Source organism: Abrus precatorius, unplaced genomic scaffold (genome assembly GCF_003935025.1).
Source record: "Abrus precatorius isolate BTA unplaced genomic scaffold, Abrus_2018 Scaffold3, whole genome shotgun sequence".
Taxonomy (NCBI): domain Eukaryota; kingdom Viridiplantae; phylum Streptophyta; class Magnoliopsida; order Fabales; family Fabaceae; genus Abrus; species Abrus precatorius.
The window spans coordinates 22,457,379-22,508,587 of NW_020874373.1; the positions used below are offsets into that span (position 1 = coordinate 22,457,379).

At 33.3% G+C, this 51,209-nt stretch overlaps 1 protein-coding gene and 2 non-coding genes across 3 annotated transcripts; 2 read left to right on the forward strand and 1 right to left on the reverse strand.

The window, feature by feature from the left end:
- Positions 1–4,962: 4,962 nt before the first annotated feature.
- On the reverse strand, positions 4,963–5,069 carry LOC113864072. The gene has a single exon (XR_003504676.1). It is a non-coding gene; the product is annotated as a small nucleolar RNA R71 (small nucleolar RNA).
- A 30,488-nt stretch (positions 5,070–35,557) lies between these two features.
- LOC113864121 lies at positions 35,558–35,664 on the forward strand. Its single transcript, XR_003504725.1, has one exon. It is a non-coding gene; the product is annotated as a small nucleolar RNA R71 (small nucleolar RNA).
- An 8,199-nt stretch (positions 35,665–43,863) lies between these two features.
- Positions 43,864–47,011, forward strand: LOC113863233 (myb-related protein 305-like). The gene is made up of 3 exons (XM_027496736.1): positions 43,864–44,002; positions 44,123–44,252; positions 46,681–47,011. The coding sequence occupies exons 1-3, from the start codon at positions 43,864–43,866 to the stop codon at positions 47,009–47,011; spliced, it is 600 nt and encodes a 199-aa protein (XP_027352537.1).
- Positions 47,012–51,209: the final 4,198 nt, after the last annotated feature.

A 51,209-nucleotide genomic window follows, 5' to 3' on the forward strand; every position in this document is an offset into this window, starting at 1 on the left:
CCAATATTCATAGAGGGTCTTTCTTTCAAGTTGCCTTATCCCACATATTTCCTTTCTTATGGACGCAGCTCTTGATGCTGGAAAAAATTTCTCCAGGAAAAGTCTCTTCAAGTTGTCCCAACTAGCAATAGATCCTGGAGGGAGATAGTAGAGCCAATCCTTGGCTGCATCCATCAGAGAGAAGGGAAAAGCCTTTAACTTGACATGCTCCTCAGGCACACCTTGTGGCCTCATAGTTGAACAAACAATATGGAACTCCTTGAGGTGCTTGTGCGGATCTTCACCTGCAAGGCCATGAAATCTTGGCAACAAGTGTATTAGTCCAGTTTTTAGAACAAAAAGAGCATCAATATTAGGATACTGTATGCATAAAGTTTGATATGTTACATTCGGTGCAGCTAGTTCCTTTAATGTTCTTTCATTGTCAGCCATGTTTTCAATTTCAAATTCTAATGAATGGGGTGATGAATAGATAGATGAAGGAGATGAAAACTCTTCAAAATGTTCAGAACTATTCCTATGTGTTCTAATGCTACTATGAAATGTCCTATCAATCTCTGGGTCAATTGGATACAAGTCCCCAGGATTCGATCTGGTCATGCACTAGAAACTAATTATAAGGAATGAAAAGAAATAAGCTAGATGAAACAGCAAAAAATGCAGAAAAAATTAGATGACAATTATGCAGAAAACTAATGTCTATGTGCAGTAAAATGAAGCAAAGAGGTTAAGCAACAAAAACAGAAAAGGACTTGCAATTAATTGCAAGAAAACGCAACATAAGCTAACAAATGCTGCAGAATTATGCAGCAAAAACAGAGTAATAATGCAGAAAAACAGAAAACAGAACACTAAAACAGAGCAACTAACAAGTTCAATGCAAAATTAACACCAAAGTTCCCCGGCAACGGCGCCAATTTGATGGAACAAATTTTCGCTACTCGTTATGCACAACGATTGTCGTTAATCCTCATCAAATATGCAAGATATAAATGCAATACTAGGGTGTTGTCCTAGGTTATCTCCAAGGATCTTTTGGTTGGGAACATACATCGAACAAGTGTAGACATATATTTTAAAGCAAGTAAATTGGGGGGAGGTTTGTCAATTTCTAGATTTTAATCAAGAGCAGAATGTAAACTAATGAAATTCAATCAATTAAAAAGAGTAATCCCTAGTCAATCAATGAGTTATATCCCTATTCTTTCAAATAATTCAATAATCCTCTATTTTTCCCTTGAATTAAGTTAATCTAACAAGTGAAAATTAACTTTAGCATCTCCATTAAAATTAAGCATCTTAATTGGCTCCAACCTCTATCCCTAAGATTAAGCAATCTCAAAGATTAATGAAAATTAAGCAATTTTAGATTAGAATTTGGTTTGGGTAATTTAGGGTTCATTACGCAATGTTCCCCTCATGCAAATTTCATTTCATTCAGAGATTGGAGTTAATAAATCCAAGGAAAGAAAGAGTAATATTGCCATTAAACCCAAGAATTCAAGAACCAAAGGAGTTGACTAGGAATTACAAGAGAATTTAGCCCTCCATATGGATGGGCTTCACAAATGAAAGAAGGAAATGTAGAAACATAAACAACATTAATGTAAAATCAAGGAGAATCAAAAGGGAAACTGGAAATTAAAACCTATAATGGATCCCTGGCTGTGTCACCCAATAATCCTAAGCTCTGCAAAATGCTCCAAAAGTGGCAAAAGAATCTAAGGAAAAATGAATCATCCGTACCCTAATTTCTAAAAGTCTATATATACTAAGTCTGACATGGCCCTATAGTGATCACTCTGTAAACAAGAGTGTTTACGCGCAGCAACTTTAGCTTTTTCCCTTTCTGGAGTGATTACTCTCATTTCTGAGAGTAAACACGCGCAACAACTTTAGCTTTTTCCCTTTCTAGAGTGATTACTCTCATTTCTGAGAGTAAACACGCGCAGGGCACTTCCTTCTAGGCGTCTCTGGAGTGATTACTCCCATTTCTGAGAGTGTTTACGCGCAGGACACTTGGGATCTGGGGCTTCTGGAGTGATCACTCTGATATCTGAAAGTGGTTACTCTGGCCTATCCCTTGAAACCAGCTCCCTGGAGTGATTACTCTGGTATCTGATAGTAGGTACTCTCAGTTCATATTTTTCAAAGAGCCAAAAATTCATGAAATTTGTCTAGAATTTCCTGCACAATTATTCAAATGATCAAAATTACAAAATATATTCACAAAAATTAATGGAAATAAGACAAAAATTAAGAAAGCTATTGTTTTCTACCTAAATAAGATTTTAATGTTATTTACAACCTTGATAGTCATATTTTAATACATCTTTCTCTCTATGTTTTCGATTTAATTGAGTCTTTTTAGTATATTATTTTGATGTGTTAGTTTAGATTTGTGTTGGTAAGTCATTTAAGATTTAAATTTAAATCTTTCTTAATTCCCGCCATAAATTCTTGTTTTGATACAGTTTCTTGAAAAGACCATATCTGGAGCTACACTACTCAGAATTGGACAAAATTGGTGTCCCTGGAAAGATAAGAGAGAGATCTACAACTTCTCTGTTGCAAGAAAAGCCCAGTTCGAACATCTTCAGGCCCAAAACTGCATCACAATGTTGCGATCCTGCAATGAATTTTTCAGAATTTGGTTTTATTGTTGACATTACTTAATTAGGGTTTTAGGAACCTCATTAGGAAGCTGGGCCTTAATTAAGCCCAATTATTTTGTCTTTAAATAGGGTTTATGATTTCGCGTGGGGATATTCTTCCCTTTTTTTTGCCTTAATTTTCAGAATTTTAAATAAAAGCTTTCGTAAGGATTCCTCTCGTCTCCCTCTCTTTTATTTTCGGAAACTTCATCACCTTCTCTAATTGGTCGAGCAACATGATTATGAAGCAAGGCTAATTCATCAACCGGTTCAAGGTTTCAAAAACTACATTGCATTCGAGTTTCAAAATAGGTTTTATCGAATTCCTCTTTTCCTTCCTCTTTTCTAATTAGGTTAATTACGTTTTTCATGATATGGAATTATCGTTGCATCCTAAATAGAAAGAATAGGTTAATTTCAGATTTGAATTAATTGGATTCACCTAATTTAATCAATCAATTGTTCTAAATTTTGTTAAAGCATTGGGTTTGCGATTGCGGTTCTTGTTTTGATGGAATTCATAATCTATATTTAGATTTTAGGGTTGTTGATGCGCATTGAATTAGTGTGATTGGAAATTCGTTGGGATCATATTTGTGTGAACGACGAGAATTGCATTGTAGGGATTGAGATCTTGAATTGGTTGAATTTCATAATCCTTAATTTTCGTTTTTGTTATTTTGTCGTTTAAATTCAAAACAAATCCTCCCCCAATCTAATTTGAAATTGCATGATGGAACTAAAAATAAAATGCATTTTATGTCCTTGAGAGATGACCTAGGTTTGCTTCTTGTATTGGACAAATTTTTGAGAAAATCTAGCTTGTTTGATACCATTGCGACGTGGTTATCAAAATGGCGCCGTTTTCGGGGACATAAGTCATTTTGTTTTTATTTCATCATTCTGTGATTGTGTGTTTTTGTAATTCACTCTTCTGCGTTTGCGTTTTTGTGTGCATTTTTGTTTGTGTTTTCGTGTGCATTTTCTTGGGCGTTTTTGTTTTCGTCGTAGGGATTATGTTTGTCTATTTTTTTGTTTATTACATTTAGTTTTGCAGATTTAATTCGTGTTTTTAGTGTTTAGTTGTGTGATTGGTGCCATTGTGGTCAATTGTGTGTGGCTGGATGCGAAAACAGAGGACTAGTAGGAATAGAAAACATAGATGCTGCATAATTGCTATCAGATTTCACTGTTCATCGTGCACTGTTCACGTACTGTTCACACACTATTCATGCACTATTCATCCGATTTTGAAAAATTCCAAAAAAAAATAGCTAGAGATTGAATTTTGATATGAATTTTTGTGTCCACATTTCTTTTAGTGTCTATTAGTGTTTACAGTTGGTAGATTGCAAAAATCATTTATAGAAAAAAAGATACATCTTGGTGGCCGAGAAAATTTTTGCGAAACTTCAAAGTGGCATAACTTTTGCTAGAAAACTCAGAATTGAGCTTATTGCATATGCATTTGGGGTAGAAAAAAATTTCCTATTCAATGTAACCTGCTTTGCCGGTTGAGGCTGCCCAGAATTTCAAAAATTGCTTGTTTTCTAAAAGTTTTTTATTTTTCAGTATTTATTGACCTATTTTTCTTGACTTTAGGCTTCTAGTTCCCATAGCAATTCAATTCAAAAAAATCTGAAAATTTTTGTGGTGTTTTCCCATACCAAAAAGAGATTTATAATGGTCCCCCTTCATTCATATCTTGCATTTTGATGGTACTTGCTTTGTAAACTGACTTTGTGCATTCATTGAGTATTTTCTGTTCTTGTTGGTTCTAACCTTGAATGACAAGGGCCAACCCTGTTATATTGCATGAACCTGACCCTGAAATAGAAAGAATACTTCGAAGGATAAGATCTAGCAAAAACAGTGGTAGTGGTAGCTTACTTGGTGATTCTGAAACTATTACTGTTATTCCTGTTGTTAGGGAGACATGGCTGATAATCCTGAGCTAACTTTGAAGGAATTGGCCACATCTAATGTTGTGTATCAGTCATGGTGTGTCCAATATCCTGAAGATGAAACAACCTCTTATGAGCTTAAATCTGGACTTATCCATTTGTTGCCAAAGTTTCATGGACTTGCAGGTGAAGATCCTCACAAGCATTTAAAAGAGTTCCATGTGGTGTGTTCCACCATGAGACCACAAGGAGTGCCTGAAGACCATGTCAAGATGAAGGTGTTCCCTTTCTCCCTGGATGGTGTTGCGAAGGATTGGCTCTACTTCCTACCTTTAACAATCACCACATGGAATCAAATGAAGAGGTTATTTCTGGAGAAATTCTTCCCTACCTCCAGAACCGCTGCAATAAGAAAAGAGATTTATGGTATAAGGCAGCTGAATGGAGAGACCTTGTATGACTACTGGGAGAGATTCAACAAGCTGTGTGCTACCTGCCCTCACCATTAGATAAGTGAGCAATTACTAATTCAATATTTTTATGAAGGGCTAACTTTGTTGGACAGGAGCATGATAGATGCAGCAAGTGGAGGAGAATTGATGGACAAGACACCACAGGCTGCGAGACAGCTTATTACAAACATGGCAGCCAACACTCAACAATTCATATTCAGAGGAGCCGCTAAGGGAGTGAATGAGATAGCACTTGGTGCTGGTACTGGTGCTGTTCATGGTGTGGAAAATCAAAGGCTGGAAAACAAAATCAATGAGCTGACAACCATGGTGAGGCATTTGGCAATTGGCCAACAACAAGTGAATCCAGTATGTGAGCAGCTAGCAAGAGTCTGTGGGATATGTACTTCCACTGAGCATCCTACAGATTCATGCCCTACCCTGCAAGAGACGGATGCGAATGTTTCTGGAATCTACACCAACCAACAGTAGCAATATAGATCTCCACACCAACAGCAGAATTATAACTCGTACTCTCAGACATATAACCCGGGCTGGAGAGATCATCCAAACCTGAAATGGGGGCAGCAGCAACAAGGTCAACAATCTTCATTTCAACCTGCTGCAGGCAAATATCAGCCTCCATTCAGGCAACAGCCACCTCCACCTTCAACACCTCCTCCTGCACAAAGGAGCGAGCCATCATTCCAAGAGATGATGCAACAGATGGCTGCAAACAACCTGCAGTTTCAACAGAGCATGCAAGCAACCGTCCAGGATTTGAAGATTCAGGTTGGACAGCTAGCCACTCAAGTGAGTTAGATTCAGTCTCAAGGCTCCAGTAATTTGCCTTCTCAAACAGTCATGAATCCAAAGGACAATGTGAGTGCTATTACCCTGCGAAGTGGAAAAGAGTTACCAGCAATTGTAGCTGCAGCACCAGATTCTGAAAATGAGAGTAGTGCCACTGAAAAACATGTTCCGTTGCCTTTCCCTAGCAGACCAGCAGCAGCAAGAAAAAAACCAGAGTCGGACAATGAGTTGCTGGACATGTTCAGCAGAATAGAAGTAAATATTCCCCTCCTTGATGCCATCCGACAAGTTCCAAAATATGCAAAGTTCCTAAAGGAATTGTGCACCAACAAGAGGAAGCTAAAGGGCAATGAGAGAGTGAGCATGGGAAGAAATGGCTCTGCACTCCTCCAGAATAAAAATGTGTCTGCAATCATTCCACAAAACTTGCTCCCTGAGTTGCCACAGAAGTGTAAGGATCCAGGAACTTTCACCATCCCTTGCACTATTGGAGAGGAAGTTTTTACAAATGCTATGCTGGATTTAGGTGCTTCAATTAATGTTATGCCTGCATCTTTTTTTAGATCCTTGCAGATTGGAGATTTGATTCCTACAGGAATTGTAGTCCAGCTAGCAAACAAGAGCACTGTGCAGCCACTTGGTGTCGTAGAAGATGTTCTTGTCAAAGTTGAGGACCTCCTTTTCCCTGTTGATTTTTATATTCTAGAGATGGAGGATGACCTGCCCAGCCATGCTACATTGATCCTTGGGAGACCATTCTTGAGGACGGCGCGAACAAAGATAGATGTGCATGCAGGGACCCTTTCTATGGAGTTTGATGACAATTTGGTATAGTTCAACATTTTTGAGGCAATGAGACACCCAACAGAAAACCATTCTGTTTTCAGTTTGGATGTTATTGATTTACTTGTTGATGATTGTACAAATTTAGATGATTTGTTTGCTGATTTCTCAGACCTTACTGACCCATCATGTGCTTGTGATGATTCTTCTATGTGTGCTGTTTGTAGTGTTGATGGTGCAGGTGCAGCATATATGGTTACACCAGTAGATGATTCACTACCAGCAGTTGATCTAAATCAATAGAGCTTAAGCTTTTACCTGCACATCTGAAGTATGCTTACCTAGAGGACAACTAGCGACTTCCTGTCATTATAGCTCGGGATCTCAAATCTGATCAAGAGGAGAGATTACTGCAGGTCTTGAGAGATCATAGGAAGGCCATTGGTTGGACCCTTGCTGATCTTCCTGGAATTAGTCCTGCCAAACAAAATATCTATAAAGTTTGGATTCATCAATATAGGGAATTTTAAGGCCACTCAGCACATTCCAAAGAGAATGAATTGGCAACAAAGAAAGAAATTTCTTCATGATAGTAAGTTCTATATTTGGGAAGATCCTCATCTATTCAAAATTGGAGTAGATGGCATTTTGAGAAGATGTATTTCACAGAAAGAACAAACTGATATCCTATGGCATTGCCACAATTCAGATTATGGAGGCCATCATGGTGGATCAAGAACAACTGCCAAAGTTTTACAAGCTGGATTTTTCTAGCCTACATTGTTCAGAGATGCAAAAATTTATGTAGAAAACTGTGATAAATGCCAAAGAGTTGGTAACATTTCCAGAAGACATGAGATGCCTTTGAACAATATCTTGGAGGTGGAACTGTTTGATGTATGGGGAATAGACTTCATTGGACCCTTTCCAACTTCTTTTTCTCATTAATACATACTTGTGGCAGTGGATTATGTGTCTAAATGGGTGGATGCTATACCAACTAGAACAAATAAAGCCAAAGTGGTGATTTCCTTCATAAAGAAAAACATTTTTTCAAGATTTGGAGTGCCAAGAATTCTGATTAGTGATGGAGGATCACACTTCTGTAATTAATACCTTGATAATGTTTTGGATAAGTATGGAGTAAAACACAGAGTAGCAACTCCTTATCATCCTCAAACAAGTGGACAAGTAGAAATTTCAAACAGAGAAATCAAGAAGATCTTAGAGAAAGTAGTCAGTAACTCAAGAAAAGATTAGTCAAGGAAGCTTGATGATACATTATGGGCATACAGAACTGCATTCAAAACACCAATTGGTATGTCACCATATCAATTAGTGTTTGGGAAATCATGTCATCTTCTTGTGGAACTTGAACATAGAGCATATTGGGCTACTAAATGGATGAATTTTGATTCAATCAAGGCTAGAGAAAAGAGAGTGCTATAGCTACATAAACTGGAGGAATTCAGACAATTTGCATATGAAAATGCAAAACTGTATAAAGAAAGGACTAAAAGAATACATGACAGATTCATCCTCCAGAGAGAATTCAAACCAGGGCAGCCAGTTCTACTATTCAACTCTAGATTGAAGTTGTTCCCTAAAAAACTCAAGTCTAGATGGTCAGGACCTTTTATGGTAAAGGAAGTATCTCCTTTTGGTGTTGTGTTACTTGAAGATCAGAGAGAAGGGAGAAAGTTTAAAGTCAATGGCCAAAGACTGAAGATTTACAATGGAGGAGAATTCAATAGGAATACTTTTTGCATTAACGTGGTTTCTCAGCAGTGAGGAACATTTAATGTCAAGCTAGTGACGTTAAAAGAGCACTTTGTGAGAGGTAACTCACATTTCTGAACCATTTTTACTCTATTTGCATTTTACTTAAACTTTTGATAATTCTTTATTTAAATTTCTGCAATTTTCTGATTTTAGATTCTGTTTTATATGTGTTTTAGGAATAATGTGTTAATTCAATGAAGGTTCATGTTGTGGATGCATAAATGAGAAGATTGAAATTGAATGCATGAGGCAATTAAGTTTCTAAGGAGCTTTGAATAACAAAAGGAGTCACTATTTTGCAGAAAAGTGATCACGCAGAGTTTCAATTACAGGGTTCCATTCTGAACAATCACTTTTGCTGATGAAAGTGATCACGCAGAGGAGCAAGGAACGACACCTTTCTCTGGAACAATCACTTTTGCTGATGAAAGTGAACACGTAGAACCCTTTGGAAGACACCCTTCTCTGGAACAATCACTTTTCCCAGTTAAAGTAACCACGCCCAAGTTTAAATAGAGGTAATGTGATGCGCGTAGTTACTTTTTCCAATAATAGTGATCACGCGCATGAGTAATGTGTAGTTACAAGTCAAGGTTGATGCGTATTACCACTTTTTCTAGGAATAGTAATCACAAAGAAGGATACCACCTGCGTGTGATCACTTTTTCCAGAAAAAGTGAACACGCGCAGCTCATATCAAATTACTCAATGCAAAGCCTTCTGGAACGTTCACTATTTCTAGCAATAGTGAACACGCACATGCTATTTACCCTCAAAGCGTTCGCTATTGCTAGCAATAGTGAACACGCACACAACATCACCTCTACAACTTAAATTTTTTCTGAAAAAATTGGCCACGTGTAGTAAGTGTGTCCATTAAAATGCATAAAAGGAACCACGCAGAGCCATTTTCAGAATCTCAAATCTTCATTTCTTCATCTCATTTCTCAAATTCTTGGTTTTTCTGACCCTTTGCTGAATGAAATTTGTTGCTAAGAAATCAATTGAAGTTCATTCTGCACATTTCTCCAAATCCAGGTCAGTATTCTACTTCTCTGATTTAGAAATTAGGGTTCTTCATTTTGCAGAATTGTGGAAAACACTGAGTAATGGAAAAATAGAAATTTTCTTGTTAATAACTAATCTGAATATGCAATTACAATGCAATGTAGAGTAATTCTCACTTCAATTGATAGATTTATTAGATGAAAAAGACCTACATTGACAGATTGCATGAGTTAACCTTAGGACTTAAAGTGAAAAATAGTTAGAAACAAATTTCTGCATAAATGTAACTCTTGAACTCTAGCATTTTGCATTCAAAATCATGAATATCTGAGTTTAAATGTTTCAAGGAACCATATTCTGCATTGTTATGATATTCTTATGTTCTGCATTGTTCATATTCTGAGATTAAATTAGGGAAAGATCAAAATGATGTTCTACATAATTGAAAATGTTCTGCAGAATTTTTATTGCATTGCATTCATGTCTTTCAGTGTATTGAAATATTCCTTTTATGTAGGAAATTTTAAAAAATGGTAAGGACATCAGACAACACTCTAGTTGGCTATTCTAGAAGTACTCCTAGAACAAAGAGAGGAAGATTAGTAGGAGCCTCTTCATCATGGCCAAACCCTCAACATGATCCAAGGTTGAGGAGCATAGCTCATGAGAATTATTTCAGAGCTAATATCTTGAGAAGAAAGATTGTCTAAGATAGAGCAATTGAGATAGTTGAAGACCATTATCCATAATACAAGGAGGAAATTCAGAAAAAAGAATGGGAATCCTTCTGCATGATGGCTAGCATTGGCTGGAGAGACATTACACAGGAATTTTATGCCAATGCCATGAGATTCAAGGGAATCAGCTGCCTAAATACCATTCAATGGTCAAGGGGACGACAGTTGATTTTTCTACTGCTAACATCAATAGAGTCCTCAACATTAAGACTCAAAAACAACCTGAGCAGCAAGACTTTAAAGCGTTCAGGGATGCTAAAGACAAGGACTACGTTCAAGTCCTTGAGAGGATTGGGAAACCAAGGACTACTTGGGAACTGAATCTATCAGAAAAGCCCAAATGCATCACAACCAAGAACCTTTTGCCCTTTGCAAAAGTGTGGAGCACCTTTATTTTGAGTTCATTCATGCCTGTTAGGCATAGCTCCACTCTAGCAGTGAAGAGAGCTGAACTCCTATATGCTATAGTCAATGATTTTTATATAGATGTAAGAGAAGTGATTAGTGGATGTATTCTGGACATCCTCAAGAGAAAAAGAGATTCTCTAGCTTTCCCTTCGTTAATAACTGTTCTTTGTGAGGATGCAGGTATTAAAATTGGAGATTATCAAATCAAAATTAGAGCTGCACCTCCAATTACAGTAGCTATGGTGAAGGAGATTTATGCTACTGTCTCTTGCACATCAGCAGCCCCAATTCCCTCCCAATTCAAAAGAGAGAATCCAACCACAATGAAGGAGAAGATAGCCTTCATGGCTGAAAGACAAAACTCCTTAGCTGAGAGGCAGAATGAGTTGCACAGTAGTATGAAGGCTGGCATCATGCTCCTGGAAGGTGTTCTCATGAACATTGGTCAAAAGATGGGCATGACCAAAGAAGACTTGTACCACACTCCAGATCAAGCAGAGAATGTCCAATGCTTGAGGTCAGCTGTCTTCAAAGACCTCCCCATCTACAGAACTCATTTTTCTCCACCAGCAGTTGCTGCAGAAGAGGAAGAAGAGTATAAAAATCTCATTTAGGTCAATTATCATAGCTTTTTTTTAATTTTTGTTCAATTTACATTAATTTTTGTAAATATATTTTACAATTTTGATCATTTTAATAATTGTGCAGGAAATTCTAAACAAATTCCATGAATTTTTGGCTATTTGAAAAATATAAGGTGAAAGTAACTACTTTCAGACACCATAGTAATCACTACAGCAAGCCAATTTCAAGGGACAGGGCAAAGTAACTACTTTCAGAAGCAATAGTGATCACTACAGAGCCACAGAAGAGGAACAAACTTGCGCGTGTTTACTATCTTGAATTCCTAGGTTTCTAATGATAATATAAACCTTTTCTCATGAATTTCTTCTTTCCCTAATCTCTTGAACTAAGTTAATAGTTTAATGAGAAGGTATTGGTTAATCAACTTCAAATTCGTTTATAACAAAGGTTCTAAACTTGGTTTGCTTAATTTTAGGTTTAATTCTAAGATTGCTTAATCCTAAGGACTAGAGATTGGAGTTCACTGAATTGCTTAATTCGTATGGGAATTTAAGATTAGTTTTCACTTGTTAAATTGACTTAGTTTAGGGAAAAGAGTAGAGTATTAAATCTTAAGAGGAATTGGGATATAGTCTATACGGACAAACTATGGGTTATTATATTCTATTGATTAGACTTCATAATTTAATTTTTTTGATTGAGTAATTTAGACTTGAAACCACAAAACCCTTTTTTTACTTGTTTACTAAATATATTGCACACTACATGTTTGATATTTGGTCACGCGCCCAATGATTCATAAGAAGACGACCAAGATTAATTGTTTACATGATGTTTGGACTTGTATTGAATTAGTTATGAATTTTACATGTCAGTTCATGAAATCTGGAATATCTATATTATTAGCCAAGTCTATGTGATTAATTATTTTTGTCAGGCCTGTAATTTATTATTAAGTAATCTATAATTTATTATTAGGTAATCTATAATATTTTTTACTTACGAAATGTTAATTGAATGATTATTTGGTATTGAAATAGATTTAGATGGAGTTTTGAAGAAAAAAAAAGTGAACAGTATCGGTGAACAGTGCATGTGAACAGTAATTCTGGCATGAACAATAAGGTGGTATGAATAGTAACTCCGCGCGTAAACAGTTCCAAATTTTTTTTTCTATGAATAGGGGGTCCTTGCAAGAAATTTTCACTTCTCCACCCTTCTCAAAGGTTCCAAGACCATATACCATCATTTTCTCTTATATTAAATCCTTCTAAACTTAGATGTTTGAAGTTAATTTCACTATTCATTTCTCCTCTCCTTCTTGTTCTCATAGAAGTTTGCGGTGCTATATCTTCAGTGAATCTTGCATTAAAACAAGTAATATTTGTTAGGTCTAGTGTGAATCACCATTCTAAGGTAAGGGGAGCTTACTTTAGCCTATGAACTATGTTTTGAACGGTTTTATATGCTATTAAAGAAAGGTTTGAGTTGATTTTGTTAGATTTCTTTGATAAAAGCTGAGATATAAAGGATTAAATACTTGAAAGTTGTTTTTCTATGTTGTAACTGCTAATAACTGATTTAATAGCACTGCGATTTGGCTAATTTTTTATAAACTTGTCTTAGGTGAGCTGTTGAAATGATTTTAGTCATGCTACATCATGTTGCGATATGTATATGTCTTGCATCATTATAAAGCTGAGTTACACGTTTAAATGGGTAGATGTGTAATGATGGAGCATGTTGAGTTGTGTTGTCTGGATCTAGATCTCAAGATTGGTCACTCCTAGATCGGTTCAGTTCATTCTGGATTACTTAGGTTGTGAAACCAGTTGGAAACCGTTTTCATGTTTTGCATTAGATTGGCTGGGAATGCATGCGGCTGTTACTGTGAGTAATATTTTGCTTTATATATATGATTTTATTTATGTTTTTAAGCTTACCCTTGCATTTCTGTCTATGTTGTTGTGTGCGTGTGTACTGCAATGATTGTATGGTGGTATGTGAGTAGATGTAGCAGGTGTTGCATCTTTTCACAGGCTGAGGGTCCAGTGGAGAAATGTTAGAAGCTGGAGTCGAGTAATTTTGCATTAAAGTCCTTTTTCCTTATATTTTGAGACCTCATATAGAAAGAGTGATGTAGTAAATTTTTTTTGTATTTTTTAGTATTATGAACTAAATATAATATTATGTTGTTCTGTTGGATATTTTCATAAGGAATTTTGTTTATTTTGAATAAAAAGTGAATTTTATACTTATATTCTTTGTCATTTATTTATCTCAAATAAGTAAGTGGTGTAGAAATAATGTTCTTGATTCCTTATAAGAAAAAGTCGTGACATTTTAGTGGTATTAGAGCATGGTCTAGGTAAACCTACGGGGTGAGGTTGTTAGGCGTCAAGTGTGCATATTAGGCAAATGAGTCTTAGCTGTGAATCATATATCATAATTTCTAAACACCAAGTTGTGAGGGAACAAGCTTGATCACTGTGGTTTTCTGGAACAACATGTGTAAGATGTTTTGAGTATATGATTTTGGGTGAGCTATAGGTGGGTCATACTACATGGATAATAGGCTATTAAGCTAAGCTGTAAATGATTGTTGAAATAAGTATTTACTATGCTATGTGAATATTGAGAATGCTGATGTGATGCTGTGCTTAATTAGTTAAATTGTTGTAATATGTTTGATTTGAATACCTCACTATAAGTTGAATCAATGTGTCAAAGCTATGTTGTGATGTTGTTGAATGTGTAGATTATTGGTAATTCAAGCTAGTTTTTATTGGTAATTGATGTTGTGATGTTTGTTGAATAAGCTAGAAGGTTTACTGCAAACCCTCCTCCTACGGATGTGAACCAGATGGCTCATGCCATCGAGGCCATAGCAACCACTGTGAGGTAGAGTTTAGATATGATTTAGCAGTAATAGGTTGTAAATCAAGCTGTTACTGCAGCACAGGCAACAGTAGCCACTGCCTAAATTGTACCTTCTCTTGAATATCAGGGATTGTCTTCATTCAAGAAGAATGATCCTCCTTGGTTTATTGGAGTTGATAGGCCGGATACGGCTAAGCAGTGGATTAGAGATATTTGTGTGAGAAACTTAGGATTGCCAATGAGCAATCTAGGATGTAAATTGGTAGTATCGACACCTACTTTGAGTTTGATCAAGACTTCGATAGTTTGTGTTAGGTGTCCCATAGTAATTGAGGGACGAAGGTACAAAGTAAATCATATTTGTATCCTTATGTCAGGGTTAGATGTAATCTTGAATATAGATTGGCTGACTGCCAATCGTGTGCTGATTGATTGTGGCCAGAGGTGCTTAATCTTTCCCGAGCAGCAAGGCTGTGTTGAATTGATTTCTACTCGCCAAGTAGAAACATCCTTAGGTGAGGGAGTATCTTGTTTTTATTTTGTTGGGTGTTATAAATGTAGAAATTGAGCAAAACCTTCAGTTAATACTGGTAGTACGGGAATTCCCTGAGATCATCCCAGAGGGTATTCCTAGAATACCTCCACATAGAGAGGTGAAGTTTGCTATAGACTTGATTCTTAGAGCTGAGCCAGTGTCTGTGGCATCTTATAGAATGGCACCGAAAGGGTTAATGGAGCTTAAGGAACAGATTAAGGATCTAATGCAGAAACAGTGGATTAGGCCAAGTGTATTGCCTTGGGGAGCACCAATTCTCTTGGTGAAAAAAAAGGATAGAAGTTCTAGGTTATGTGTCAATTTTCATAAGCTGAATAAGTTGACAATCAAGAATAAGTACTCGTTGCCACAGATTGATGATTTGATGGACCAGTTAAGAGACGCTAAAGTATTCTCTAAGATTGATTTGAAGTCTGGGTACCATCAGATCTAAGTAGGGATGAAGATATCCCAAAGACAGCATTCCGCACTAGATATAGTCATTACGAGTATACAATGATGCCTTTTGGAGTCACTAATGCTCTGGCAGTGTTGATGGACTACATGAACCAAATCTTTAGACCTTTTCTAGATCGATTTGTGGTAGTCTTCATTAATGATACCTTGATTTATTCTAGTTTGCTAGAGGAACATGCGTATTTTGAAGGACAAATAGTTGTATGCTAAATTGTCTAAGTGTGAATTTTGGCTAGAGGAAGTGAAGTTCCTTGGCCATGTTATTTCAGCTAAGGGAATTGCAGTTAATCCTTCCAAACTTGAAGCTATAACAGTTTGACAACTTATTCGACACTGACGACTGTCTCCACAAACCAACACAAGTTTTTCGGTGTGCTTTGACCTCAGTCACACGCCTTCCAGGAACTTCCCAGAAGGTCACCCATCCCATAATTGCTCCTAATCAATTCCTTTAAGCTATCCTCAATTGTATACAGAGTATCTGGATCTCTCTCATTCTGGTGTAAGTTCGATTCATTCATGTGTCCCTTACTGTCGGAAGCTTGCCAAGAGCCGCTTCTTGTGCATTCCACACATTGCACCGGCGATCACTCCCCGCCCTCGCCTAGCGCCTGGATGTCACATGTCGACAAACTTTTGATTGGTTTGTCCTTGAACCACACTGTATGGGAGAGAGGTCTGCTTTGATGTCATTATTGTAACAACCCGGCAACTTATTTAGGATTGACGACTGTCCCCACAAGCCAACACAAGACTTTTCAGTGTGCTTTGTCCTCACTTACACACTTCCCGGGAACTTTCCAGAAGGTCACCTATCTCATAATTTCCCCAAGTTAAGCACGTTTAACTTTGGAGTTCTTAAGTGATAGGCCACTGAAAAGTAAATGCATTTTGTTGTTATAGGTAGTTGTAATAAATTCCTTTAAGTTATCCGCAACTGTATACACAGTCTCTGGATCTCTCTTATTCCAGTCTAAATTCGATTCATTCATGTGTCCCTTACCGCCTGAAGCCTGCTAGGAGCCACTCATTGTCCATGCTACAATGCACCGGCGATCATTCCCTGCCCTCGCCTAGCGACTGGATATCACAGAAATAGTGTTGTCATGGGAAAGACTAAAGACAGCCAGAGAGATTCGTAGTTTTGTGGGTTTAGCAGGTTACTACTAGAGATTTATAGAGGGATTTCAAAGATAGTTGCATCATTGACACAGTTAACTCGTCGTGGTCTCAACCCTTTGTATAGATTGAGGAATGTGAGCAAAGTTTTAATGAATTGAAGTAGCGACTAACTTCCTTGTCAGTGTTGATTCTCCCTGATACTAGTTGGCCATTTGAGGTGTATTGTGATGCTTCACATCAGGGATTAGGGTGTGTGTTAATACAGGATAAGAGGGTGGTAGCTTATGCATCTCGTCAGTTGCGAACTCATGAGCGAAATTACACGACCCATGACCTTGAGTTAGCTACCATAGTTTTTGTTTTGAAAGTGTGGTGGCACTATCTTTGTGGAGCTCAGTTTGATATGTATAGTGATCACAAGAGTCTGAATTATTTGTTTGACCAGCGAGAGTTAAATAGCAGGCAGAGACGTTGGATGGAATTCCTTAAGGATTATGATTTTCAACTCCAATACCATCCAGGAAAAGCTAATATGGTGGTTGATGCATTAAGTAGGAATGTGGTTAAGGCATTCTCATTAAGAGTTAGTGAAACTCTTTCAGTAGAACAATTCCAAGACCTGAACTTACATGTGGACTTATCACCTGGAAAGATTAGTTGTGGCAAAATTGTAGTAACTAACAGTTTCTTACAGGAAATTAAAGACAAACAGCAGTGGGATCCTATATTATGTCAAACTTAATTTTTCTTAGGGACAGATAAGACATAGGGTTTTAGTAGAGGTGCTGATGGTATTCTCAGATGCCAAGGTTGAGTTTGTGTCCCTAGAGATGCTGAATTAAAGAGAACAATTCTAGAAGACGGACATAAGGGTAGTCTCAACATTCATCCTGGTGTTACCAAGATGTATCAAGATTTAAAGCTGAGTTTGTTAAAGCTTGTTTGACTTGCCAGAAGGCAAAGGTGGAGCACTAGAGTCCTCTAGGAGAGTTGCAAACGATGGAAATTCTGAAGTGGAAGTGGGACCATGTGACTATGGATTTTGTGTTCCATCTACCTAGAGCAGTTAAAAATCATGATGTTGTGTAGGTTATAGTTGACAAGTTGACCAAGAGTGCGCATTTCTTGCCAATCAACATGACCTATACTTTAGAGAAATTAGCAGAATTGTACATCAGAGAAATTGTCAAGTTGCATGGAGTACATTCTAGTATTATCTCTTATAGAGATCCTCAATTCACTTCTCAGTTTTGGTAGAGTTTCCAAGAAGTTATGGGCACGCAGTTGAGGTTGAGTTCTGCATATCATCCACAGACAGATGGTCAATCTAAGCATACTATTCAGGCCTTAGAAGACTTGGTACGAACTTGTATTATTAAGCAAAGGGGTAATTGGGAGGATATGCTTCCTTTGGTAGAATTCACTTATAATAATAGCTATTATTCGAGTATAAACATGGCACCATTTGAGACTCTGTATAGCAGAAGGTGTAGAACCCCTATCTGTTTGTTCCTAGATGGAGTACATTTGATGGTTGGGCCTGAAATGTTGAAGGAAACTAAGGAGAAAGTTGAACTTATCAGAGAAAAATTGAGAGCTACTTAGAGTCGACAGAAGTCTTATGCTGATCGACGAAAAAGAGCCTTAGAATTTGAGGTTGGTGATCATGTATTGCTGAGAGTGTCACGCATTACAGGTGTGGGACGAGCCTTAAGGGCAAAGAAGTTAACGCCTAAGTTCATAGGACCATATCAGATATTACATCGCAGAAGACCAGTAGCCTATGAATTAGCATTACCACCTCAATTGTCATGATTACAAAATGTTTTCCATGTGTCGCAGCTGAGGAAGTATGTTCCTGATCTGTCTCATGTAATCAAGCCTAATGTTGTGGAGATACGAGATGATTTGTCTGTGGAAGTCCCAACTGCTCATATCAATGACACTAGAGTTAAGGAGCTTAGAGGCAAATCTATTTGATTAGTAAAGGTTGCTTAGGACCCAGTCACTGGTGATGCCACATGGGAATTAGAGGAAAGAATGAGAGAGTTGTACCCTCATCTTTTCTCTGGGGATGAAATTTTAAAGGACAAAAATTTATTTTTAGGGAGAGAATTGTCAAGCCTATAATTTATTATTAGGTAATCTATAATATTTTTTACTTGCTAAATATCAATTGAATGATTATTTGGTATTGAAATAGATTAAGATGGAGTTTTGAAAAAAAAAAGTGAACAATGTCGGTGAACAGTGTGCGTGAACAATAATTCCAACATGAACAGTAAGGCGGTGTGAGCAGTTTTTTCTATAAATAGGAGTCCTTGCACGAACTTTTCACTTCTTCACCCTTCTCAAAGGTTTCAAGGCCATATACCACCATTTTCTCTTATATTAAATCCTTCTAAACTTAGATTTTTCTCCAGATTTGTGATTCTGCGTCCGTTCTAAGGGATTTGAAGTTTCTCTACGTTTGAAGTTAGTTTCACCATTCATTTCTCTTCTTCTTCTCTTTCTCACAGAAGTTAATGGTCTTCTTAGGAGAAACTCCATTCTAAAGTCAAATCTTCGATGAATCTTACATTAAAATAAGTAATATTCAGTTGATCTGGTGTGAATCACCATTCTAAGGTAAAGGGAGCTTACTGTAGCCGATGAACTATGTTTTGAATGGTTGGATATGCTATTAAAGAAAGGTTTGAGTTGGTTTTGTTAGATTTCTTTGATAAAAGCTAAGATATAAAGGATTTAATACTTTAAAGTTATTTTTCTATGTTGTAACTACTGATAACTGATTTAATAACACTGAGACTTTACTGATTTATATATAAACTTGTCTTAGATGAATTGTTTAAATGATTTTAGTCATGCTGCATCATGCTGAGATATATGTCTAGCATCATTATAGAGCTGAGTTACACGTTTAGGCGAGTAGACGTGTAACAATAGAGCATGCTGAGCTATGTTGTGCTGTGCTGTCTGGATCCAAATACCGGAATGAGTCGCTCCCGGACCAGCTCAGTTTCTTTTGGATTACTTAGGCTGTGAAACTAGTTGGAAACCATTTTCATGTTGTGTATTAGATGGCATGGGAATGCATGGTGCTGATACTGTGAGTAATATTTTGCTCTATATATATGATTTTATTTTATTTTTTGTAAGCTCACCCTTGCATTTCTGTCTATGTTATTGTGTGCATGTGTACTGCAATGATAATACAGTGGTACGTGAGCAGATGTAGCAGGTGTTGCATTTATTTCTCAAGCTAAGGAGCCAGTGGAAAAATGTTAAATGCTAAAGTCGAGTAATTTTGCATTAAAGTCTTTTTTCCTTATATTTTGAGACCTCATATAGAGAGTGATGTAGTAAAAAAATTTTATATTTTTGAGTATTATAAACTAAATGTAATATTATGTTGTTTTGTTGGATATTTGTCATAAGGAATTCTGTTTATTTTGAATAAAAAGTGAATTTTTTATTTATATTCTTTGTTATTTATTTATCTCAAATAAGTAAGTGGTATAGAAATAATATTCTCGGTTCCTTACAATAAGGGGTCGTGACATTTCTCTTGAAATAGAGATGTTATAATGTACCTATTGGATTCTTAAAGAATATGATATTATCTATAATAATCATAACTAATTAAATATAAATCTAAATAAAGTAAACCCAGTGGTAAAATTCTCAAAATTTAACTATCTTCATGAATAAAATACAAAAAAATAATTTCAAAGATTTTCTCATATTTTACATTATTTATACTTTAATCCTTATATTTTATATTAATTACAATAAGGTCCTTGTCTCTAAATTTGGTAAGTCTCAAATTGTCCAATATGTCTTCCATGTGTTCAAGATCATTAATTCATGTCCAAATATGGCTCAAATCATTTTCTTGGTCCTACTACACATGTGGTCAAGTGTCTTGCATTTTAAAGGTATTTTTAGTACAAGTCCATGGTATTTTTTCCATTTTTAAGTTCAATCTTTTAAATTTACTCTTCAAAGTTTGTTCTCATCATTTGACCATGTAGTCCATAGGTTCAAATATCTCCATAAGTCCAAGGGTCTTCATCATGGTCACTTTCCATTCTTAATTCATTTCTTTTTAGAAGTTTCTTAGATAAATCTTCAAAAATAGTTTAAAAATTTATTTTGACTCTAAAATAATTTTAATCCAAAAGAAAATCATGAATCCAACTTAGATACCATAAAAACAATTCACAAAATGAAACGTGCAAGATTTTCATGCAACCAACTACATAACAAGCAAAGTCATCATCAAATATAATACACTTTGTGGTTCTTAGTGATTTTCATGCATTTACTTATTTCAATCAAAATTTTAATCATGGATTCATCAACACACACAAATTCAATCACAACCAAAAAGGGTTAAGGTTCCCCTTTGACTCAAAACCATTTAAACAAGGTATTCCCCTTGATTATGAAAGCACCCTCCCCCTTGGTGTTTTTGGGTTGATCTTGCCTTGATCTTTGGGTGATCCTCCTCCTCTTCCTTTGTTTCTTTATTTCACCTCTTGGAAATGAGTATCTCCTTCCTTGGCCTCCTACTTCTTCAAATGCCAAATAGTATACGAAAAGGAAAGTTGAGAGCTTGGTGGATTTTGTGGGCTATCTTGGTATTTTTGGTGGGGTTAAAGGTTTGATTCAAGACTCTTATGGTCGGGTATTGGGTGATCTAACTTGTGGGGTTCAAGTGAAGTGTTTGAGATGAAATTGGATGTGTATAGAGAGAATTGAGATGAAGAAGAAGTAAAGAGCTCTAGGTTGCATGAGAATTGATATGAAAGGTCTTTTTCTCCTTCATGCATGGCTTTATATAGAAAATCTCTTGATGTTGGCCCACCAACTCTCTCACAAGTCTTGATTTTCAATTTTGGTTCCTTTTTGACTTATTCCACAAGCCTACACATGTGCACATTTGTGAATGTCCAAAATTGCCCTTTCATGATAGTTTTTGTACTTCTAGTTAGATTTTAAGCTTCCTAGTTCACTTTCAACCATTCCAATTACTTTTTGAAACCTATTTAGTTCAAATCCAATGGCCATAGTCATGGTCCAACTAGATCCATTGGATGGGAATTAATCCACAAATCATTTATCATTAGCCTTATCTCCTAAAAATGCTCACCTTGTTGTTTTGGCTTGATTTCATTGGCTTTTGTGGAATATGCTCATCCAGTAGGATTAAGTTATAAATGACCTTATCCCTTAATCATGATTAGTTTTACATGGCTGTAATGGATCACATGACTCCTTACTACTATTTCTAGCCCACTTTCTTCCATTTTCACTTGATTTTTATGCCTCTTTTAGGGTAATTTCTATACCTGCTCTTTTGGCTTCATACTTGCATGTCCATAACCCCTTCACATGTTCCATCTATCTTAAAAATTTTAGAATTTATCTCCTTCACTTATTTAAAATGGGCCTCTATTTTAGGTGTTTCTAGGGGTATCTTAGTCATTTTGGTCAAATTTTACAATTTTATTTATTTTTCATTTTTGAATCTTTCTAAATTTCTTATAATTTATATAAAATTATTCTAGATAGTCTAAAATATCAAATAAAATTCTTTGGGTTTTCATTTTCTTTTTATATTACTTGATTCTTTACTGATCGAACTTATTTCGATAAATTTTGCCAAGAGAAATTATAGTTCTCAAGTCTCTATGTACTACTTACTTTTAATTCAATAAGTTTAATATAATCCAATAATCATTTATAAAGTGAGAAAAAATTTGGGGTATTACAATTCTCCCCTTCTAGTAAAAATTTTGTCCTCGAAATTTGGTATTAACTTGTTACTAAAACAAATAAGGGTATTTCCCTTGCATCTGCTCTTTGAGTTCCCATGATGCTTCTCCTTCATTATTTTCATTCCCGATAACTTTAACTAACGGAATAATCTTCCCACGAAGTTGCTTAATTCTGCAATCTTCTATTCTTACAAGCTGCACATCATAAGTCAAATTTTCTCATACATGTACTGTATCTGATTCTATTATATGCGAAGGATAGGGAATATGCTTTTTCAATTATGATACATGAAATACATCATGAAGATTTGAAAGAAATGGGGGTAAAGCAATTTGATAAGCAACATTGTCTATTCTATGAAGAATTTGGTAGGGTCCTATAAATCTAGGTGTTAGCTTCTTGGATTTCATTGCTCTTCCAATCCCAATCACAAGTGTGACTTTCAGAAGAACATGATCTCCCTCCTCTTATCAGCATAACTTTTTTGCCTACTTTGTGTTGCTCTTATCTTTTCTTGAATCATTTGAATTTGTTTAGTGGTCTGCCTAATCATTTCAAATCCTAAGAGCAAACTCTCTCTAGTTTCTAACCAACACCAAGGTATCTTGCACTTCTTGTCATACAGAGCCTCATTAGGTGCCATCCCTATGCTCGAATGATAACTATTATCATAAGTAAATTCAATTAATGGCAGATATTGCTCCCAATTCCCTTTGTGTTCTAAAACACAAACTCTTACTTTATTTGAGAACCACAAAGTCTATTGTATTTGATGATGACTTTGCTTGTTATGTGGTTGGTTGCATGAAAATATTGTATCTTTCATTTTGTGACTTATTTTTATGGTGTCTAAGTTAGATTCATGATTTTCTTTTAGATTAAAATTATTTTAGAGTCAAAATGAAATTTTAAACTATTTTTGAAGATTTATCTAAGAAACTTCTAAAAAGAAATGGATTAAGAATGGAAAGTGATCATGATGAAGACCCTTGGACTTATAGACATATTAGAACCTATGGACTACATGGACAAATGATGAGAACAAACTTTGAAGAATAAATTTTAAAGATTGAACTTAAAAATGGAAAAATACCATGGACATGGACCAAAAATACCTTGAAAATGCAAGACACTTGACCACATGTATGGTAGGACCATGAAAATGTTTTAGACCATATTTGTACATGAATTAATGATCTTGAACACATGGAGACAAAGACCTTTTTGTAATTAATATAAAATATAAGGATTAAAGTGTAAATAATGTAAAATACGAGAAAATCTTTGAAAATAATTTTTTTAGTATTTTATTCATGAAGATAGTTAAAGTTTGAAAATTTTACCACTGAGTTTACTTTATTTGGATTTATATTTAATTAGTTATGATTTTTATAAATTTCTATTGCATGAAAATAGTATTCTTGGAACAATATACTTTGACTTATTTCACCTTACTGTATGTTTGTAGCATTATTTTATTGGTATTTTTGTATGAAAATAGACTTCTTAATGGAGCTATGCTCACTAGTTTCACTTGATTTGAAATTGAAATAAAATAGTTATAAATTTTAGAATATTTTGTTATGTGTAAATATTTTCTTGAGAACATCATACTTTAAATTATTTTCGTCTTAAAGAAATTTTAAACATACTAATAATAAATAAAATATAATATTTTTTAATTTTGATTATCTTTATAGCACTCATAAAATATTTTTTATAATTAAATTTAATTAAAATATACAAATCAATCTATGTAAAATTCACTACACCTACTTATTATTATATACATTTACAACAAAATTTATATTTATTAAACTTTAGATTACTCAAATTCATATATCATTTTGGCAATACGAGTCATCAGTATGGATAATTGTACATGTTAAAAATAGAACAACAAATTGATTATGAATTACATTTAATAAAAATTTATTGAAAACTTTGAAATACATAAAGTTACGTATAATTCTGGTCACACAGATTATCAAAATGAATGTTGGTATATATTAAAAACAAAAATAACAAATCAACTATAAATTGCATTTAATAAAAAATTATTAAAATTAATTACAATATTTTACATACCTTAAGAATTTAAATTATAATTGATTCATAATTATTATATTTAAATTTTTTTTAAGAAAAAATTATTAGAATTAATTATATATAAAACTTTTACATTGATAATTATACAATGTTAAGAATGGAAATAAAAAATTAGCAGTAAATTGCATTTAATTAAAAATTATTAAATTTGATTATATAAAAAAAGTGAAAAAGCTCACCATAAATTTTGAAAATGAAAAAACTTACTTAAAATCATACAAAAATAACTTCCAAAAAAATGAACGAACCTCTTAAGTTACTATTTTATTGAAATTAAAATCATATAAGTTGTTTTAAGTCTTATTCAAATTTGAATGGTATTGACTAAAATAATTTTATTAATTAGTTTAATATATTTAGCATTTAAAAGTATGTATTAAAAATTAAAATATATTTAAAATAAAAAAGTTACACACTTACAAAATTATAAATAAATTATAATACAAATGAAAAGATGATATATCACTAAATATATATTTATCTTTACCTATATAATAAGTAATTCTTTCGTAACTGTTGAAAAAATATATATATATATATTTATCTCCCTCTCCCTTCAAAATTCCTTTGATCCTTTCGTTCTCAAAGCCCTATTCCACCGATTAATTGCCTCCAAAGTCGTTCGAGAGCTTGATTGAAGGTTGAATCCGTGTGGAGAACGCTTGGAGGTAAGTTTTAATGGTTAGGGTTTCAATTTTTCATCCCCTTTCTCTGTTTTTGTGGTTCCCCTAGGATCTCATGTAGTTTCTCCATGTGTTTAGGACGAAATCCGTGAGAGGGAGTACTTCTTGGTGGATTTAGCGCGTGGGACGTCAATCTAAGGTAAGTGGTGTAACATCCTATGCTTTGTGTCATGCCTATAGTATATCATTGAGAAAAATCTGTAGTACTTTGTGAGCAAAAAGAAACCGTGTATGTACAGTAGCCCCTGATGTCAACGGTGACATCACGCTGATGTCATTGGCGACATCATGATGACATCATCGCTTATGTCATCAGTGACCTCATGCTGACATCATCACTTATATCATTGGTGATCTCACGTTGACATCATCGCTTACATCACGTTAACGCTGACATCATCGCTTGCATCATGCTGGCATCATCGCTTACATCACATTGACGCTGACATCTTCAAAAAAATTTCTATAAATAGGGGGCTTCACATGAAATTTTCATTTCTTCACTCCTATCCAAGGTTCTCAAAGGTTCCTGTGATTCTACGTCCGTTCTAAAGGATTTCAAGTAAGTTTCTCTAAGTTTGAAGTTAGATTTACCGTTCATTTCTCTTCTTCTTCTTCTTCTTCTTATAGATGTTCATGATGTTCTAAGGAAAAACTCCATTCTAGAGTTCAAATCTTTGGTTAAATCTTTGTAAAAGCTTTGTTTTGAGGTAAGGGAGCTCTACTTTATCATTTTGTTATGTTTATTACTTGTATTCTTATGGATCTTGTCATGTATGTGATTATATGTGAAATAATCCTTGTTTTATTAAAAATAATCGGTGAAAAGTGAGATTAATTGATTATTTATGTGATTTTATGATGAATACATAGTGAAAATGTGTTATTATAGGGCATGATAAGGTATATTGAGGATGGTTGATATGATTTTATGATTTTGTGATATGAAATATACAACGAGATGGATGTTTCATGTTTGAATATATTGTGTTTCATGTAAAAATGATGTGTATTGTGAATATGCCATGGTTTGATGTATATGATGAAAAGTATGTGGAAATATAATGAAAACTATGTGTGAACATGATAAATGGCATATGTGAACATGTGAATATACTCGAAAGAGTATAAGATGGAAAAGGATATGATGTAAATAGTTACAGAGATACACAGGGGAGTGGAAGATGGAGACGATATGGTATATCTTGGGGAAATGTAGGGTGGTGAGTGACATTCGGGATTGTGCATGGAATATTGTGTTCGAACGCACCACATGGCCACACACTCATTTCCCGACCTGACTCCTGACCATTACCTTTGCTAAGGGGCTGTCTATTGCATACGTTGTATCCGTATTGCATTGGGCCATCCGGCGACTATTTACATGGATGTGTAAGACCTCGGAATAGGGGCATCGGATAACTGTGGCCACAGGGCGTGGTAAGCGCGGATAAAAGTAAAAGAAATTATGAATCTGTGGAATATAATATGTGTTGAGATGAGAATATGCTTTATATGACATTGTGATATGTAATGCCATGATGTTTTCTTTAATCATGATAAGATGTGTTTTGTGATTAATATGTGTAATGTATGAGTGGTAGGGTAGAGACTCACCCTTCACAACATTTTTCAGGAAACCGGGACGAATAGTATCAGGCTCACAGTGCATGGATGGATGAGAACTGCTATTGGACTTAGTTATTTTGAGTTATGTAATGGATAATTTTAGTTTTATAGAATTCTTTTGAAACAGTTGTAAAATTACTATTTCTTTTTATTACTGATGAAAATTCTAGAATCTTTGTTTTTCTAAAGTACTTATGAATTAATGAAATTTTACTCTATGAACCTTATATCATTTCAATGTCTTTTTCTTATTATAGAGTTTTTGAAAGAAAATTTACTTTTCCATTTAAATTTTTATGAAAATTTATCATATATTGAGGAAAGAAATATAAGGCGTTACAAAGGGGACTCTATCCTACTCTTTTGTGCATGAATTGTTGTTATTTTGCTGAATATTGTGTTGTGGTTGAGTTAGTGGGTAGGAAATTGCTAAGAAATGTAATGTGGGCCATGTGCCGTGGTATTTGAACATGATGTGTGTTGATCCGAAATTGATAGATGTGAATTGTATGTAAATGTTGTGTGATAGAATAAGTATGGGTACTTGTGCCGTATTAATGAATATTGTGAAAATGTGGGCCCAAGGGCAGTGTAATGTGAACAATAATTGTGGGCTGTGTGCCATGTGTAAGCATGATTACTGCATGCGTGAATGGAATATGTGTGAATGGGCGTGTTAGCGCCATTGTAATGTGCTGTGAATGGTTCAGCGATACACTAGGGATGTAGAAGATGAGGACGGTAGAAATAACTTGGGGAAGAGGGAGTGGTGGTAACACCGACTGCCGAACGGGTGCACCACGGGCCACACACTTTCTTCCTAGCTAGACCTTTGACTGTTATCTTTGCTTAGCGACCCGTGACTGCCCACGTGATATCCATGAGGCGGGGGTAATCAGCGACCATTCATGGTGTAAATCTGTGATCATAGTGCCACAGTGAGTGTGGTTGGTGTGTGTGTGTGTATGCACGAGTTTTGTGTACTGTACCTATGATTGTGTTTGTTTAATGTATTAGAAATGTGCTGGAGGCGAGACTCTACGTTGATTATGTGTTTTTAGGTAGTGTAAAGTACTCACCCTTACATTCATTTTTCAAGTAATTAAGACGATCAGCACTGGACTCAGTGAAGGGGTGGATGGAACTGTTATAGGACTTAGCATATTATTTTGGAAAACTGTTGTATTTGAATAAGTCTTATAGCAACTGTTTGATATAATTTGTAACCCCTTCCTTTATTTGAAATGGTTAATGAATCTTGAATTAAAAATGGAAATTTTATTATCTCAAAAATTTGTGAAATTTCTTATTTATAGAAATTAAATTTAAGGTGTTACAATACACTCCTCTCTAGAACATCCACTTTCGCTGGTAAAAGTGGTGACGTAGAGCTTGCTGAAATTTTGCCTTCTCTGCAACACTCACTTTCGCTAGTAAGAGTGACCACGCAGAGCTCGCTGAAATTTTGCGCAGAGCTTGTTCTTTTGAGGAACTCTCTGAAACACTCACTTTCACTGGTAAGAGTGACCACGCCCAGACTTCCTTCTTCTTTTAAGCTCTGGAACGATCACTTTCACTGGTAAAAGTGTTAATGCCCAGTGTGTATTCCTTTTTGATGTCTGAAGTGATCACTTTCACTGACAATAGTGATCACGCCCAACTTGCATTCAATTGCTCTTGTGTTTTGGAGTCCAGAATTGCTATTCTTCCTCTTCCTTTCCATTGATCTTCCATTTCCATGACTTTTGCTCAGATTATTCCTACAAAAACAAGATTAATTTCTTAAGATCTAAGCAGAAATTTCACAAATGCTAAAATAACTACATATTAAAAGAAAACTTTCAATCATTCTTTTTTCTGAATTTTTCTGCTTTTCTTATATATTTTCCTTATCAAATGGGTTAGAAATACACTAAAATATTAGTAAAAATATGGATTCATCACTACTCCAAACTTGAATTTTTTCTTGTCCTCAAGCAAATCAAACTAAACCAAGGTTAATTCCTCCATTTTTCAAAATCAATTCACAAACTGCTTATTTTAGATTTTTCAATTTCCAATTATGTGTTTTCTGCAAAAATTTCAATCAAATTGTTCATCCCAATACTCATCATGATCTTCCTACTGCGTAATCATCATTGAGTAAGAATTGCTATCTAAGTTCATATATTTCATCAAAATTCATGTGAGCACAATTAAAACATGATCACAGCTCACTTGGAAGTGTTTCCCTCATCACTCAACAATGTTTAGGTACTATTTTCTCTCTAAATCATCAATTTAACTACACTCTACCATATGCTTGCCCATATTCTCAATTTCCTCTGCTTAATACAGTCAATCACACATGCAAAGGACTTTTTACAGGTTATAACAGGGCTAAGGTCGAGGTAGGTATTGAACAAAATGGAAAACAATTCATGCATCTTCAAAAGATCAGAGATATTTTAAGTGAATGACTTTAAAACTAGCATAGGTCTGCACTATTTCTCTCAATTATGCAGCACATAGATTCATTCGTGCAGTAATTCTACTTTTCCTTTCTTTCTTTTCTTGCTTTCATTCACTATTTTCCTTTTTATTAATTTTTTTCTTTTTCTACAGCATTTTGCTGTAGTTCTTTCTTTTGAACTCACATTTTGCTCTTTTCACGACTTTGCTGCATATTTTTCATTTTTCTGCAGCTTTTTGCTATTTCTTTCTATCTTTTTGAACTAAAAAACTATATAGCTTGCTATTCCCACCCCAAACCTAGAACATTGCTTTTCCTCAAGCAATTAAAATGTAGATGACACCCCAAACTTAGTTTTAAAACTCATTCTTAATTAAACTCTCTATGCCTCTTTTCATTTGAATGGTAAAATTGGTGTTTTAGCAAGGCTTATAGTGAGGTAATTTCAAGAAAAAGGATATTAAGCTCAAAGGGGTGAACTAAGACATTCAATAGCAAAGGAAGGCATTTAGGCTGACTAGTCATAATCAAACATGGCCTCCATCATATATGTGAAAACTGTAATTTGCATATTCAATCAAGAAACTAGGCAAGTTCTAAAAGGTGCAGCAAAATTATGATTAATCACACATGAAAGAAAAGTATGCAGTTCAAGTCCCACTAGCGGTTTGTAAGTGAACATGTAAATCAATGAACTCACAATTCTCTTTTTTAGAATTATATGCATCTAGTGGCAAGACTACCTCTTTTTGAAAATACAAGTGTGATCTCATTTTGAGAATGGGAAAAACAACTTGAAAAGAAAATTCAAACATAGTTCACAGAATTATCAATTAGACTTTATTTGATTCATAACCAGCAGTTTAATATCTATTATAGTATTTTGGTGTTTTTCCGAAACAATTCAGTGTAGTGTGAAGCTAATACATGAACAAGAGGTAGAGAATGAAACCCCCCTTTTCATGGCAACTTGTGCGAGTGTGAGCATATATTGTGTGTGAGTGATGTGTGATTGTGACATTTTCTGCACAAAACGCCAAAAATTTATCAATTAGCAAGTAAAAAGGCAATTAATTGGAAAGCTAACAGATATTCAAAACAAAGATGTGAAAATTAAATCAAAATGGACCAAATTGTAATTACAACCCCAAAAAGATTTGAAACTTAATTACAGAAATTTACAAAATTCTTAATGACAGAAAATAAATTCCTAAACTATTCATCTGTTGCATCCTCAGCATATGAGGATTCTTCTTCCTCATCTTCCTCCTCCACTACTTCTTTAGCTGGCTGTGGAAAATGGGTTCTGTAGATTGGCAGATCTTTAAACATAGAAAAGCGAAGGCATTGGGCATTTTCTGCCAATTCAGGAGTGTGGTACATTTCCTCTTTGGTCATTCCCATTTTTTGACCAATATTCAACATGATACACTCCAACAGCATAACTCCAGCTTTGACCCTGCTGTGGAGTTTAGTTTGCCTCTCAGCCAGCTGGTTCTGCCTTTCAGCCATGAGTTTCAAGGAGTCCTTCATCATCATAGGCTTCTCCTTTCTATATTGAGAAGGAATGGGAGGTGCTGATGTGTAAGATGTGGTGGCATATATCTCTTTCACCATAGAGACAGAGATGGGAGGCATAGATCTAATCCTTTCTTGATATTCTCCAACTTCCACCCCTGTATCTTCACAGAGCAATGTGATTATTGAGGGAAAGGCTAGTGAATCTCTCTTTGTCTTCAGGATATTTAGGATGCACTCGTTGATAATTTCCCCCACATCTATGTACATGTCTGTGACTATGGCAAAAAGCAACTCAGCCCTCTTCATTGCCAATGTTGAGCTGTGCTTTACTGGCATGAAGGAGTTCAGAATGAATATGCTTCACACCTTGGCAAAGGGCAGCAAGTTTTTAGGGACTATAAACTTAGGCTTCTTAGCCTGATTCAGCTTCCAGGTTGTTCCTGGCCTTCCAATCTTTTCCATAATCTACACATAGTCAATGTCAGGGCTATTCTTAAAGACATTAAACTCCAGCTGTCCAGGCTGCTGTGCAGAATTTATGTTCAGCAATTTGTTTATGTTTGCAGGAGTGAAGTCCACTCTCATCCCTTTACCATTATGTTGAACTTAGGGAATTTGTCTCCTTTGAACCTCACAACATTGGTATAAAACTCCTGGGTTATTTCCCTCCAACCCATGCCAGCTGGGGTGCAGAAGGATTCCTAATCCCTCTTCTAAATTTCTTCCTTGTATTATGGGTAATTGTCTCCAGCTATTTCAAAAGCTCTATCAGGGACAATCTTCCTCCTCAGAATATTTGCTTTGAAATAATTCTCATAAGCAATACTTCTGAACCTTGGATCATATACTTCAATTAGTGAGGAAGCTGAGGCACCATCTATTCTGGCCTTCTTTGATCTGGGAGTGCTCTTGGAAGGTCCAGCTTGGATGTTTCTGGAGGATCTCTTTGGAGTGGTGTTGGAAGATCCAGCTTGAGTTTTCCTGGAAGATCCAACTGGTGTGTTCATGGAGGTTCTGGCCATTTTTCAGTTTCTGTAAAAAGGAAGTCATTTGACAGTTTAAATTTGTAACACATAATTGTGAAAGTATAGATCTCTGTACTGAAAAAAGTTTAATCAAACAATTTGCAGAAATTCAATTCTTCTAAGAATATAACATGCAGTCTACTGTTACGCTAAGTCAATCATACAAATACAAAAGCACAACTACACAGTATTAAGCATTCTCAGTCAAAGCATGTTAAATCCTAATATATGAGTTTAGAGTGCACACTCTCAGAGCATATCAGGTTAACGCAAAGGGATTATTACAGGTTATCAATCTATTTTCCAACAAACTCTGTAATTTTAGGGTAAAAGCTATTTTAATAGAATAGGGTATGTCAATATTCAGATATAAAAGCACAGATGCACAAAATTGATTAACCATATTTAGAGAATTTTTAACTTGATATCCCTACTTTGTACTTGTAGAGTGCACACTTCCATAGAAAATTATGGTAATGCAGAAGAAAATTCACAAGTCTCACTCAATTTTCACACAGATAGGCACTCCAATCCTTCCCAGCATAGTTTCTAACTAAATTTCATCACAGTTATGCACTCTAATTTTCAATTCAGCCTTTTCAAAGACTTTTGTTTAGGTCAAATCAGATTTTGCATAGATTTGGTTCATATTGTGCATTGTAGTTTCAGTTATCCCAATGAGAACAGTGCCCCATTACCCAAATTGATTTTGGACTATTTCCCTAAATGGCAAGTTAGAAATGTATGCACTTATCATAGCATAACAAGGTAACGCAGAGGGCTAATTCCAAAATTTAACTATTTTCTAACACTGTTTTTCAACCTAATCAGTTTCAATAGAATGTTATTTTACTATGTCATTTTTAAACATTCACTCTAATACACATCATCAATTAAATTCAGAAGTTCACATTCAACAGTTCTAATTCAAACTTTTTCACTGAAGTCTTTCAGGTCAAGTTAATTCCGACAGAAGAATTATTCATGAAAATGAAATAATGTAGATTCGAATATTCTAAGGAAATTATAGACTACAGCAAAAATCTAGTCACAGTATTTTCTATTTCCATTATTGAATCACATAGCTCTAAATATTACTCCATTTACCCTATTCGAATTTTTCCCAAATCATCAAAAACAGAAAACAGTGCATAAGATAATTTCAGATTATCAATTTCAACACCTTTCAATCAAAACATTTTTATTGAAGTCTTTTTAGATCACTAAGAGGTTTTGCAATTTTAGAAAAGTCTTTGATAAACCTCCTATAAAAACCAGCATGCCTAAAAAACTCCTAATTCCCTTAACATTGATTGGTGGAGGTAGTTTACTAATGACTTCTATTTTTGCTTGCTCCACCTTCATTCCTTTTTCTGAAATCTTATGGCCAAGAACAATGCCTTCTTGTACCATGAAATGACATTTTTCCCAATTCAATACAAGGTTAGTATCTTGACATCTCTGCAAAATAGTGGATAGATTAGCTAAGAAATCATTAAATGAATCACCAAAAATAGAAAAATCATCCATAAACACTTCAATGATGTTTTCTACCAAATCAAAAAAAATGAAAGCATGCACCTTTGAAAAGTGATAGGAGCATTGCATAATCCAAAAGGCATTCTTCTATATGCAAAGAATCCAAATGGACATGTAAAAGTAGTCTTTTCTTGGTCCAAAGGATCCACTGCTATTTGGTTGTGTCCTGAATACCTATCAAGAAAACAGTAGAAAGAATGTCCAACAAGTCTTTCCAGCATTTGGTCAGCAAATGGTAGTGGGAAATGGTTTTTTCTAGTTGCATCATTTAACTTTCTATAGTCAATACACATGCACCAGCCAGTAACAGTCCTAGTAGGGATGAGTTCATTCTTCTTATTAGGTACAACTGTCATCCCTCCCTTCTTAGGGACAACTTGGACTGGACTCACCTATTGGCTGTCAGAAATTGGATAAATTATCCCTGCATATAGCAACTTCATAACCTCTTTCTTGACTACTTCTTTTGTGGTTGGGTTTAACCTTTTTGGTGGCTGCACAACTGGCTTAAATTTATCTTCAAATAGAATTTTATGCTTACAAAAAGAAGGATTTATACCTTTCAAGTCTAAAATACTCCAGCCAATTGCAGATTTGTGTTTTCTCAAAATTCTCAGTAGCTTTTCCTCTTCTTCCTCCTTGAGATCATTGTTGATGATGACTAGATTTTCGTGACTCTCATCCAAGAAAGCATATCTCAAGTTAGATGGTAGTCGCTTGAGCTCTAGCTCCTGATTTTTCTCTTCTTTGACTTCTTTTTTTAGCTTTTCTTTAATTGATTTTTCTGCAGGATTTAGAATTGGTAGAGCTTCTAGTTGCTGCTCAATTTCCATCATTTGTTCTATTTTACAAATCTCAGAATTTGTATTTCCTGCAACTATGGTTTCTCTCAACACAGAATTTTCATCAAATTCATTAATAGGATAATGTGTAATAAGAGAATCTAATATATCTACTCTCATACATGAATTATCTTCAACCGGATATTTTAATGCTTCAAATACATTAAACACTACCTTCTCATCTTGAACTCGAAGCATAAGTTCTGCTTTTGCACATAAATAAGAGCTCTCCCTGTTGCAAGAAATGGCTTTCCTAGGATCAAAGGTATGTTTGCATCCACCTCCATGTCCAGAATTACAAAATCTGCAGGAAAAATGAACTTGTCAACTTTAACTAATAAATCTTCAACAACTCCATATGGATAAGTGTATGATCTATCAGCTAGTTGTAGTGTGATGTTGGTAGGTTTCACTTCTTCTATGCCTAGTTTCTTCATGATAGCTAAAGGCATCAAGTTAATTCTTGCTCCCAAGTCACACAATGTTCTTCCAACAGTGCACTGTCCTATTTCACATGGAATACTAAATGATCCTGGATCTTTGAGTTTTTGAGGAAGCTTTCTCTTGAGAATGCCACTGCATTTCTCTGTCAAGGGTACTGTTTTGTCATGCTCTAACTTCCTTTTTCTGGAAAGTAGTTCTTTCATAAATTTTGCATATGAAGGCATCTGCTCCAAGGCTTCTGCAAAGGGTATGTTAATCTGTAATTTCTTAAAAACATTCAGAAACCTTTCAAATTGTTCCTCTTGCTTAAGATTTTGAACTCTTTGAGGATAAGGCAGACTCTTGTATTTTTCTGGATTTATTGGCTTGCAAGCATCTTCAAAAAGTTGCTTCTTGGTCTTCCTTTCAGAATTTATAGGAACTTCTATCTTTTCTTCTGAATGATCTTTCTTTAATAATTTGAAATTTCCTTGTTATAGATCTTGTTCAATTCTCCTCTCTACTGTTTCATTATTGAATTTATTTTCTGCAGGTTTTGGACATGCAACTACAGCTCCACTCCTTGTAGTGATGGCTTGACATTGCTCCTTAGGATTGATCACTGTATTGCTTGGAAATCTTCCTTCATCCCTGCTGGATAATTATTCAGCTAACTATCCAATTTGGGTTTCCAACTTCTTCATAGAAGCTTCTTGATTCTTGAAGCTTGTTTGGGTCACCTTCATAAACTGCAGCATGGTTTCCTCCATCTCAGTCAACCTTTCATTCACAGGTTTGGAAAATTTTTGAGTTCCTTAAGGTTGAGTGGATGGATTCCTCTGAAAATAAGAATGTTGTGTTATTGGACCTGCATTAGAAAAAGGTAAATTGGAGTTAGAATTCTTGGCAGTAGAATATTGATTATTCCAATTAGAATACTGCTGATTTCTATTATTCAAAAATTGAAATCCAGGGGGATAGGAGGATTGTTGTCTCTAAAAATTGTTTATATAATTTACTTGTTCCTGTGGTTCACTTGTAGATGCCTTGCATGCAACATTTGCATGGTTTCCTCCACAGAAATCGTAGCTTAGCTGACTGGCAGGCATTCTCCCTGCTTGAAGATTGCTAATTTGTTGAGTTAGGGCAGCTATTTGTTCTGAAAACATATGATTTTGTAACTAGTTCTGTGCAAGAAAGGTTTCCAAAACCTTAGCTTCATAACCAGAGTTTCTTCCTTGATTTCTTGAGTTTGAATTTTGGTACATTTAAGATGCCATCATCTCAATAATCTTCTGGGCTTCTTCTACAGACTTTGTGTTTAAGGAACCTCCAGCAGCAGCATCAACCATTGTTCTTGTTGATGTGTTCATTCCATTGTAGAAAGTTTCCAATTGCATCTAATCTGGAATGCAATGGTGTGGACATCTTCTCAATAATTCTTTGTATCTTTCCCAAGCTTCATACAAGGATTCTCCTTCCTGCTGCACAAAGGATATAATTTCTCCTCTCAGCTTAGCAGCTTTGGATGGAGGGAAATATTTAGTTAGAAACTTATTCACAAGTTTTGTCCAAGTTGTTATGCTTCCTTGTGGTTGAGCTTGCAACCAACATTTGGCTCTATCTCTTAAGGAAAAAGGAAATAATCTCAGTTTGATGGCTTCTTTACTAACCCCATTCATTCTTATGGTATCACATAGCTGCAAAAAGTTTCAAATATGTAGGTTAGGGTCATCAAAATTTCCACCAGAAAATTGATCCTGTTGGACTAAGTGTAATAGGGCAGGTTTAATCTCGAAATGGTTGGCTTGGATAGTTGGCCTAATTATAGAAGAATTAAAACCTTGCATGTTAGGAATTGCATAGTCCCCTAATGTTCTATTCCTATTCTGTTCTGCCATCTCTATTTCTGGATTTGGTTGTCTCAAAGGTGTAGGTGTTCTTTTTACTCTAGGAGTGTTCTAAATTTCTGGAGAATAGACAATTTTTAATTCACTATCACTTCCTATGAATTTTTCTGCTCTAGCCTCTTTTCTTAATCTTCTTAAGGTTATGTCTATGTCAGGATCAAAGACCAGAGTTGATTTATTTTTGTTTTTACCACGCATATACAAATCAAAATGCAACAAAATTAAACTACAACTCTATTAAAAAATGCACAACAAAGATTATGCAGAAAGATATCAGAAAAAGTATATAAAATTCAAGTCTAGCAATTGCAAAATTCAACAGAAAATGATGCAGAGAAATAAAAAATTAAATTATGCAGAAAAATGCAAAAACAACAGAAAATAGTGCAGAAAACTAAACAAAATGCAGAAAAAAAATCATGTAGAAAAATTTGGAAGCAAAACAACAAAAATAAATGCTCAATCTAGCTTTGCTACTAATGATATTGAAACACAAATTCCCCAGCAACAGCGCCAAAAACTTGTTACAATCTCTAAACACTAGTAAGTGCACTAGGAATTGCAACAAGAAATGAGTAATTTTTAAGATCAGAATATTGTCTCCACAAGGAATTAGGAAATCAAGTACCACTTCACAGAACAATAACCAGTTGAGCTAAACAATTTTGGAAGAGTTATATCATTCAAAAAGTAAGAATTAAAAATAATTAAAAGGTAAGAAACTTGCAGCAAAAATAGAGTATGACAATTATGTTAAGATGAGACAAGAATGAAAGATAGTTAGGAATTTATTTCACAAGAATGTCAATATTAATTCAATTATGCTTTTGAACATTCAAGCAATTGGTTAATTGATAATCGGTTTCTCTTATTAATAGTCAAAGTTTAATCCCTTAAATCATTGACCCTAATAAGCAACTAAACCACCTTAATTCCTTAGGTGAAGTTTAATTTTTAGTTGCATTAAGGCTTAGAACCTTAGGAGTGCAGAATTAGGTTTCCTTATCCCTAAGAAACCCCTAATTCTAGTTGCTAATTCAGATCAGATAGGCAAACTCAACTTCCATTGGCAAATGTTCCTCTTTGATTAATCATACGAATTCCTATTCACAGATTGCAATAACAGCAGAATTAACAACTCAATTAATCCAAGAACTCAAATTTCAGAAGCAAAAGTCGAATCAATACATCAATTCAAGGTCCATAAACTCCTAACTATGAAGAATTAAGCAAGCATTGTAACAGAGAAAGAGAAAGAAGAAGAAGAGAAGAAATGCAGAGAAGTCATCTCCACAAACTCCAATCCAATGCCTCTTCTTGGAGCTTCGAAATTTAACCCCAGTCCTCTCTCTCACTCTCTCTCAACGAGAATCTAACAGAAAAAATGAAAACTGAACAAAAGACCGCGAGTTCTAAGCTTAAAACAGGTATTTATAGAAATCTCGATTCTGTACGTTATCACTCTTGCTGATAAGAGTGGCCACGCAGAAGCTCATGTAGTTTCTGGAAATTGGAACTATCACTTTCGCTACTAAGAGTTGCAACGCAGGAGGTCGAGTGGTTGCGCGTGATCACTTTCGAGAGCAAGAGTGACCACGCACAACTTGCCTTGATACACTCCTCTCTGGAACATCCACTTTCGCTGGTAAAAATGGTGACGCAGAGCTTGCTGAAATTTTGCCTTCTCTGCAACACTCACTTTCTCTGGTAAGAGTGACCACATAGAGCTTGCTAAAATTTTTCCTTCTTTGGAACACTCACTTTCGCCCGCAAGAGTGTTAACGCAGAACTTGTTCTTCTGAGTAACTCTCTGAAACACTCACTTTTGCTAGTAAGAGTGACCACGCCCAGACTCGCTTCTTCTTTTAAGCTCTGGAACGATCACTTTCACTGGTAAAAGTGTTAATGCCCAGTGTGTATTCCTTTTTTATATCTGGAGTGATCACTTTCACTGACAATAGTGATCATGCCCAACTTGCATTCAATTGTTCTTGTGTTTTGGAGTCCAGAATTGCTATTCTTCCTACAAAAACAAGATCTAAGCAGAAATTTCACAAATGCTAAATAACTATATATTAAAAGAAAACTTTCAATCATTCTATTTTTCTGAATTTTTCTGCTTTTCTTATATATTTTCCTTATCGAATGGGTTAGAAATACACTAAAATATTAGTAAAAATATGGATTCATCAATGAGTTTTTGGAGCGCTAACTTAGAAAGCGGTTAGTAAAAACTGCTGTGTAACAATATATTTAGTGAGCAGTTCTCTATTAACTGCTCTCAAATCTATACTTTTGAGAGCGGTTCTTTGTTAACTACTCTCAGAACTAAACTTTTGAGAGCGGTTCTCTATTAACCGCTCTCTAAAGTCATTAAAGTTGTTTATAAATAAAACACGTTCAATGCATTTCTTGTTCTTAGCTAATAAAGTTGGTCTCTTTTACTGTAAGTTTTGTTCATCTTCTCTCTTATGTTCTCTTAATCTTTTTCTGTTAGCATGCTTTCTTTGTCTTCTCTCGCTAACAAATTAATTTTTTTTTCCACATCTGTAGGTACCTCTTCATTCTCTGTTAGCCTGCTCTCTTCATCTTCTCTGCGCTAACAATTAGTTTTTCTTCATATCTATAGGTACCTCTTCATTCTTTGTTAGCCTGCTCTCTTTATATTTTCTGCATTAAAAAATTGGTTTTTTTTTACATCTGTAGGTACTTCTTCATTCACTCTTTTTTTCTTCTTCTCTTTGTTAACAATGAATAATTCATTCTCTCTTTCTTTCTTTTTTCTCTCTATTAACGTTAAAAATTATCCTACTAATTTGTTTTTTTTTTTTTCTGTTTGGTTCATGCAGATGTGGACTATTTGGTTAACACCAAACATATAAACTCAAGATTTAATTTTGATTTGTGATAAAAATTGAAGAAAACTCACACAGAAATCAATTCCAAATTTTGATTTAAACGTAATAATAAATCAATTTTATTTTGCAACAGAAAACTAAAAAAGAAACCAATTTCAAATTTCAGATTCGCGGTCTACATTTATACTTTGGAGAACCGCTCTTTAATCTTACACCTATACTTTGGAGAGCGCTCCGCGTGAAACCATTCTCCAATCTTAACTTTTAAGAGCAGTTGTTTAACCGCTCTCTTAAATATAACACATTAGATAGCACAAGATTTTAGAGCAGTTCTAAACGCTCTCTAATTTAAAATAGAACCGCTGTCAGACCTTTATTCTGGCGTAGTGATAATTTAGAGGTACATTAAAGGTGTGGAAGATGGAGGCGATTGAGAAATCTTGAGAAAATGAGGATGGTGGATGCTTTTCTTGAATTGTGTATAACAAATGAAAGTACGAGTACTACAGGCCTCACACTTGTTTCCTGACTTAAACTCCTGACCACGCTTTTGCTAAAAGGGATCTGGTCGACACACGTTGTAGCTGTGGTTATCCAACAACTATCTATATTGAGAAAGACCTTGAGGGATTCCAGGGGCAGTGAAAGTGTGAAATGAGAATTCCAAGTGTTAATAAAGAGGGAATGCAATAAGCTGAGTAGTTGATGATTGTTGCTTTTATATGAATATGATCTTGTGGCATGATGGTTTGTTGTATTGCCTTCGTTTGTATTAATGACTTAATTGTGAATGCATGCTTGGTAATGAGAATAGAGACTCATCCTTATATAACTTTTCAAGGAATACAGATGACGGACCCACAAGGACTTGTTAGCCTGTCCGAGTTACTCATTACTAGTAGAATAGACCTAGTAGCTAGGGAATGACAGCGATTATGCCATTTACTTTAGAAATGATTACAGGATACGATGTATCTTTGTATTATCTGGACAGTGGTAGAATCTACCATACCGTTTGTGTAATTATATATAGAGGTTTGATCAGGCCACCAAATGCATAGAACTACGTGTACACCTTTTTGGACCATGAACAGCATGGGAGACCTAGTCGTTGCACTACCGAGAGAATCATGGGCCTTGAGCTGGTAGCTGACGAGGGTGACCTCGATGAAGACGAGGACTTATCTCTAGCATTGTCTTGGGGATGGCTTGAGGATGACGACTAGCATCATCTTTGGTCCTTGGTGGATAGACTGCTCATTAGGACTTTTCTTATTTTGTATTTTATATATAAATGATATAGATGAGTTCTAATGTATTTTGATCTATATTTTGCTAATGTCAACCCCTTACAAACTTATTAGAACAATGTATTAATGTTATTTTAAATTTTCTTTCAATTGGTTTGATTCCCACTACTTTATCATTTAAATTTTATAAGTTTGAGCAAAATAAACAAAATATTTTATAATTCCACGTGTTGTATTCGACTAGCAAAATGAATTAATTAAATTTTTTCTCCTTAATGATAGAATTATGTTTTTATTGTTTTGAATAAAATAAGAATGTTACATACATACTATTAAAATATTAATATAACAAGATTTTTAATTTTTTCTAAGTACGAGAATTTCAAAAAGTTTACATAAAATTTTGATTATGACAAAATCAAATAGTGATATGGTAATTTAAATTCTCTTATAACTTTTTTATTCATCGTTTAACAAAAATTATTTATTAATTAAATTTTAAGAGTGTTGTTGTTTGTTTTTAAATATTACATTAATGATTATGACTTTAAATTTTGGATTAAAATTAATTAATTATAATAATTAAAATAAATTAAATAATATTCAATATTATCATAATAAAAATGTAATATATAAATTTGTTATAAAAATCTTATTGTAATTGTTGAATTTATATATTTAACATTTTTATATTATCATAAATAAATAAATTATAATATTTTAAATTTAAATTAAGTTTGAATGTTATATTTACTTTTTATATATATAATTTATTTTAATAGTGAATCAGATATGCATCAAATATTTCTCTTATAGTTATGGAAAAAATCTATAATTAAATAAAGACATGAATTATTTATTAATAATATTTTTTAATATTGTTAATATTAATATTTTAAATTATATTTATTTATTAATATTTTATATTTTAATTATGTGATTATTAAAAAAAATTTTGAGATTAGAATTAAATTTTGAATACTTTTTTTTTTTTTTGCTAGTATTCAATAATGAACTTGCAATTCATTCTTTAGTTATAAACTAAATTATACCTAAAATATAAAGGAAGATGAATATATATTTTTGTATTAATATAATTACTTATAATTTTATATTTTTAAAATTAATAATTACTTAAAATTTAAAAAATTATTTTAAATTAAAATTATTAATTATTAATACACATTTACTTATTATAAGTCAAATTTAAAAATATTATTTTAAAATCATAAATTAATAAATTTATACATAATTTTATCCATTAGACATTAATCGAATGGATCTTGAGTGTAATACTAAAATTTATTGTTTATTAAAAATATTTTTTGTTATATTTCTACTCATTGATATATAATTTATGCATTTTTATTTTTATTTTAAAATATTTAATAACAATAATAATATAACAGATTTACATTATTTATAAATTTTTTTTACTGTTTATTTTCATTTTTATATTCTCTTTAGTTTATTTTTAAAAATTTTGTTTTTTATATTTATATCAACTGAAAAAATAGCACATAAATATATTTATTAATTTATAATTAAATTATTATTATTAATATTTAGAATGTTTAAAGTCACGTATAAATTAAGTGTAATTGTTATATTTATTTTTTTATATAATTTATTTTAAAATATAATCAAAATTTTTATTTTATATTTTTATTTTTTTGTCACATTAAAAATAATTTTTATTTATTTATAATTATTTTTAAACGAAATTAACTAATAAAAATATAGATATATTTATACAAATTTCATGCAACATAACTGATTAAAATTTTTTATTATATTAAATAAATTATTGTTATAATTATTTATTTTAAAATTTTACAATAACAAATAGTTTTATAATATCATAAAACATTATATATTTTATTTCATTATTTTTTAATCTATTAAATATTCTAAATTAATACAATTAACTCAAAAAAATACTAAATTATACACATTTTAATTTTACAGTACTGTTATAATATTATCATATTTTTTGTAAATAAATTTCTTTATATAACAATAAAAAATTAATAAATTTTAATTTGCATGCATTATCATATATTTTTTTTTATGTATTTATGTTGAAATTAGTATTATTATCATTTTTAATAAAATTATTACACTAATAAAAAAATTTCTTTATTAATGCTTTACTTAATCAACATGTTCTTTTTAGTCTAGTATTTTAATTTTATTTATTTTTATATATTAATAAATAATTAAAATTAAAAAATATTTAAAATATGTATTATATTATTATCAATTTACTATATATCATAATTTTGTAAATTAAGTTATTCATCATAATTATGAAAAATATACTTTTGAAGTAGTAAATAAAATATTTGTTAATGTCATCATTAATATTCTTAAAATTTTAAATTTTTTTTAAGTATGTTCGTATATATTTATTATATTTTATTTTAAAATAACTAATAATATGTATTACAAAAATATATATATATATATATATATATATATATAAAATTTACTTTTTTATTTATAAGTATTTTCTTAAGATTCATAATAATTTTTTACTATATTTATATATTTAATATTTAAATTATATATTTTTATCTTAAAATAAACTTATTTAATAAAAATAAAATAAATTCGTGTAATGCACGACATTTATTTACTACTTAATTAACTAAAATAACATAAATTAACTTTATTTGGATTTGTATGTTTCTTTACGGTTACATTAGATATAAGTTTCTTATTTTGATATATTGGTAGTTCATAAAATTATTTTAAACCAATAAATTGTTTCAAATACAACTAAGACTCTAAGAGTGTTTCATGTCTTGGAAAAAGTCTTGAAACTTTTATGAATAAGTTTCGGTTAAATTTTTTTTTTTAAAAGAAGTGAAGCAATGTTTATAAAAATTTGATTTGAACTTCTTTTTAGGATTTTAAAATTAATTTTTAGAGTGATATAGTTTTTTAGTCTAAGAACTCTAAATATCATGAAAATATTATCATAAAGTTATTTTCTAATATTTATACGAAAAAAATGATTTTAGTACTAAAAAATGGAATGTTATGGTTACAACCACAGTTTAATTGAAATAAAGTATTTTAAATGTACGAAATAAATTGGTGTGAAGAATGAAATTGAAAATTAGTGGTGTAAAAATCAAAATTTGATGAATCGCAACTTTGACAGTAGCTGATGAGAAACAAACACATGACAGATAAAATAATATCTAGCTAGTTTGCGACTGTGAGCATTATTTTAATTGTATTGCACATTCTAAACCACGGTAAACATTTTGTAGTAGTTGAGTCATTTGAATTTTTTCCACACCACATAAGTGCCTTATAATTAACCCAAGTGAGGCTCGTCATATTTCTAAAATATCTTAATTTTCAACTTTTGAGAGTAATGTATTTACACAGAAACCGGATGTTCGAGTGCATGTGCGTGACTTAAGTACGTAATGACAGTACTATTCTCTCTTAAGCATCAGTTTTCCAAGGGAAACCAAAAACATTGTCATGCATGCATGTGTGTTAACATGATAAACATAGTTAGGTACGTTAAAAACCTCTTGTTATCCCTAATAGAAAAATTTCATTACAATTAGCAAATCAATTCCTCTTCCCTCTATTTAAACCCTTCAACCCCCATTATTAAGATCTCAATATCTCTCTTCCCTCGAACCTTCTCCCCCTTCTCTCTCTCATACAACATAATGGATAAGAAACTGTGCAACACGTCTCAAGATCCCGAAGTGAGAAAGGGGCCATGGACAATGGAAGAAGACTTGATCTTGATCAACTATATCGCGAATCATGGGGAAGGTGTTTGGAACTCTTTGGCCAAAGCTGCTGGTAAACATATTTTTTGTTCTTCAATATTGGATCTCTTCATCGTCATTATTTTCTTCAACTTCTTCTAACTTAAACCCTAGCTAGGGTGGTAGAGAATAATCCTTCATCATGCTTTAACAGGTCTTAAACGTACTGGAAAGAGTTGCCGGCTCCGGTGGCTGAACTACCTCCGTCCTGATGTTAGAAGAGGGAATATTACTGCCGAGGAACAACTTTTGATCATTGAACTTCATGCAAAGTGGGGAAACAGGTGATATTATAACTGTATATGTATATATCTAAATAGTTAAAGAATTTTACTCTACACACACATATATACAATGTATATATGCTTAACCCAAAAATATATTAATATTATCGTCAATCCTTCTCTATCTTTGAAGGATGAAAGAAAATATTTGCACTTTTAACTTGTGGTATTTGGTTTTGGAGGCATAATATATTCTTGGAGGACTATTTGAGGGGAGAGAATTCTAGCCAAGAGTAAGGTTGCAACACATGGGGCTTTGTAGAGCTAATGGCCACAAATATGTCCCATACAAAATCTATATATAAATTTTTAAACCCTTCAAAATGATTGCTTCTGATTCCATCCATACGTTAGAATTGGAGTGCTTTCTCTTAAAGGGGTAATGTTGCATTGAATTCCCCCTTGTCTCTCTCACTTTCCTAGTCATGATATGATAAGGATGCAGCATAAGTAGTTTTGTTATGGATATCCATATATATGGCGGGCAGAAGGAATGTAATTTAGATCTAACAAGAACACAATAAACAAATAAAAATCAAAGCTAAAATTCCTTTTTTATTTGCTTTGGTCTTTTAATTTTGTTTCTCTTTCTAAATTTTTCATGAATTCGTTGAATGCAAGACTTCTATTAATTTTTATTCAAATTATACTTTAATTTCTAAGAATCCATATTTCATCTGGAAATTTGAGGTTGGCTGTGTGGAAGATTTTAGATTTACAATATGTTAAGATATAGTTTAAGAATTATGTATATAGTATATATAGACGTTTGAGTTGAATAAGAGTGATTAATTAAAAACTCCAAAATCATTCCATTTTTTGCATAGTTTTATTTCAAAAGAAAATAAATCAGAAATTAGTTTTTTATCCTACGCAGCAGGAATATTAATAAAACCAAAGTAAAAAACTTATTGAATACGTTTTTTTAAGTAATTAAAAATATTAAGATAATATATTTAATATACCCTTTAATTTATGGACTTGGTACATAAAATGAAATAATTATTTATAAAGTAAAATATCAACTGTATTTAGGGAATGGAATGGATCTTCTAACCAACAAAAGAAGAGAAATGTCATTGCAAATATATATGAAAAATCAGAAATAAGAAGTATATAAACGAATTTGGAAAGGTTGTTTCACAATGTAATTACTGGTATTACTAATTATAAAGTTGTTTCAGTTTCTAAAGGCTTTTAGTTTACTATTGGCTATTTCTATAAGGCATTTTGTGAACGAGAACAAAATAAGTTGGACAAAAGGAGCTTCCACTTTAGGCTGAACTCATAGAAGTGGGCACATCTTTATAGCTTTCTAGTTCGATGAAAGAGAAAGTTCTAAGAGTTTGAGTTAAAATAGGCTCAAACCATACACTTTTGACTCTCATTAACAAGGCAGGTGTCCTTGTAAATTTTAGAGCCTCCCTTTGATATAAATTTGCATAGTGCATATTCATGTAGCTTTCTCAGTATCCAATTCCCTCTCAGGGCAAGAAAATAAGTCAGCAAATATTGGGATCAAAAGACAGTAAACATTTATTTCAAACTAATATCTCAAATATTACGTTCGTTATATATAAAATGACTTTTATGACGCACATATTTGTCACGCGCCTTTTCCTGAAAACAAACAGAGATGGATAATAAACAGTTATGAGACAAATTCCAAGAAAGGAAGAAATGAAGGTGACATGCTTAAAATTTGCTAGAAATTTGTAATTGTATGAGCGAAAAGTTGAACTGTTATTATGTAGAAAACAAAATGAAAAGGAATATATATGTATAGAAAAGAGAACAGGAGATGTTTGAATTGAACCGTACTCTCTACCTGAGGCATTCATTGAGAAATCTGATTTTCTTGTCTTGGAGAGCCCCTGCTACAAAACAAAAGCATTATATCCACACACCAATAGAAATTCAGCATCTTACGTACCTCAACAATGATCGTTTTATAAGTGTGAGTCCAACATAACGTCACATTGATTCTCAGCCATGGAACATGACCTCAATCAGACACACAACCCTATTTAATATAGGTGTTGCCCTTTTTTTGCAAATCATTATAAAATGTGACTGTCACTAGCAGCTTTTAATTAAATTTCAACTTAATAGTTTCTTTTTGAAGAAATTACGCAAATGTTTTAGCTTACTTGCTCTCATGGACACTCGTGTACACTCTTTCCCACCACACATTTCAATAGCCGAGGCATCTATACATCTGGCTTTTTGGCATATCAGTAGGAGTAATTTACTTATCCAATTGTTTGATGGAAAAGTACAAATTATTAGTAATCTGTTAGTCGTCATAAGCAGTCTTAAAACATAATTATTTTTTTACACTATTTTCTGTTTCATTTTAAGAGTTTAGGTAGAGTACTATTCCGTTATGTGTCACTGTCTTTCACAAATTAACCATTCAACAATGCAGGTGGTCCAAAATTGCCAAGCATCTACCCGGAAGAACTGATAATGAGATTAAAAACTATTGGAGAACAAGGATCCAGAAGCATATCAAGCAAGCTGAGAACTTCCAACAGCAGAGTAATTCTGAGACAAATGATCATCAAGCATGCACTAGCCAAGTGTCCACCATGGCTGAGACCATGGAGACCTACTCTCCACCCTGTTACCAAGGAATGTTAGAGCCATTTTCAACTCAGTTTCCCACAATCCCTGAACAATCCAATTGTTGTGCCACTGACAACAACTATTGGACCATGGAGGATATCTGGTCAATGCAATTACTAAACGGGGATTAAACCTATATGTATATTTAAGTGCACAACATATATAAACCTATGTTATTAAGTTCCATAAAGCTGGAGTGTCTCTGGCTTAAACATATTGTTAGGTTTGTTTATATAAGTAGTTCGATATTTGGTGTTTCCCGTACCATGAATATTTAAGAACTAAATTAGTTATGTACCGTAATATACGTGCTCTTAATTAAACTATATCAGCATGCTGTTATATCCAATCAGATGGTATGTGGATTATGAAAGATATGGTTGAGAACCAAAGACTTTGCAATTTTAATATATTTCCAGTGGCAGGCTTGCTTGCTTATTATAGTAAATCCTATTATTATCTCAATGATTGTTATGTTTTAACGTACATGGATTTCAGAAAATTATGTTTGTCTCGATCCCAACCAACGATTTTAGATATGCATCAATACTTTTAATTATGGGATAAAGAGATTTCAGAGAATACTTAAAAAAATTATATATGTGCTTATAACAGGTATAGACCTAACATCTGTAAACAGGTGGTTACGAACATCATATTCCTCATGTCGGTAAATTAGTTTTCTTCTGCTTTTCATTAAACTTCAAAATATTAACATGTAGTTTGCCCTTGTAGAAAATGAAACAACGTATAAGATGTGTCTAGGAAAGTCAGATAGTAGTGTCAAACTCACCTTCTTATAAACGGAAAGACAGCCAGGCATGTATGGACATCAACTTGCATTTACATTTTGGAAAAAGAAAAGTCGCTATACATACATCACCTAACTAAAGCCACAAAGTTTTGACACGTCGCAACATAACAGCAACCATAGCTATGTTTGTTAACAATTCCCCTATCTTTATCATATTACCCATTGTTGTGCATGGCCATGCAGCATTAAAGACCGACGGAAACCTAACTCTTGTCCATGGATGCAGTCATGTTTTCGCATGTGCCACATAAATTCATCCCATCACCGCATATTTGTGATTAAGAATTGAAAACATCAATATTACTATTTTATCTTATTGTAGAAAAGCCATCACCATCATTATCGATCATTTTGTGTTAACTGTGGGCTAGTGTATCCTTCGAACCTTTATTTAATTGGTAATACTAGTTCCCGTTTAACAAATCGAGAGTGAAGGTTTTGATCATGGCATTGTTGGAATGCATAAGCTATGACGTAATTGTAACTGAAAGAGTTTGTCATGTTGCGAGCACCAAGTTAGGCGAGTGAGGAAATAGGAGTAAGAGCATTGATGGTGTACCAAACTTGAACTTTAGTTTAGCTCGCAACACTTATTCGGAGAAAGAGGGGAGAGAGGGTGACTAAGAGACTCGTCCTGGGAATGTGCCATGTCTTATTAAGGAAACAAGGACAATTGCTTGTAAGCTTTCACTTTGTGCCTATGCGATACGAAAGGGAACTCACGCCATCTTTCAGCCACTCGTTCTATTCAGTCACATGTTTTATGTGCAAAATTCAATTTCACCAAAACTCGCACGTGCTGTGATAAGTGTGCTTCACGTGGTGGGTCGGCCACTCCAACATAACATGATCGAAGTCTACAGCCAAGTGACTCATACATTGAGATCCTTACCCATTCGTTACTTAACACTTACAGCTGCTTCAATGAAGCTCGGATCCTCACCTATAGATTCTCTTCTCTTAACTTTTTTCCCCCTAACATCCATTATTTCAGGTCACTTTTTTTTATACCTCTCTTTAAATTTTTTGAAAAGAGTGTTTAGCTTCTCTCTCTCTCTCTCTCTCTCTTTTTCATTACACAGCATTTTGTCATGTGTGACAGAGGTATAAAATGCTATGAATGTAAAACAAATGATGCGAGACAATTAAAATATTTCTGGGGCTGTTAGATTACCGTTTCTAAAAGGAATTTTGATTTTTGAAAAATGAAAAAAAGTAAAAAATTGATAAGACTTTTTCTCCAGTTTGAGGTACAGTTTCTTAAAACATAAGCCATGTTTCAAAGCTATAATGTTTCACAGTGAGAAATGTGCAAATAAGTCACGACACCTTCCTCTTTATCTTTTCTCAAACAAGTATTTTATGATATTGTAAAATAATTTTTAAGAACTATTTTGTAAAATATTTTTAATAAAAAAATAAAAACAGAATCAAGCATGCCTTTTATTTTCTTCTCTTACAATGAAGTAACAGAAAATTAATCTAATAATCTGTAATGAATTACTCCATCTAATTTTTTTTATAAAGCACCTGCAATTAAATTACAGAAATAAAAAATATTAATTAAAATTAGTTGATTTTTTAATTTTAAAAAAATTATAACAAGAGAATTTTACTTTCTATTTAATATCATTGAAATTAATTTTACTATCAATATTTATCTGTGATAGTTTTAATTTAATTTCATATCAGCTTCATATAATAAGAATAAATTAAAAATAATGTTTCATAAAACTACAAAATACCTAAAAAAAAAACTAAAATTTTTTAGAATATACTTTATAAATAAAGACCAAAAAAAGTATCTAACTCCCTTGCCATTAACCTGCCTTGTCCAAATGGCTTTGCAGTGGCTCTTTTATTTCACTCTCGGTCTTGTTCAAGACACTCCTATGTACTGAAATAAAACATCCTTTTAAATTTTATTAATGGTATATTAAAATACGAACATTGATTTAACTTATGCTTCGATTGGATGTATCCCTTTTAAAATGAGAGTTTGCAAAAATTTCTCTAAATATTTGACTCTTGTTGAAAAGACCAGTCAGATTGAAATAGGCCTGGCAGGTTTTAGAAGAAAACAATAAAACAGATTGACGTTAAAGGAATGAGATTACAAGCGAAAAGGCGTGAGTAATGGGTGAACCTATAAAATGGACTGAACGTATTCAGATGAAAAAGTATACAGTTAATACTTCAAGATATATAATATGCTGTAGATGAGTATCCCATTTTATAGCATATCTAGTAGAGTTAACGTTTAGTAGAATTCACTTTACGGATGGACGTGATAATTACAATTTCTTAAAAGTCCTGTGTACGTTACACAAAACTATAAAATAACATATCAGTAATGTATAGTAAGACAGAAAATATTTTGTGACATCATCTATGACATCAAGATCTAGGCACTACAATCCTTTCTCTCTTCTGTATTCTTCAATAATTTTAACTTATAAAGCATCGGTAACATGTATTTCCTTAACACATTTTTTTAAAATGTATTTATTATTTGTTAAAACTTATTAAAAACCGTAAAATTATGTGATATCCGTTTCTCATTAATTGAGCCTCGATTATAATTTTTCAATTTCAAAAAAATGTTCACCAATAACAAGAAGTGTTATAAAGAGTGTCTTGTATGTATAACTCTTCTAATTACTTTCATTTTCTTATGGCTTAAATAAATTTTTATCTCTAAAAATATTATGATATTTTCAACTAATCCCCTATTTCTTTAAAAAATTCATTTTCATTCTCATGAGATCCTTTTATTAGTAGTTCTTTAATTTACTCTATTTTTCTCATTATGTGGCGTACGACTTCATTTATATAAGATAATATGGATATGATGTTTCCTAAATTCATTTTATTTTATTGGCCATTGTCTTTTTATCTTATTCTTCTTCCTCTTCTTTAACAACTCATATTTGTCCACTCTTTTCATTTTTCAACAAACTGCGTTACTCAACAAACCTTAACCCATATTTTATTCCCAAATATATATTTTAAGCTAAAAGCAGTCACATGAAGGAAAACTTTTTCTTTTATAGATGCAGGACTTTCTATTGATAGTCTACTTAAAATTTTCTAATTAATAAGAAGAGAAAACCTTCAACTCCAACAATGGAAGTGTTATTAAATAAATCTTCTAAAAGACGCGGGTCACTGAATCAGTTCTTTAAATATTAAATTTTACAATATTTGTCCATAAAAAATTTATCACTAAATTAGTCCTTTAAAATATTAATTTATCATCAAATTAGTTTCTCAAAAAGATCTAAAAGGTCAATGATTTAAGGACACTTGATTTTGTAGGACATGTTGACGGCTTTTTCTAAACGAAAACAATAATTTAGCACTCATATAAGTAGGATCGGCAACTTATGTAGCAATAGGTACTGTTTCATTTCCAATGCTTTTCCCTTTTCCTTGCATGGGCAATGCATATACATTTTTATTAACAAGTTAATAATAGATATGTACACAAAGTACACTAGTTTACCACTCAAAGG

Bases quoted from the DNA above. Each gene is read 5' to 3' on its own strand.
- LOC113863233 (XM_027496736.1), top strand. From the start codon at position 43,864: ATGGATAAGAAACTGTGCAACACGTCTCAAGATCCCGAAGTGAGAAAG. The intron at 44,003-44,122 runs GTAAACATATTT...ATGCTTTAACAG, and splicing joins CTCTTTGGCCAAAGCTGCTG to GTCTTAAACGTACTGGAAAG. The intron at 44,253-46,680 runs GTGATATTATAA...TCAACAATGCAG, and splicing joins CATGCAAAGTGGGGAAACAG to GTGGTCCAAAATTGCCAAGC.